This window comes from Dryobates pubescens, chromosome 15 (genome assembly GCF_014839835.1).
Source record: "Dryobates pubescens isolate bDryPub1 chromosome 15, bDryPub1.pri, whole genome shotgun sequence".
Classification (NCBI taxonomy): Eukaryota; Metazoa; Chordata; class Aves; order Piciformes; family Picidae; genus Dryobates; species Dryobates pubescens.
In genome coordinates, this window is record NC_071626.1 from 22,004,739 (window position 1) to 22,076,827 (window position 72,089).

A 72,089-nucleotide genomic window follows, 5' to 3' on the forward strand; every position below is an offset into this window, starting at 1 on the left:
AAAGAAGTTTCTCCTCATGTTGAGTTGAAACCTTCTATGTTCAAGTTTGAACCTATTTTTTTCGTGTCTTATTACTGTGCGTCACCAAAAAAGAGCTTGGCCCCCTCCACTTGACACCCACCCCTCAGATATGTATAGACATTTACCAGATCCTCTCTCCGACTTCTCAAGACTAAACACTCTCAGTTCTCTCATTTTCTCTTCATAGGGGAGATTTTCAGCACTGGTCTTGTTTGCAAGAATCAAAACAGTTAATACACTTACTGTAAAAACCAGACATGTCTCTAAAGCTCAGAATTCAGAATTTTTGTGGGCATTTATGTACAGATGTTTGATAGGCAGTTGTACAAAGGCTTCACTTACACACTTATGTCTTAATTTATTGTGTTTATAATTTAGTGTGTTTGTGTGGTTTAGATCTATGGGCACATCATTGTCTCAGTCAACGATAATCTCCAATTTGCATTTTGAATGAGTGACATTAGATGGGAAAGAGGGTACCAAGGAGTAAAATTACTTCTATAGATTCACTTCTTGGGCTAATAATGAAATGGAGAATAACACCAAATTCCCCTGATCTCTGTTCTAATGTTCTTATCACAGAGCAACTTCGATTTTAATCAAAGTTGTTGGAAAACAGAGCAGCACATGGAGCGCACAGAGTCTTAAATCGATGTATCTCATCTGAATGAGAAAATGCAGCCAAATTTTGGGCTTCATACAGCTGTCACATTTGTCTGCAGAGACTTGTTCTATGCAAATGATAATTGCAATGACTGGAAAATATGATGTCTTACCTGAGGCTTAGAGAACCAAACTGAGATGGCTGCAAAAGCACAAGGGCTACAGCCTGTGTCAAAGGTATAATGATCGTGACTAGTGTTGTATAAACTATTTAGGTCACACCACAGAAGCACTCAAAAATCAACACTGCTCTGAATGTATAATGAAACTGAAACCAATAGTTTGCCTGAACTTTGTTCACAATTGCCAACAGAAGTAATGCCGACTCTCACTGTTTTCTTTGGGACTGTAGTGATATTTATTATTCTTCTTAAAGTCCCAGCAGCTGTGGTCAAGGGATTAGGTGATGATCTCTGCTTTCTTCTGAAATAAAAGTAATTTTCTCAAGTTTGAGAAAGTGCTTCTAAACATTGCCTGCACATGACAGGCTACAGACTAGTTCCTCCCAGTTCCAGATTAGCCAGACACGTATGAGCTTTACAGCATGAGGCACACAAGCAGAGTGCTGCTTAGCCTGTGTTGCTAACTATTGCTAAGGTGTAAGAGCTCAAGCTGCCCAGTATTAAGATTTTTGGGGAGCCGCTTGCTTGTATGTTGCTGGCTTAATGTGTAGGAAGAGCAAATTCGTGTCTATCTGTTAAGACAAAAAGACAAAGGAATGAAGAAAAAGGATCTCAAACCCAAGTATTCTCCCACATTTGCTCCAATCTCATGATTTTCTTGCCAGGTAAGACATATGTGGGATGCAGGATGTTTCTGTAGTGGAAGCAATTATGAAAACACACTTGATACTGCATATGAGAAAGCTTTCCAGTGCTGTCCTCTCCATGTGCTGCTCCAAAACTGTTGTGCAAATAGCATACAGAATAGGATTCAATTTATTGTCTTGCAGTTTCAATTCCCTTGCACCTTTAGTGGGACTACAACATGGTCACTTTTCTAACCTAAGCAGTAGAGAGGAAGAGGAGGAAGAAGCACTACAGATAGATGCTCTTCTTAGGATACCTAAGCAATATAAATTGAAGACAAGAGGGAACGTTATAAATATTCCTTGTGAGCAGTCACATGAAAATTTTGCTGTTATTGTTAATTTTGCAAGGACTGGATAGTAAAAGAGAGCCTTACAGGAATAAGAGACTGTGGATGACCAATGGAGAGAAGAACAAAGAACATCTCCCTGTATTTTCTATTTTGGTGTTTTTCAGCAAGGACCTTTCTGAATCTGAATAGTTTTGTTCATTATGTTTCTGGAGTGAAGAATTCTGCATTCTCCTTTTCCATGTGTCTAACTGAAACTTCCCCTTACCCATGAAACACATTTTGTTTCTGTTGGTGTTTGAATCTTTCTTTAAAACAAAAGGATTGAAATATGAGAGGGGAGAATAATTTCAGGACTCATACTCTAAACATTTATCCTCTTTTGGGATTTGTGACTTTTTATCACTCTCCCAAAAAGCATGTGGCCCCAGTGAAATTGGTCTGGGTTTGTAGTGCAGACCAGATTCCTCCATGAATGGATAAAAGTGATCCACTCTACAAAAACTGTTTCAAAGTTACTAGTATGCAAGGGCTATTATCAGAGCAGTCTTAACTCTCAAAGTTAAAATGCCAATTTTCCCACTGTTTGGGCACACACATGAATCTGTCTTTCAAATGCTTTATTCTTTAAATCAACCACAAAATTTACAGAGTAGATTTTTACCTGCTGCTTTGGGGCCTAGTGTGAACATAACCAACTATGGGAAAATACATTTCTAATTTTACTGAACCACAAGACTAGAAATTAAATGAGAATCACCATTCAGAGAGATCAGCCTTCATTCTAGAACAGGAAGAGAAGATGTGTGAGGTAAGAAAAGTATATTTAGGTGTTGCCTGGCCTAATTTTACCATCTCTTCTAGTTTTTTCTAAGGAATATCAAACTATTTGGCTTGAATTCTCAGCAAGTTAGGCTCAGAAACATCACTGAAGTGTAATAGCTCCCCCTGTCAGGTTTAGATTGTAAACTACATTTCACGCACGTGTACACACACACACACACACATGCTCTAAAGAAAAGGAAAAATAATGCCTATATGAATATTTGCTGTCACTCCTTTCCTCTTCAATGATTAGCACAACAGTTGGCACATAATGTGTGTTGAAGTAATTTTATAAAACTTAAAAAGAAGTAGCTGCTAACATTAACTTACATTGAGAATGGGTGGGGGAAATATAAAATTATCCCAAGCAGAAAGGGAAAAATGAACCTAAACACAAAGGCTTCCTTTTGCTTTAATTTATTCTTTACTTTTCAATCTTTTATCTAATTAAACAATTCCTCCCCCTCCCCCCTTAAACACTTAATTTGATTAATGATATTTGTAGTTTTAAACTGATTTTTTGCTGGTGATCTGGGGCCAAGCTCTCTCTGTGATGCATCATGTTCAGTCTATTTTTAGCTTCATTAAAGCCAGAGGCCTAGAACTAGCAGCCTTAGCCTTCAAAAGTGTATGCATGTGACTGATGCCAAGAAATCCAACAGGATGAATTTGAAAGTCAAACTATTCAACTAAAACTGTTTCTGAAATCATGGAATTCAGATCTTTCATGAAGCCCCCCCCCCCCATCTTAAAATAACTCAACAACTCTATGGACAGATGAAAGCATCCAGGAGTTAGAAGCCTATGAAGACAAAATCCACTTTTCCAATAGCACTTGTTAATGCAGTCTTACAAGGAATGAATTATACCACACTATTGTGCTACTGCAGTACTTCTTATTTCATGGGAAGTTTACCAGCCTTGATTGACTTTTACAAAAGCCTTAGAAGAAAGGCAAGCAAACCCATACACTTTCTAGTTAAATTAAGAAGACCTATTAATTAAAATGTATAGGAAAATCTAAACTGATGTGTTTTATATCTGATACACATTGGAACTCCAGCAGCACAATCTGAAGCATATAAAGTGAATCTTTGGACTAAGCTTCATGTGAATTTCAGTGTTAATTTGAAATAACATCACCTACGTGTGACACAGTGGTATGCAGTAAATAAAAAACCAGACTGAAACTCGTAAGGATGGGCTATTTTTCCACTTCTGGGGCCTTTGTAGTAGATTATTTTGCACCTCTCTGGTCTTGTTTCCTCTGCAAAAGAGAAATAAGGCTAACAAGTAAGATTGAAGTCTGTGAAAGTCTCAATAATCCTATGTACAAATTCAAGAAAAAAAGAGCAGCCATCCTCTGCTTCCCCCCACATCTTGTCCCTGCCCTGGTTTGTGCATTAATTTGGACCACTAAAAGTATTTAATAATCTTGCACTTAATTTACAATGAGTCAGTCAGGCATCATTCACTTTTAATGTAAATTACCTCTGTGTATGATGAATGTTCTTTTTTTATTGCTGGCTGTTTATTCTACAGTAAATTCAAAGTATTCAGACACTACAAATCAAGTTCCCTGGAAATCATGGAGTTGTTTAGGTAAACATGATAATAATGTCATAACCTCCCCTACAAGTTCTTCAGGTTTTGTCTTTTAGAATCATAGAATTGTCAGGGTTGGAAGGGACCTCAAGGATCATCTAGTTTCAATCCCCCTGCCATGGGCAGGGACACCTCATACTACATCAGAGCCAGGTTGCCCAGAGCCACATCCAGCCTGGCCTTAGAAACCACCACCCTGGGAAACCTGTTCCAGTATCTCACCACCCTCATGGTGAAGATCTTCTTCCTAACATCCGATCTGAAGATACCTATTTCTATTTTTTTCCATTCCCCCTAGTCCTATCACTACCTGACACCCTAAAGAGTCCCTCACCAGCTTTCTTGTAGGACTCCTTAATATAGTGGAAGGACACAATTAGGTCTTCTCGGAGCCTTCTCTTCTCTGGACTGACATTTAAGCTCTTGCTAAGTCACTTACTTGATATGCATTCCACAATCATGACAAAATGGATTTTTCCAGTAAGTTCACCAGGTTCTTATATTCAAAGTCTTATTCTGGAAGGAGTTGGCCCCTGTGGTAAGAATGAAAGGGGAAGGTTGTGCCATTAGAAGTTGTGCTAATGGGTAGCTCTGAGAATAGAAAAGGTGCTTGCTGAAAAAATAAAAAAAAACTCAACAAATCCTCCAGGAAACACCAGTTATAAATTTAAAGAGAGAAGGCACTGGAAGAGCCAAGTAAAGCTGCTGGTGGAGTGTCTTTTATTATCTCTGTAAAATAGGTTAGAACGCTAAGTGTTTATATGGAACTAAAAGACCACTTTGATCTCACTGGTGATGGAGGTGACAACACCACTAAACAGTTACAGAGAGTCTATCTGTCATAATTTCAGATGCTGAGCTTTAAGAATACACAAGAGTAGCTAAAATTGAGATAAACTAGCTTATTGCCACATAGTTATTCCATTTCACTGTCATTAGCACAGGAATTCTCAGCCTCAAACAGCACCATCTTCAGAAAAGAGTTATTCAAGAGGCACATATTATTCACTGCTAAGCAGTGAAGAGAAGGGCAGTATGCACCATTATTACTTTCACCCTTTTAAGTAAACAAACAGGCAAACAAACAAACAACAAAACCAGAAACCAATTCCTTGCATTTAAAGTTTTGTTATTAAACCATTAAACACTTTTTCTGAGGCTATGATCAATTCCAGGCTCATACCTTGTGCTGCTGACAAGTGTAATAGTGTGAGTATGGATCCTAGGAAAAAAAGGACACTGAAGGAAACTGTAGGAAGCTGAAGCTAAGAAATTTTGGCATCTTGAAGTTCTGTCTCTGTTCTAAACAAAGTGGGGCTTTCCTTGATGCCTCTTTCTACAAAAACCAAAACCAGAAACAGAACCAAAGCAAACCAAACCAAAACAACAAAAAACCCCAAACATGCAAAAGAAACCCAAAGGAAAAGCTCCTGTTTAACATTGATTTATAGAGAGGGATGAGTTTTGTCCTTTTGAATAGTTTGAGCAGTGAATACTGACTCTGAGTGCTACCAAATAAATAAAGGAACTTGACTTCCAGGAAATTCTGGAAATGAATTTTGACAGCTAAAATTCCAGGCTCCCTAGATCATAATTCACTTTTGAGCATCTTCCCTTTCTCATCTACTGCCTCATTTTAGGAATATACCTGATACAGGGGAAACTCCATAAAAGTCAGGTAAAATGACCAAATTAAACAGGCATCAGAGAGAAATCTTGTCTATTAGGTGCTTTGTGTTTTGTAATAGCATCACAAAGACAGAGAATAAAACAATACATGCTGGTTTTGGGAGTGGACAAGAAGCTAAGAACAAAGAAAACCATTCAAAGTTTGAGTGAAAGGTAAATAAAATGTAAAATAATTTGCAGCTTTTAATGGTCTTCTTGATTCATGAAAAGCTGTTTGTAGATTCAGATTGGATGTTAGGAAGAAGTCTTCACCATGAGGGTGGTGAGACACTGGAACAGGTTGCCCAGGGAGGTGGGGGAAGCCTCATCCCTGGAGGTTTCAAGGCCAGGCTGGATGTGGCTCTGAGCAACCTACGTGGCACTTGGTGCCACGGTCTAGTCGTGAGGTCTGTTGGGACAGGTTGGACTTAATGATCCTTGGGGTCTCTTCCAACCTTAGTTATACTGTGATACTGTGATCTAGTGTGTGAGGTGTCCCTGCCCACGGCAGGGGGGGTTGAAACTAGATGACCCTAGAGGTCCCTTCCAACCCTAACAATTCTATGATTCTGTGATTCTATGTGTGCTCGGTTTTGCACCATCTAGTATGAAGGATCGCTGTTCATGGCTGGGGAGTTGGAACTAGATGATCCTTGAGGTCCCTCCCAACCCTAACAATTCTGATTCTGTGATTCTTATGTAAGATCAAAGTACATAGGCCTTACAATATAGCAAGGTGAAATGATCAACAGGTGAACAGGAAGAATGAGTACAGGCGTAGAGGGCAACACGCTCCTGTCCATGTCTAGACTAGATTGTGGTGCAGTTTGATTTGAGTTTGTATGCTGTTACTAAGAGCAGAAAATTTTGTAAATGGATAATTAGCATGTCCATTTGACAGCCTACATGATCCACCAGTACATCTGAGGGAAAAAGATCAAAGCAAAGAATTCAGAGACTTGTGCACGCAACTCTGAAGTTATTGCCTGACGTTTTTCAGTTTAACTACAAATTCCACTTGTATGTAAAAATGTCATTTACATTTTTTTTTGCAGAACTTCCTCCAAATTAGCATTCATTATTTATTAATTTAATATGATGATGTCTTATAATTAGAACTGCTGAGAGATTGACTACAGAACAGAACTTTCCTATAATTAGCACTGCATTGTTCATGATTGCAGAAGTTTTTAATGTACTCACTCACAACTCTGGTTGCTTGAGAAGCAAAAAGTATGAAAAGAGCTGAAGATACTACTGAAAACATAATAATATATAAATAGGCATAGTTGTAATTATTTTCCCTAATTTTGGTAAGGAATGGCAAGTTCTATTTGAGGGAACGAAGGGATCAGGGCAGAAGAATAACAAGAAAAGGACAAGAATGGTCTTTAAGTTGAGAAACAGTGCAATGTGCTCAGTTCCATAGAGCAGTGATGCAGACAGATGCACCTTCATACAGAAATGAGAGAATTTTTGTTCTGTACTATGTTGCTGCTCATTTGTTGGCTCCTGACTGTCCCAGGCCCCTTTACACAGTGAGCATGAAGGTCCTTTCAGTGTTGTATACAGCATTTGCGACAGACACAGAACCAGTCACAGCCAGTTACCATTGCTCTGCTTACAAATGACAACCAATAACCAAAATAACCTATTTCCTTGCAAATATTGATCTGTGTTTCCAAACTACCTTCCCATTTTTTTTTCCATACCTCTTGGTCATACCTCATTTTAAAGGGGAATTATACTGATACTTTTCCCTTGAGTTACAATTCTATCACAAAACTGTTGACGTTTCCATTGTCATATATTAAGGCTGTCACAGTAAGCATTAAAAAAAAAAAGTTTCTTTAAACTTCTCATATAGGAAATTATCAATGATGTTTGTTACAGGCACCTCTACAGGTTAGGGGCTGCCCTGATGGAAAGCAGTTCCTCAGAGAAAGACCTTGGAGTCCTAGTGAATAGCAAGTTCTCCATGGGACAACAATGTGCCCTTGTGGCCAAAAGAGAGCCAATAGCATCCTGGGTGCATCAAGAAAGGTGTGTCCAACAGGTCTAGCAAGGTTCTTCTTCCCCTTTACTCTGCCCTCCTGAGATCACACCTGGAATATGGTGTCCAATTTTGGGCTCCCCAGTTCAACAGAGACAAAGATTTCTTGGAGAGAGTCCAATGGAGAGCCATGAGGATGATTAGGGGACTTGAGCATCTCCCCTGTTAAGAGAGACTGAGACATCTGGGGCTGTTAAGTCTTGAGAAGAGAAGACTGAGAAGGGGTCTGATCAATTTCTATCAATATCTGAGAGGTGGGTGTCAAGTGGAGGAGGCCAAGCTCTTTTTGGTGGTGCACACTAATAAGGCAAGAAACAACAGGTGCAAGCTTGAACATAACAGACTTCACCTCAACATGAGGAGAAACTTCTTTACAGTGAAGATGACAGAGCCCTGGAGCAAGCTGCCCAGAGAGGTTGTGTGGTCTCATTCTCTGGAGACTTTCAAAACCCACCTGGATGCATTCCTGTGCAAACTACCCTAAGTGATCCTGCTTTGGCAGGGGGTTTGGAATCAACAATCTCGTGAAGTCCCTTCCAAACTCTAATGTACTGTGATACTGTGGTACTGGCTAGGAGTTAACACATAGTGACTTATCATAAGCAGTAAAGCATTAATACAGCTAACTTAATTATGTGCAAGGGAGCTTAGTCTGTAAACTCTGCAAAACAGGCTGTGCATCAGAATACCACTGGGTGGTTATGAACACTGTATCTTTGTGCCCCTCAAGGGTAATAATGGTTACAAATAGAAACCAAGAATAGTTTATTTTTAGTGATTTAGTTGGCAAAAAAAGTTATTCTGACATGGAAAGAAATAGTAGTAAAGAAAATTTTAACCCTGACCTTGTTAAATTATACACACATGTTCCTTGGAGGTCTAGTTATGTATAACTGTACATTTCAATACAGGAATAATGACAAATGATAGTTGCATGCTGTAATAATCATTGCTTCTGATTTATAGTAGCACGAATTACTTCTATTTTATATTGGAATAACAAAGGCATAGAGCTGGTCACTGACTTTATCCAACAGGTCTTTCAGCCAAATAACAGCAGAACAAGTATTTACTCCATTCTTTATTAAGGTGAAGAGAAATTGTGGAGTGAAAAAGATTTTCAAGCTATATCTCTAACTTGATTCCCTTTATTACATATCTGACATATTGCTTTGTGCATTGGAGTTTTTAATGAGCCCAGCAAAGACAGAAGAAAGGTGTTCTGCTCTCACTGACATCCCTGGCTATGGTAGATCCCTGAGGTGTGAGGTAGGGAGAGCAAGCGAACTTTTTCAAGAAAGCTAACACGCCGGGACAGCAAAGCAGCAAACCCTTCCACTTTCCAGATGGAGCACTGTTAATATTCTGGATTTGTGGCACTGTGCTATTTTGAAACAAATAAAACCAAGCAATAAAACACAAAGTTCATTTGCCATATGGCCGTTTATTTCTCTGTGCTCCAGCTCAGAGATAAGTAATGTATGGTTTCTCAATATGGCACAGCCGCACGCTCCAGGTGCATGCGATACAGCGCACCTACATTAACACAAGCCAAACTCCTTTTGATTGCACTGAACATGTGGCATCGTGGCTTAAGGGATTTTCTCCTTCAGTTGAAGTATAAGAAGCATTTGACAACCAGGAAAGGAAAAGATACATTTAGGACTGAGCAGAAGAGTGAAAGGGGTAGATGGATATAAAAGCATGACAGCTAATGCATGTAGCTAGTTGTTCAACATTTTCTAACTGAAATTGGTGCCCAGGAATGAGAGGATGCTGACCACCCAGAGAAACAAAGAGAAACAGGATCAGCAGCAGCCCTGGCTCACCACCATCAGATTTGACTGGACGCAAATTTCTGGTATCTAGTAGCATATGACCAGAGATTAGCAATCCTTCCATTATACCTAAAACACTTAACAGCTGTGTTCAGGAGAGGAGTAAGGGGCAACAGAAAAAAAAAAAAAAAAGAAGAAAATATATGAACCAACAAGTTCAGTCCCAGAGCAATTACCCTGACACTTTCTTAGTGGCGTCCCCCAGAGATCAGTGCTGGGCCCTATCCTATCCTATCCTATCTTCATTGATGATCTGGATGAGGGGATTGAGTCAGTCATCAGCAAATTTGCGGATGACACCAAGTTGGGAGCAGATGTTGATCAGAGGGTAGGAAGGCTCTCCAGAGGGATCTTGGCAGGCTGGACAGATTGGCAGAGTCCAACATGATGGCATTCAACAAATCCAGGTGCCAGGTACTGCACTTTGGCCACAGCAACCCCATGCAGCGCTACAGGCTGGGGTCACAGTAGCTGGAGAGCTGTCAAACAGAAAGGGACCTGGGGGCACTGACTGACAGCTGGCTGAACATGAGTCAGCAGTCCGCTCAGGTGGCCAAGAAGGCCAATGGCATCCTGGCCTGCATCAAGAGTAGTGTGGCCAGCAGGAGCAGGGAAGTCATTGTGCCCCTGTACTCTGCACTGGTTAGGCCACACCTTGAGTCCTGTGTCCAGTTCTGGGCACCTCTATTTAAGAAGGACATTGAGACTCTTGAAAATGTCCAGAGAAGGGCAACGAGGCTGGGGAGTGACTCGAGCACAAGCCCTAAGAGGAGAGGCTGAGGGAGCCGGGGTTGTTTAGCCTGGAGAAGAGGAGGCTCAGGGGAGACCTTATTGCTCTCCGCAACTACCTGAAGGGTGGTTGTAGCCAGGTGGGAGTTGGTCTCTTCTCCCAGGCAACCAGCACCAGAACAAGAGGACACATTCTCAAGCTGTGCCAGGGGAAGTTTAGGCTTGAGGTTCTTCACAGAGAGAGTCATTTGTCCTTGGAATGGGCTGCCTAGAGAGGTGGTGGAATCACTGTCTCTGGAGGTGTTCAAGAGGGGATTGGACATGGCACTTGGTGCCAATGGTCTAGAAGTCTTGAGGTGTTGAGTGACAGGTTGGACTTTATGATCTTTGAGGTCTTTTCCAACCTATTTGATTCTATGATTCTATGATTCAGTACTGTTTATTTAGGACAGCCAATTCTGAAAATAAATTATAACACATTACAGCCTTTAAATGCCTTTGAAATCAGTGAAATCTTAACCTAAAATAAGGAAATAAGAATATGGTGCCTGCAGCAAAGTAAAAACCTACTTTTTTATTTTTCTTTTGTGATGAGATGTCAGAGATCCTAAAGGTTTCATTGTGCAGATAGTTCTGAGTAGGTATCAAGAGTAGCTTGAGGGGGAAAGGCATCGTAGCTCATCCGTTTTAATTCTGAATAACAAGGCAAAGCTTATCTGATGATAGATCTCTGGCTGTTCTAGCGATAGGATCCTCAGTACAAAGCACTTACGCATGCACTTAATTTTAAACCCAACAGTAATCCTGATTGAATCAAGATGTCTACCTTTGTGCTTAAAGTAAAGCATGTGCTAAAGTACCTTTTTTGTATAGGGGCCTTAATTACATTGTGTGTGTGAGAGAATATGATAATTTTAGTTGGCTTTCCCTAGGGAGCCTTTAGTTAATAAAATAACTAGGTTTAACACTCAACAGAGTCATATGGGAACAGATTTCTGCTCCTCCTCCTATTGCCCGGCATAAGGTAGACTGTAATTTAATTGTTGGAAGCATAGGAAGTGCTGAAATATTGTATGTCTTAATATTGCACTGCCAGAGCATGTTTGTTTCTATTATGGAATACCTTGGGAAATCCACTGTGCAATGCTACCACTAGTTATTCATAACAGCTTTTGAATTTACTAGCATTCAGTACCAGACTTCAGCTGCTTTAGCAGGTCAGATAAAGGGAAAAAAGTATCCAATTACAGGAGGGTTATTTTTATTTTTTAAGTGAAGGAATTAAACCCAACCAAGAGAAAAAACAACCCTCATATTCTTTCTCACCCTAATGATCTCTTCCAGTGAGGAAAATTCAGAATGATATAGAGTAGATCAAAATAAAAAGAGGATGGGTCTATTTGCAAGTAATTCCTTCAAATGCCCTTATGATTATTCTGTGTTACCTGTTTATGCAGTCAAAATAGTGTGTAAAGTCAGCCTGTGAAGTGCACACCTATGAGGCACAGGAGTGAACAGAGGAATAGAATAGAATGGAATGGAATGGAATGGAATGGAATGGAATGGAATGGAATGGAATGGAATGGAATAGAATAGAATAGAATAGAATAGAATAGAATAGAATAGAATAGAATAGAATAGAATAGAGTAGAATAGAGCAGGTTGGAAGAGACCTTTGAGATCATTGCTTCCAACCTATCATCGAACACCATCTAATCAAGTAAACCATGGCACCAAGCACCCCATCCAGTCTCTTCCTAAACACCTCCAGTGATGGTGACTTCACCACCTCCCGAGGCAGCCCTTTCCAATGGCCAATCACTCTCTCTATGAAGAATTTCTTCCTAACATCCAGTCTAAACCTCCCCTGGTGCAGCTTAAGACTGTGTCTTCTTGTTCTGGTGCTGGTTGCCTGGGAGAAGAGACCAGCCCCCACCTGGCTACAAACTCCCTTCAGGTAGTTGTAGAGAGCAATAAGGTCTCCCCTGAGCATCCTCTTCCCCAGGCTAAGCAACCCCAGCTCCCTCAGCCTCTACTCATAGGGCTTGTGTTCCAAACCCCTCCCCAGCTTTGTTGCCCTTCTCTGGACACTTTCCAGCAACTCAACATCTTTCCTAAACTGAGGGACCAGAACTGGACACAGGACTCAAGGTGTGGCCTAACCAGTGCTGAGTATAGGGGCACAATGACTTCCCTGCTCCTGCTGGCCACACTGTTTCTAATCCAGGCCAGGATGTCATTGGCCTTCTTGGTCACCTGAGCACACTGCAGGCTCATGTTCAGCCTACTGTCACCCAATAGCCCCACGTCCCTCTCTGCCTCCAGCCACTCTGATCCCAGCCTGTAGCACTGCATGGAAGAGCTGGTGAACTCACTGGAACCATCAGGCATCATCACTCCCATGGGCAAAACTGCACAATATTGAGGTGCCCATTTCTACCTTTGATTGCCCACATGTCGCCAAAATGTTTCTTACAGAATCATCTCCTCCCAAAGCTGATTATAAGCAACTCTTCAAGATGACAGTTTGGGCTGGGCAACTGGCAGGCAGGTGGAACCCAAGAGCCAGGTTTCTACCTGAACCTGACACTGCATGATTTACACTGACAGCTGTGGAGTCTGGTGAAGCTTTTTCCTGTTTGGTGGGCATACTTTGAGTGGTGCATAACATGAGTGTGTGCATAACGTTATATTAAGTAGCACAGACCAGAGCCGCTTAAAAGTTGCTTTCCACAGCAGTAACTGACAGCATGCCACTGACTTCAGAAGGTGCAGGTTGCAGCAACTGTCCTGAACCACAGCTGATTCATATCAGATGAGGATGGGACCTTCATTTTTTCATCACTGTATTTGTTCTCAGCACTAAAGATGTATACCTAAATGGCAAAGAGCAACAATGTCTGCTACTTAATTAATACATTCTTTGGGTTTATGCCATAGACAGATTTAATTAGTTTGCCAGCATCATAGTGTGTTTTTGCTTAAAATCAGTCCTCAGCTGGAAAAAAAACCACAAAGAACACAGCAACAAAACAAAACACAAAACCAAAAGCAAACCCAACAAAATCTCACATACCCCCAAATAAAAAAAATCAAAGAAAAACCCCAAATACCTTGAATAACACTTTAGAAAGGCATTAAATTACAAAAATTATAACAAATAACTAAGCATGCAATATTATATTATATTTCACAAGAATTTTTTTAATAGAAAAATGATCTTTTGCCTCAATGTAGAAAATGAGATTCTATCTTACTGCTGTAATTTATGATATGGTGCAATGTGTTATGATTAAAAAAGCTAAGCATTAAAAAATATCCATTACAAAGTATTAATTATAGTAGTGGCATCCTAAAATTTTCTTTTCTATGAGCTTGACTCATAGATTGATTGATTTATGCACCTAACTACTACCTCATGCACACAGCTTGCACAGTTTAGCTTCATAGAATCATTGAATCATAGAATCATAGAATGGTCTGTGTTGGAAGGGATCTCCAAAGGTCATCCAGTCCAACCTGCTCTGCACTCATCAGGGACATCTTCAACTAGGTCAGGCTGCCCAGAGCCCTGTCCAGCCTCACCTTGGATATCTCCAGGGATGGGGGCTCAAACACCTTCCTGGGCAACCTGTTCCAGTGTTCCACCACCCTCATGGTAAAGAACCTATTCCTAATATTGAATCTAAATCAGCTGTTTTCTAGTTTGAAGCCATCGCCCCTTGTCCTGTCACTGCAGGCTTTTGTAAACAGTCTCCATCCTTCTTGTAGCCCCCTTCAGGTACTGGGAGGTTGCTATTAGGTCTCCCCAGAACCTCCTCTTCTCCAGGCTGAGCACTCCCAGCTCCCTTAGCCTGTCTTCATAGCAGAGGTGCTCCAACTCCCTGATCATTTTTGTGTCCCTCCTTTGGACCCACTCCATCAGATCCATGTCCTTCCTATATTGAGGGTACTAGGTGCAGTACTCCAGGTGAGGTCTCACCAGAGCAGAGCTTCTCATATTCTATCATCAGATGTCATCTTTTGGCCATCAGCTTATCTGTAGCTCTACAGGAACAGATATTCCACACATTTTCTGATGCTTCAGATGTGGCATTCTCATTCACCCTTTTCAGTGAAGGAAGACTGAATTAACAGCAATGACACATTCATGTGGGTTTACATAGAATACCTACGTAGCTGTAACTGTGAGCCTTCACAGGAGTGCAGTGTAGGTGCAGATTTCAGCTGCAGTCACTGTGGACTGCAGAGTAGGAAATTACTCTTTTAATAGCTACACATTCAGAAGTGTCTGCCCAAAAATGTGTGCAAATCCAACTGCTTTTCCTGCAGCATGTTAATAGCTGTGTGGGTGCAATAGCCCTCACACACGGTTTTAGGGGAGAGGTTTGGTACAATGAGCCTCAGTATTAGTCAGGAAATTGTAGTTAAAAAAAGTGATTTTCAATAATGTTACTATTTACAGGCTTAACCTTGTTTCCACCTGAGTCAGCAAAAGACATGCAGTGATTTCAATACTGGAGGCTAAAGCACTCAATACCTTTCAAACTATAAGGTCAGAACACAAATTCTTGATGTATAGACTGCCTGCTGGCAAGGGAAGGAGGGGAAGAGATGAAGGTCTGTAACATATACATTCAGAAATTTGAAGCATCAGTTCATCTTCATCATTTTTCTATTTAAATATGCATAAGTTCCTAGGCAACAGATGAACTAAGTTGGCAAAGTACAGATACATTAGTCTAAATTCGGTTTAAGTTCAGAAATATGTAACAAATAGCATCCAACTTCAATCATTTCAGCAGCTAAAGTGCTTGAATGGCTTAAATGTAGTCATATGCTTAAGTCATTAATGAACTGAGACCAAACTATTTTTTTTCCTTTCTTTTCTTTCTTGCCTTTTTTTTTTTTTTTTAATTTTGGGAAGTTTTGCATTTAACTTTTGCCTAAATGCCAAGTTGGGCTCCAGGACTTCAATTTAGTGTATAGTTTTTATTCAGAAAGAACAGAGGGAGGAAGAGGGAGGAAATCCCTTCCAAGTGGTGATACAGAATCATAGACAGAAAGGGACCCAGATACAGCATGTAGAATAGAATAGAATAGAATAAACCAGATTGGAAGAGACCTTCAAGATCATCTCGTCCAACCCATCAACCAATCCAACCCAGCTAAACAACTAAGCCATGGTACCAAGCACCCCATCAAGTTTCCTCCTGAACACCTCCAATGACGGTGACTCCACCACCTCCCCAGGCAGCCCATTCCAATGGGCAATCACTCTTTCTGTATGGAACTTCTTCCTGACATCCAACCTAAACCTCCCCTGGTGCAGCCTGAGACTGTGTCCTCTTGTTCTGGTACTGGCTGCCTGGGAGAGCAGACCAACATCCACCTGTCTACAACCTCCCTTCAGGTAGTTGTAGAGAGCAATAAGGTCATCCCTGAGTCTTCTCTTCTCCAGGCTAAGCAACCCCAGCTCCCATAGTCTCTCCTCACAGGGCTTGTGTTCCAAACCCCTCACCAACTTCGTTGCCCTTCTCTGGACTCATTCCAGCAAGTCAACATCCTTCCTAAATTGAGGGGCCTGGAACTGGACACAGGACTCGAGGTGCAGCCTAACCAGTGCAGCGTACAGTGGCAGAATGACCTCCCAGCTCCTGCTGGCCACACTGTTCTTGATGCAGGCCAGGATGTAGCACCCCCTGGCCAGCTTTCCCCTTCTAGCTTCACTGCAGAGCTCATTGGAGTTTACTTATTAACATTCACTTCACATGGATCAACTAATTTGAAAACTGTTATGGCATCCCTCTTCAGTTTTCTCATCTTCTGACTATACAAGTCTGGTCCTCTCAAATTTTGCTTGTAAGTAATTTTTCTGTAGGTCTTTGATCATTTTTGTCACTTTTGTCACTGGACTGCTTCTGTTTTCTTCTCGGCTCTTTTAAAATGTAGTAACCTGAACAGGAGATGAGAGCTGAAAGCTTCGCCAGAAGATTGAAAACCTTACTTGCCACAATTTATGCGTGACGCTTCTTTTCATACATCCTAGTATGAGTGGTTAAATTTATAGATTTATGTACAGATTATTATCCTTTATAACCTCAGAGCCATTTCTGTCAAACCTGCTGCATGGGCAGGCCTCACTCATCTTGTATTTGTGCAGAAGTCATGAATTGGACAGGAAGAACCAAAATACACACAGCCCTTAGGTCTGGCCTTATTAAGCCATCTTTTATTTTACCAGACTACATTTCTGATACTGTTTCGAATTCGAATCCTGTCCTCCAAGGTGCCTGCAACTCAACCACTGGGTATAATCCACATACGCTTAATTCCACTCTTCATTCCTGAAAACAAGCAATGACACTAAACCTGGGGCAGGTTAAAGTACGACTCCCATCCTACTTTTCTGCATTGCTCTAGGTTAACAGAAACACATTTACCACTGTGTGGCTTTTTTAATTCAGTTTTCTAACTTGATGTACTTACAGAACTTGCTCATTCCCCATTTTCATGGTTTATTTATGGCAAAGTCTTTCAAATCATGTCGGAATCTGATGGTGAGTCACAACTACTTCATTCCACGAATCCTGCTACCATGCCATTGAAGGAAATGTGATTGGTTTGACAGATTCTCAGTCTGATGTATCTGCCAGTTGTTGCTTATCACTTTTACATCCTTTGCTTACAGATGGGTTGAGTATTGCTCCTTATCTATTTGGCCTATAATTCCTTTATCTGCAGTTCTCCCCTGGTTAAAAATCAGATACCACATTTACCTATTTCCTGTATTCTAGGTTTCCAATCATTCTCTCATTTTCTTATTCATCTGGATTATATGAACCTTTGCTTATATGAGTCTCATATTTCATTGTGTTGGACAGCTGAACATTGGGGGTTTTTTGGTCAAGAATAGAGCAAAAATCCTTTGGGAATGTTAGTATCACCTTTTAGCTAATCCAGTAAATAATGAGGGGTAGTTCTACTAGCAAAGCTAGCGAAATCTAGCCAAAACATACCCAAACAACTTAACTGACGGCATGGGATTTACTTTATTGTTTTTCCTATTAACATCAATCCTATCCGTCAAATGATCCTGTCACCTGATTTAAAAAAGCTTTGCGTGTTTGATCTTCCTGTTTTGTTAGTATATAGGACAAAAAAAAAAAAAACCAAGAAAAAGAAGAGATTTTGCATTTCAAAGAAAGCACTTTATTGCACAGTAGTGAAACACCAGTTTATTATCTTTGCACTACACCAATTCACAATTGCATTGCAAATGTGGCTCCTTGCTGAAGTGAACCCATTTGCTCACATAACTGAGGTGAAATGATTACAGTATGGGCACACACACACATATATATATACACACAAATATATATACATATCTATAAAAAATTGTATAATGAGCACTTAAAAAATCAAGCAGGCAAAAAAAAAGAAACAGCTTGAAAGCTATTTCAAAAACATCTTTCAACATATGTAGTATTATTAAAGTCTTGGGGAAATAAAACCCCAGCTTTTATTTTTTTTTTTAGAACAACAAATACAATAATTATATGCCAGGTAGTTCCCAACCTATTATAATAAATAATATACAGGCATTTCTTTCTTTTTTGTTTTTTCAGTTTCTCATTTATTGAGCCCTATTTGAAGGTGAATTTCACATGAATGCAGAAACATCAGTTAGGCAAGGTTCTCCTTTGCATATAGTGGGAACAATTTGTACGTGCTTCATTCACCTGTAGACTGGAATATTTGTGTGTATTTTAGGAACAAAGGAGGCATACACATTAAAGTGTTGATATAAACTTAGTGTACATGGTTGGATTTCTACTTTTTATAGCCTCATGAGCAGAGAAAAAGAAAGGCTGAGGAAGAAGAGGGGAAGAACCCATAATAATGGAGTCATCCAACACCTGGGCACCAATAGAAAAAATTAAATTTGCCAAAACTAAATGAAAACACATGATTGTTACTCTACACTAAAACCCTAAGTTTCCAAGCCCACTTAAGACTGCACCCTGGAAACAAGGGGTTCATAAATGTTAAATTAGACAGACTTTGCTCTGTGATGCAAACTATGGCTGTGACCTAAAGCAAGAATATACAATGCCTTTCAGTTAGAGAGTCTGTCACTCTCATTCTCTTTGATGCTCTTCTTTCACTTTCAGGAAGAGAGCATAGGGAGTTAAGGTTTATGGCCTGCTCCCCTGTTGTCCCTCATTTTACAGGCACCGAAATCCAGATGAAACCTCAAGCCACACAAGAAACACACACACACAAAATCCCATTCACTTTCATCAGTAACTTTTTCCTCTGTGAAAGTTTCTATCAGAGAGCCAGTGAGCCTTATTATGCAGTCATCCAGCTCTAGTTACCACACAGTCATTCAAAATGAAGCATTATAGAAACTTCCATAAAAGGTTCCTTCATCTGAACGAACACTTGCCAGGGTCCTTTCTTCCTCCCACTTTGAGGTACAGTAGAAGTGAATGAGTCTCGGTGGGCGCTCTGGCTCCTGCAGATCACAGGGGCCTCTGTGGCCCCTCATAACCTTCTCAGTTATCTCTACTCTAGCAATAGCATTCCTGCATAGACAGGGAAGGCTGAGTCAGCAGCCTAGACATATCATGCCTTTGTTGGAAACTTGTCCGTATATATTAGCTATAGGCCTGTGTTTAGTTACCCCATAGCAAACTTCTCTATGGGTCAAAATCAACCATTTATTACGTGCCTGGAGTTTCTGGCTAGAGGTGGTACAGAGCTTGCAGTCTCTCCAGTGATTAAAAATAGTTAAAATCAAAATAGGAAACTGGGCTTGAATTTGGTCAGAACTACATAAAGCTTACTTGTACTGGGCAGCGGGGGGGTCCCCTAGAGAAGAAGAGAGGTAGGTAGTTCAGGCTCTTCTGTCCCTCACTAACCATGTTTAAGGACACGGGGCATCTTTAGATATCAGCATAAGATCATAACCTTGTTTTGTCCTGTATCTGCATCCTGAGCACACTTCCATCTGTGTTTATTCTTTGGAAGAGGTACCAACAGCAGTAGCTTTGTTTTTCGGGACTGAAGAGAACCTACTCAGCAGGGTTAGAGCACAATGCAAAATTTCTGGAGCTCAGTCCATGATAATATCCCTACTGCTGCTGCTGCTTGGAAGAAACAACTGGAGATGAATTACTGGTCTTAACTTCCCTAATTAAGGAAGAGCTAGAGGGAATACATCATGGGAAGTAGGAAAGAAATTGAAGAAAAAGACTTTGTTCTGGTTTATGCTTCAAATGATTCATGGCTTGTAATTCATCATATGCGGTCCTGATTCAACAAGATTCTTGAGCAAGTGTGTTGCTTTAACTTGTAACCCGCTCTGAAAACTATGTGGAAATTGAGTAGTGTTCCATTTCAAAAATAGGAGACTAAATGAAGAACTGAGTCCATTATACTGTTTTCACCACTTTTTAGAGGCACTATTTTCACATCAGTCATTAGAGCTGATCCCCTTCAGTCAAACTAAATATTGATGTGTTTCTCTATTACAAAATATGTCTTGTTTCATTATGACTTGTCATAAAAATAATTAAAACCCACAACCCTGTTGGAAATGGAGGAAGAGTTTATGGAGGCAACTTCAGAAAGATTGTGCAGTGTAATCCCTTGCATTTAAAGAAACCACAACTGTGACAGTGGAATTGCAATTCATCTTCAAAACACTGAGTGAGATGTGGTCAGGAATCCTAAAGCCTACTACCGGGTGTCGAAATACCATGTCCTTTAGCTCACAGCGATGGTGTGCCATGTCCTTAGGAGAATAAAGGCCCTGTGTTAATGCAGACTTTTGGTCTGAACTCCACAGCAAATCCTATTAGAGTAGCAGAGCATTTCTAGGGAGGGTGTCTTGTTTAAATTACTAAGATATATTTAGCAACAGTTTACATTTTTGAATTTCTGACTCTCAGCTGAATCTCTCCTTGCCTAGGTAGTGGGACCTTTACCTAACAGTATTGTTATTGAGTGACATGTTTTGTGTGGGGTTTTTTTATTATTATTAATTTTAATAGACTTCAGAAATGCTAAGAAACACCGAAGGATCATAAACATTGTCCTATTCCCCATTTCCCTCCCCCCCCCCAAAAAAAAAATCTTATGAAATATGTTCAAGTTCTTGTAAGAAATAGAGCATTACACTTGGGGTTTCATTTAAATGTGATTTCTGAAAACTAATGAAAAAAATTAGAAATGTTGATGCACAGAAAAAATGACAAGTGAGAAAGAAATGTATAAAAACATCCAAGGGATGGCACAGAGAACTAAATAGGGGAAAATTGCTTTCACTTTGGAGAGAGTATTATATAGGCAAGGCAATTTTATTAACACGGTTGGATAAAATATAAAGGGTTTTCCTAATCTCAGAGACTTCAAAAGAGACTTTTTTTGGAGACAATATTAATATCAAAGCCAGCTGTCACTATTATTAAAATCTTCTTTGCTCTTCATTAGTCACAAATGATCCCCTCGACTCACAAAAAGGTACTCGGTAAATTAAAAGCTTTTATGTAACACTCCAACAAAAGTTGAATGACTCCAGAGTTAAAAGGCAACTCTTGTGTCTGCCAATATTCAAAGTGGTACCCAATTTCTTCCTTTTTTAGAGGAGCAATTTCCTTGGGGTATTTATTCATTTACAGATCTATTAAGAGACTGATTAGGAATGGACGATTAATGAAATGCTTTGTCGTTCTGAGTTCTCACAAGCAATCATTAAAGGCCTGATTTTGCATTGTGGGCAACCTGCTGGTTCCATGTAAAATCCCTCTGGAGGATAAACAGGTTCATCCATCTAGAGGGAGGAGTGAAGCCTGGATTTATGCCTGCGTGAGGGCAGAACAGTAATTCCTCGTGCTGGGTACTTTTGCTAACGCACTATGTCTAAGCACTTCAAGAGAGTTTGTTTGCCGATCGTGTTAGCCAGAGCACAGATCATCCCTCCAGTGGCCTGCATTGTATGACTCTTAATCGCTGCTTAATTGCAGTCTCACATCACTGAACTTAATGGGAACTCCTCACCAGTTTGCATGGTGAAAGACTGGAGGATAGGATTATGAGATTTTTCCTCATGTACCCTGAGAAATACTACACCCGACATAGTGAAGTTATCGCAATTTGCCCACTACTGAATGTATGCAGTAACTGGCTCAAAACAATGGCCTCACTGCTTAGAGATTTCTTTCCACTGAGCCATACTTCATTCTGAAGCTAAGATTTGGGGACTGAGGATTCACCACTGTTTTTCATTATAGTAATTTTTATTTTCATATAGTGCCATTGGTAGCACCTTTTTTTCCATTGCACCCTTGCTTTGCAGTAAGGTTGGTTCCACGAGCAGTGGATGCAGCACTGAGAAACAGATTTCCGGGATTTTATGCCTACCCTGATAACAATTTTCCTTGTGCCTTCAGCTAAATCTCTTTGCCTCTTCATGCCTCAATTTTTGTATTTGTAACATGGAAAGAGAAACAGTGGGCTAAGGCTGAATTAATACCTTTAGTCTGCAGTAGAAAGGTAATATAATAGTACAAGGTATTAATTATTATATTATCTCTCTCTTTTTAATGGATTTATATTTAATTCCATTACAGAGAGATGCTTTGTTCACATAATAACATTTTCTACTGCCTTTGAGGCTCGTAGGAGCAAGCTTGTGGGAAAGAAACTGGTAAGTGTTTGAATTTAGAAATGCTGCTAGTTTCAGTGTATTTAAAATGCTGTTGAAGTCAGGACGATTTAAATGTGTGAGATTTCAAATGTCTCATTGACACACATCGCAAATTCCTTCACTGCCTGAGGGAGCTACAGCAAAAGGAAAAGTTGGAGTCTTTTAGTTTCACAGTTAAGGCAGCTTTTTTTAAAGTGAGTTAATGATGGAACGTTTGCCTGTGTGGTTGTAACAGAGCAATCTGTCACTGTGAGAAGACTCCTGGGGTGACTACCAAGACATGTTAACTAGCAATGGTGCCTCCATTTTACATGACCTGTTACTCACCCTGGTGTAGTAAAGTACTCTAGTCAGATTCCTGTGTGAATCGTGTGAATGGATCCACGTCTTGATTTGAGACATGGGCCAAACTCAGCTTGCAAAAATTAAAGATAAGGGAACTGGCAAGTTGAGGTTCTGTTAGAAAGTCTTTTTCTATTCTTGTCCTAAGCATACAATGTTGCTGTGAATAGCAGTGCATCTGTTGTGTTTTGTCATGGAGCTGGCTTCTTCTCACATCCCCTTTACTGCACATCCCACAGTTTGCTGTGCTCAGGACATATCGTAAGTACACGCTCATTGATCTTTACTCCATATGATGACAGATATAAATTTGCTGCCATTGCTCCTTGTGCTAATGTTCAAATGAATATGAATAATATATATTGCAGCACACCAGGTTGTACTTTACCTTCCTGTATCCCTGCATATTTGGGAATATGGTGGTGACACCAGCCTTCGGGCCCCATGTCTCTATCTCAGCTCCAGGATATCATGAGATTTTTATGTACACAAGCTCCCCTATACTAGAACTTGTTTTCTTGGCAAAGGAACCGAGGTTTCTGGGGTGGAAAAAGCTACAGAGTGGTGTGACCCAATTCTCACCCTGAACACAGGAGAATCAAGATCATAGTTTTTGTCTTATCTAGACACACATACTAGCCTATTTGTTTCAAGGTTGCATTTTGTGTTTAAGTGAGACTGCAACAGCCTTTTAGTTTTGCTGGATTGAACACTACTGACATGGACTCTGCCATTCACGTTTTCTATGATGACTGAATATTAAAGTGGAAGTGTTGGACATTTGGCACAGAAAAAAAGCCAAAGTGAAAGGAGAAATTTGGTATTCTACTTTTTCACCTTTGTTCAGTACATGATACAATTGTGCATAGCATATGGCTGGAGGAAGCAAGTCACAAAAATATTGAGCAATATTCCACATGAAATTCTTTATTACAGACAACCACAGCTCCCAATTTGATTCATCCAAACCAGAATTTTGGCTGATTCTATGTACAAATAAAAAAGCCAAAATCAGAAAAAAGGCAAATGTAACATCTCATATACAGTCTCAGCTCCCTGAAGATAACACATCCTATATATCTATTTTTTCTCTTCTGTTTTCTGAACTGGTACTCCAGAGTTACAGTTGTTGAAACAGGAGACCCTAACCCAGATCTCAGACAAAGAACACAGATGGCGCTTTCCAGCAATGCCAAAATACAGTCTTGTCCAGCTTACTCTGTCCTAAGTGACTTTGAGCCAAGAATAAATATTCTAATACTCTATCAGGGTAACAAAGTCATGACACTTATTAAATGATTCCAGATTGATGAGCATTTTTTCTATCACAGGTTGTAGCTATGACTTGGTATCAGGCACAATCGCTTTGTGTCACACTGCTCTACACCCAAAGCAATTATTTGTTCCACATGCAGCAATTAGCAAAGTGCCATTTTATCAGGAATTTTGTCCCATAACCTCTACAGATTCTAACCTCAGCAAATTAATTTTCTTTCCAGCATACCCCTAAGAGCCTATTCTATTAGGGTGTCAGGAAATGATAGGACTAGGGGGAATGGGAAAAGAACTAGGAATGGGTAGATTCAGGTTGGATGTTAGGGAGAAGTTCTTTACCACAAGGGTGGTGATACACTGGAACAGGTTGCCCGCGGAGGTGGTGGAGGACTCATCCCTGGAGGTTTTTAAGGCTGGGCTGGATGTGCTCTGAGCAACCTGCTGTAGTGTGAGGTGTCCCTGCCCATGGCAGGGGGGTTGGAACTGGATGATGCTTGAGGCCCCTTCCAACCCTGACAATTTAATGATTCTAAACACATATGTCCATGCCATCTCACTTCTGCAGTTATGCCCTGTGAAACGATGATGTCTCTTCAACCTGCCCTCAAATACTGTTTTGCTCCATGAGGTCTACCAGAGATTTTCCATCCACCATGTGTTCCCCTGAGTTTCTTTATGGCTCAATAGGTGACATCAGATGCCATGGCTGATCTGATACATTAGGTACTTGGAGCCACTGCTTTGCCAGGCAGCTACAACCAAACAACAGGAATGACTGCTGTTTTCCCTGTCTTTCCCTCAAGGAAATCATTACAAATGGTGCTCTTCTACCAGCATTTGTGGAAAATAACAACTCCCAGAAGACTTGAAGGAACTGAGCCCCTCTCCAGTCTTAAATTTGAGTGAAGTTGACTCCTAGGTGTGACTAACAGACAGATCAAGCTATTTTTCATGTTAGATAGTTTCCTATGAAAAAAATCATTACACTATGGTTTAGTCAATGGGATTCTGAAAAGAAGATCAAGGACCTTTGTGGGTTTGCCTCATTTTTTTTACACCAGCCTTAAGTTGACTTATGTACTTTAACTCTCTTGGAGAGACTACGGAGCTGATATGAAGCTTTTTTGTGTGTGTGTAAGACCACGGGCCCTGTACTCTGTCAAGACTCACAGATGTCACTGTAATAAAATTAAGTGAAATTACACTTAAGAAAAGTTTCTCTAAACTGTACCACACGCACACACCTGAGGAGAATAAAGATATTTGGGCACATTAAAAATTTGCCCAGAGTATGAGTAAGAAAAGCAAGATTAGATGGAAGCCTGCATTGTCTCACTCTGGTTTTCCCAGTGTGAGTTCTCCTATTGCTCTGGACCACCCCATTACCTGGGTGTTAGGCGTTGCTTAACTGGCAAAATCATCTCTGCTTTCTCAAAACCAAAGATACTTAATGCATGTTCACACACCACTTGGTTCAGGCTATCTTACGTTCTAATGAACATATCACAGCAATAGCTCAGAGCTCCCCATATTTCCAAAAAAGCATATGTTAAACAGTGTAAGCAAAGGGAAACAGTAACAGCCTTCTCTTGTCCTAACAGTCCATCTGTTTCCTGCTCCCCACTGAGCACATCTCTTTTCCTGGTTCCCTTTCAGGTGCACTCTTACCTTATGTAACGTGCTTTTTATTGGAGATTCATGCTGTGACCCTGTCAGAATTGCTACAGCAGGGGTGACCTCGGTAATGACTGTCCACAGCCTGCCAAGCTAAGTTGGTCAGTGTTAGCTGATTAAACTTTTAACAACATCCCCTGTGCGATAAAGGGCAAAATGACAACTTTGCCCATCGTCAAGGTGTCTGTATAATAAACTAATTAGTAAACCACACAGTCTGTGGAGCTTTTAATGAGTGCTATCGTCTGGCCTCTGTAATAAAAACCCAGTCTGCCCCCTTTTGGGATTCAATTAAGGCACAGACTGTCATATGCTTGGCCTGGCTGATCAATGAATCCATTCCGACCTTTGTCGGAGCTGTTTGCAAGGTCAGTAGCAGTAGTGAGGGAAGCCAGACTGGTGGTGGGGAGACATAGCCAACAGCACCCGACAGGCACCAGTATCAGCTGCTAATGTCCTCCTGGTCGTTTGACATCAGCAGAATGTGGCAATATGCATTATATATATTAGTACTGGTATTTCTGAACAGAAAGGTTCTCCTGTTACTTAAAATGTTCAGTAATTTATTTTTTTTCCCCACATCTGCATGTACCTGGGCATCTCTGTTTTTGTCATGGACCACAGTATGATATCAAATGTTTGCTCTCTAAACTGTGTTTACAGACATGATCCAGATACACAAACTAACACAAAAGAGTAGCTTTAGATTATACAAAACACTGTTCCATCCAAGTCACAGAATCACATAATCAACCAGGTTGGAAAAGACCTCAGAGATCATCAAGTCCAACTTATAACCTAATATCTAACACCACCTGACAACTAATCCATGGCTCCAAGTGTCACATCCAATCCCCTCTTGAACACCTCTGGGGGTGGTGACTCTACCACCTCCCTGGGCAGCACATTCCAATGGCTAACAACTCTCTTTATAAAGAACTTTCTCCTCACCTCATGCCTAAACTTCCCCTGGCACAGCTTGAGACTGTGTCCCCTTGTTCTGGTGCTGGCTGCATGAGAGAAGAGACCAACCCCCACCTGGCTACAACCTCCCTTCAGGTAGTTGTAGAGAGCAATAAGGTCTCCCCTGAGCCTCCTCTTCTCCAGGCTAAACAACCCCAGCTCCCTCAGCTGCTCTTCATATGGCTTGTGTCAGCAATTGTGCCTTATCATACCAGGGTCCAGCTGCTTGTCAAGAATATACAGCATCAAAAATTTTTTGGGGGATGCGAAATCTGGCTTGTGCTCTCCCCAGTCTTGCTGCCCTTCTCTGGAGACATTCAAGTACCTCAATGTCTTTCTTAAACTGAGGGGCCCAGAACTGGACACAGTACTCAAGGTGTGGCCTAACCAGTGCTGAGTACAGGGGCAGAATCGCTCCCCTGCTCCTGATGGCCACACTATTTCTGATGCAGGCCAGGATGCCATTGGCTGTCTTGGCCACCTGCCAAGCAGAAAGGGAACTGGGAACACTGGGTGACAGCCAGCTGCACATGACCCAGCAGTGTGCCCAGTTGGCCAAGAAGGCCAATGGCATCCTGGCCTGCACCAGAAACAGGTCCCTTTCTGCCTGGCTTGCACGCAAACAAGAGTCCTTGCATATAAATAACACTTATCATTATATAATTCTAGAAGGGGGGGTGGGGGTGGTGGTCATAACCACTGAAATAATCCTCACGACACTCCAGTGCAACAAGTAACCATACTGTAATTTCACAGATGGGAAAACTGAGGCAATGACCAGATCAGATGCCTGGGCTTGGCAGTGAAATCATCTTTAAAATCAAGTTTCAGTCCTTTAATCTCTGATTTCCATCCTCAGAAGAATAAATATGAATCATGGGACTAGCAGAGTGCAGACAAGACCTGTAGTGTCTTGATCAGTGGCTAAAGACCTGAACTCCAGTCAAGCCTATCAACAGGTATATAGACTCTGTTCACAGTCGCACTACCACCACAGCAGAGCCAGTGATAGAAGGAACATTGGTTTTATTACTGCTATAGTAGCAATACAGAACAAGTGTTCCCTCCAGACCTCTCACACATAACTTCCTTCAGCAAATAAGAAAGCTCTGCCTTCGACTGTATGACAGGACCATCAGAGATTGCATCATATTGACCTCTAGAGGTCCCTTCCAACCAGTGCATTCTAGAATTCTATACTGTGAAATGTGTATGTGTATGAGCAAAAATTACATGGAGTTTATTTCTTCACTCTTCCCAGGTGAGAATCCTAACCTCTAAACAGAATGGGTTTTTTCTCTTCTGTCCACTTCTTCTTTCATTCAAATTGAATAATCTTTCCTCTAAGACCTTCTCATAGTATTTTATAACCAAGGGACTAAGGAGGTGCCTGAAAGGTGATGTTTAACTGCCATGATGCAGAAGAGTAAAACAAATCTGGCCTCAACTACCCTGCCAATTCAGAAATTGAGAAATCTCTGTAGGCACAAGCCACATGAATTTATAGCAAGGGACTGAGTTCTGGTAGTCATGCAATACCAAAAAACAGAAGCACAAGGCAATTACAGTGGTACAGAGGTGATGCATAGTATTTGCATTGCCACAATTTGCATGACATTAGAGGTGGAAAATAAAGGAAATGCGGCACTATTCCCCTCTAATTTAGGCAAAATAGCACTTACCTGCTATCCATTGACTATTCAATTAGAGTAAGCAAGGAGTTTACTTAGTTGTCAAAAAGCCTACTAAATATGTATACTATATTTATTATTATTGTTTAGGTGGGTTCGATTGGTTGATGGGTTGGACGTGATGATCTTGAAGGTCTCTTCCAACCTGGTTTATTCTATTCTATTCTATTATTCATTTATACTACTTCAGTGCCTCTATCTTACGCTTCTCTGAGTCTCTATACTATTTTTATCTGTCTCTTATGCAGCTCCATGGTGAAAGACATTGGTGTCCTAGTGGACAGCAAGTTATGCATGGGACAGTAATGTGCCCTTGTTGCAAGATGACCAATGGCATCCTGGGGTGCATTAAGAAAAGTGTGTCCAACAGGTCTAGGGAGGTTCTCCTTTTCTTCTACTCTGCCCTGGTGAGACCACACCTGGAATACTGTGTACAGTTTTGGGCTATTCAATTCAAGAGAGACAGGGACCTGCTGGAGAGAGTCCAACAGTGAGCCATGAGGATGATTATGGAATGGATGGAAATGTCTCTCCTATGAAGAGAGACTGAGAGCCCTGGGGCTGTTTAGTCTTGAGAAAAGAAGGCTGAGAAGGGATCCCATGAACATCTAAAAAGGATCTGAAGGGTGGGTGTCAAGATGAAGGTGCCAGTCTCCTTGTGATGGTGCCCAGCGATAGGATGAGAAACAGAAAGCTAAAGCATAGGAGGTTCCGCCTCTACACAAGGAGACACTTTATGGTGAATGTGATGGAGCACTGGAAGAGACTGCTCAGAGAGGTTGTGAAGTCTCTTTTTCTGGAGACTTTCAAAACTCACCTGGATATGTTCCTGTGTGGCCTGCTCTAGATGACCCTGTTTTGGTAGAGGGGTCAGACTCAAGGATATCTGGAGGCCTCTTCCAACCGCTAACATTTTGTGATTCTTTGATTCCATAATCAAACTTGAATCTCAGTGGCCACTCTATTCCTCTCCACCCAGAGCTGTTACTTAAAAGTCACAAAGACCGGTGGTATTTAAGACAATTTTCTGCATACTAAATCCTTTCAGTAGCAGTAAACAGTTGTCCTACTAAAAATATTTACTGTTTCTTATCCTAGCCCCAAATCACCTAATTCACAATTATGGGTACAGCTTGGATAACTCTATGCAGCTCCATTTGTGATGAATAAATTGCATTATGAGTATAGCTCTGTCTAAACCCATCCAGAGTCACAAAAGTAGATGAGACCATGAATTATATATTTAGTGAGAGCTTTGTTTCACCAGCTGGTTGGGTCATGAAGAAGACAGGCTAAGTGCTAACTAACAGATGATATCTTTACATCATGTCCAGAGAAGGGCAACAAAGCTGGGGAGGGGTTTGGAGCACAAGCCCTATGAGGAGAGGCTGAGGGAGCTGGGGTTGCTCAGCCTGTAGAAGAGGAGGCTTAGGGGAGAGCTTATTACTGTCTACAACTACCTGAAGAGAGATTGTAGCCAGGTGGGGCTTGGTCTCTTCTCCCAGGCAACCAGCACCAGAACAAGAGGACACAGTCTAAAGATGTGCCAGGGGAGGTTTAGGCTGGATGTTAGGAAGAAGTTCTTCATAGAAAGAGAGATTGGCCATTAGGTGTTCAGGAGGGGACTGGACGTGGCACTTGGTGCCATGGTTTAGTAGTCATGAGGTGTTGGGTGACAGGTTGGACTTGACGATCTTTGAGGTCTTTTCCAACCTTATTGATTCTATGATACCTTCTCTCTATGATGTGCTGACCAGGGAGGTGGTGGAGTCACCGTCCCTGGAGGTGTTTAGGAAGAGACTGGATGGGGTGCTTGGTGCCATGGTTTAAATGATTAGATAGTGTTGGATGGTAGGTTGGACTCGATTATCTCAAAGGTCTTTTCGAACCTGGTTTATTCTCTTCTCTTCTCTTCTCTTCTCTTCTCTTCTCTTCTCTTCTCTTCTCTTCTCTTCTCTTCTCTTCTCTTCTCTTCTCTTCTCTTCTCTTCTCTTCTCTTCTCTTCTCTTCTCTTCTCTTCTCTTCTCTTCCTCTCTCTCATGTGAACTTATAAGGTTATTTTTTGATGGAGCAAGCCTTGCTTTCCTACACCAGGCTATTGTGCCCCAGCAGGAGGTTTTTGTATCCAGTAGACATCACTTTGCTTTCCTGCTTCCAAATACAGTGATATCAATTAGTTTCCAGAGTTCAAAAGGGAACTGGATGCGGCACTTGGCGCCATGGTTTAGTAGTCATGAGGTGTTGGGTGAGAGGTTGGACTTGATGATCTTTGAGGTCTTTTCCAACCTTATTGATTCTATGATTCTATGATTCAGAATTTTGCCTGGTGAGGTGAATGAGTGTGTAAGGAGTCGCTGGAAGGGAGAGTTGTTATAAAAGACAACTAAAGCAAGAAGAAAAGCAAAGACAACTTAATAAAAAGAAATCTGAGAATTTTTTGTTTTTAATTTTGAAATTCAAGCAGGAAAAACAAGAACACTCTATTTTTATTTTTATTTTTTTTTGGCCTCCTTGAACAATTCAACATTCAAACCAGGACACTGCTCATTTTGCAATACATTGAGATATTCTTTATTAAAGCTAAAAGAGTAAAATCTTAATTTAGATTTCAAATACCTCAGGCTGAAGACAGCCCAACTTCTGTGAAATCTTTCTGGAAGGCATGCATTTTGGTACTGTCTTCTCCTGTTTCTAAGCATGGCTATATGCCACTGGAATCTCTTCTTCTCTTTTCTATAATGTTTTGAAGAAAACCTCTGTGGCAGAATATAATACAGTTTGACAGTCCTAATTTTGCCACTCTGTGTTGAACCAACCCTCAGATCTATAAACTGGGTTATATCCTAACTTGTGCCTATATAGTCTTATCATCCTCAAGACTCTCTCTCCAAATCTGTAGGTGTGGCAGCATATTATATGCTTGTAGGGGAGAGAAATGACATTTTTGAACAGAAATAAACAGTGGAAATGATATAAGTAGATGCAAAACGATTTTAAAATTAAAGGTAAAAATGACATTAAAGCATGGTTCAAAATAAAATGTTATTCTCCCTTTCATTCTGCCTTGAAACCACGTGTAATTGCAGGGGGAAAAAAAGCAATAAAGCATAAAATAATTTTAAAGTGTTGTGTGATTGCATAATTTGTGAGTTTCTTAGCTCTCCCTTTACATTAGCTGTTCATTTATCATCCTAAAGCCAGAAATAACAAATGTAGCATGTTTAGATGCTGTGAAGCTAATTCTTACCAAAGGCACAAGGCTGTTACACAGCTGCTCCAGACCCCAGACTTAAGCTCCTAGTTTTATTTCAAAGAATGTAAATGGGTGAAATCTAATGTTAGCTCTTGTCTACAATGGAATTCTTCTTGGGTTTCCTAATGGCTGGAACAGCACTAAGGAATTAAGTACTGTGTCCGCTTCTGATGTCCTCATCATAAGGACACAAAGCTATCCGAGCGAGTCCAGAGGACGGCCGCAAAGATGATCCAAAGGCTGGACAACCTCTGCTATGAGGATAGTCTTATGGAGTTGGGCTTGTTCAGCCTGGAGAAGACTTGAGGGAAACCTTAGAGCTGCCTTGCAATATCTGAAAGAGTTGATGGAGTTATGGTGAATACTCATCTGCAGCACAGCTCTGCCCACTGCTAGAAAAAAGTGATGAAAGTACTGCAAGTTTCCACTGTACTCAGTCCTTACTCACTGTGGATATTTCCTCCCTAGGCCCATTAAATCTATCTCTTCTTCACAGAACTGAATGACATAAAATCTTCTAGCTCTCATTTTCATTCACATTGCAGAATAATATAAATTATTTTAGGAAGACTCTCTAGAAAAAAATACACTGGAGATCAACACATTAAAAAAAATAGCCCATAGGCAGAGATTTGTTTGTTACACTTTGCATGGTTACTTTGCCCTCACTCAGCTGAGGATATGCAAGATGTTTAACTCACAAGAGTCCTCGGTGTCACAGAATACATCTGGGACAAGAAAAGAAAGTCCAGTTACTTTTGATCAGTAGCATAGGAGATGTGATATAGAAACAATAGAATAGATTTAACCAGGTTGGAAAAGACCTTTGAGTCCAACCTATCATCCTTTGAGTCCAACCTATCTAATCAACTAAACCATGGCACCAAGCACCCCATCCACTCTCTTCCTAAACACCTCCAGTGATGGTGACTCCACCACTTCCCTGGGCAGCCCACTCCAATGGCCATCACTCTTTCTATGAAGAACTTCTTCCGAACATCCAGCCTAAACCTCCCCTGGCACAGCTTGAGACTGTGTCCTCTTATTCTGGTGCTGGCCACCTGGGAGAAGAGACCAGCCCCCACCTGGCTACAATCTCTCTTCAGGTAGTTGTAGACAGCCATAAAGTCTCCTCTGAGCCTCCTCTTCCCCAGGCTGAGCAACCCCAGCTCCCTCAGCCTCTCCTCACAGGGCTGTGCTCCAAACCCCTCCCCAGCTTTGTTGCCTTTCTCTGGACACGTTCTAGTGACTCAACATCTTTCCTAAACTGAGGGGCCCAGAACTGGACACAGGACTCAAGGTGTGGCCTAACCAGTGCTGAGTACAGGGGCACAATGACTTCCTTGCTCCTGCTGGCCACATTATTCCTGATACAGGCCAGGATGCCATTGGCCTTCTTGGCCACCTGGGCACACTGCTGGCTCATGTTCAGCCTACTATCAACCAGTACCCCCAGGTCCCTTTCTGCCTGGCCGCTCTCCAGCCACAAAGGAAGCATGGCAAGGACATCCTGACCAAGAAAAGGCAAAATATCTTAGATAAATATAGATTTGATAAAGCCTTGAAGCTGCTCCAACTTTTGAGGAGGGTTGGACAGTCCTGACTGGCACTGAGATGGCTCAGTTTGTTTATTGCTGGTGGTGTGCCATGCAGGTGCAGAGGATAAGCATAATCCGATTCTGTGTCATATAAGCAACTGGAAGTTTGCTTAGTGTTGTACAATGTAGATTTCTTGCTTTTTCAGTGCTCTCTTCTTGGACAGATACTCAGTTTAAAGACCTAGGGTTTGATCATGCTTTCTTTGGGTAGAAACTGAGCCAGAGGTTATTAGTCATACTAACCAGACTATTACTGATTACCATGGAGTTTGCTAATTTGGGATCAGAGTGGCACTTTAGTTCAGAAGTAACCATGGAATTGCACATGAATTTTACCTGGCGTAAGATTGGTGAGTAGCTAACTTGAGTACAACTCTGCAAACACCAAGATCTTCCTGGTTTTATTTTTCCTTTAAATAGGTGATGTGTAGCAATTGGTATGAAAGACTCATTGGGAAGCATCAGCTAGTTAAAAGGGGAAAAAGAAGAAAGAAGAAGAAAAGTAGTAAAGAATTAGAACTTTGGCATACTGTCTTCCCTCTAGTATTTAAAAAAATTCTCTGAAAGAAGGTTGCACACATGGATTTAAGATAAAAGCAGGAAGTTAAACTTTTTCTCAAGTCAGCCTTTGCTTCTTTACAAGAAAGCCTCAGATTTTGCTACTCGGGTTTCAGTAGGAAGGAAATGCTTATAGAAGAGATTAATTTCTTAATCTAGGATTCTTTAAATTTCACCAATCATACTTAGATTGTATTAATCAGCCTTCTTTTTAGCTTCTTTGAAATAATGTGAAACACAAGAGGCTGTGAATTTGTAAATCTTCAAGAATAAAAAGAACTGCTAAAAATGGTTTGGGCTGTGGTCTATCAACTGGTATGCTAGCAGTTGCCTTTCTACTGAAAAGGGGAATGCCTTGTAAAACTTGACTGTTTAAATACCATTTCACCTCAACAGGCCATACCACTACCACCTTTTCATAGAATCATAGAATTGTCAGGGTTGAAAAGGACCACAGAGATCATCTAATTCCAACCACCCTGCCATGGACAGGGACACCTCAGACTAGATCAGGTTCTCAGAGCCACATCCAGCCTGGCCTTAAAAACCTCCAGGGATGAGGCTTCCACCACCTCCCTGGGCAATTTGTTCCAGTGTCTCACCACCCTCATAGTGAAAAACTTCATCCAATCTGAATCTACCCACTTCCAGTTTTGCTCCATTCCCCCTAGTCCTATCACTACCTGACATCCTAAAAAGTTCCTCACCAGCTTTCTTGTAGGCCTCCTTAAGATACTGAAAGGCCACAATAAGGTCTCCTTGGAGCCTTCTCCTCTCCAGACTAAATAGCCCCAGCTCAGTCTGTCTCCATAGGAGAGGTGCTCCAGCCCTCTGATCATCCTCATGGTCCTTCTTTGGACATGTTCTAGCACCTCCAGATCTTGCTTTTAAAACAGAGATGTTAAGACCACAATTGTCATAGGTTTGCCATCAGGTTCTCTGCTCCCATTCTAAGTCATTGGAGGCCAAACCTTCAGTAGGGAACATCAATTCCAGCAAAAAATCTCTAGTTCAAGAAGCTGCTCAGTGCCCATGGAAAAATTTTGACCTGCAGATGCTTTTCAAACGTGACCTTAGTGACTTGCCCAAAGCCAGCTAGGGAGATATAATTACCACTGAAATAAGAGTTAGTGACATTGGGGTTTTTAATGCTATTATGTGTTTGTACTGTGCTAAAATTGAAAAACACTTTAAAGAGCAGGTCACCTCCCAAAGACATTTTCTTACTGATTTCCTCTTATGTTTTCCCTCCTGCAGTTAGAGCTTAATGGCATTCAGTTGTGGTGTGTGGCGTGAGCTCCACAGCCAGCACAAAGTTGTCTGGCTAAAAATCAAGGTTTTGCTTGGGCACTTTTGTCTCTTTTCACCCTTTCATGATCTCAGCTGATTCAGCAGGACTCTGTGACCTAACACACATTTTAGCACACACTCAACTTAAAGTGAGCTTAAGAACGTGTTTAAGAATCAAATACCCTGTACTTGATTGTCATTTTAAGTGCTTACTCCATAATTCAGGCCCTGGTTTGTAAATTTTATTAATGCACAATCTACAAATATCATTTATATGTATCTATGCATAGGTAAGGGAAGAAAGGCATAGAAGAATGCCTATGTTGTAGAAAATAAAGGTATTTCTAAGAAAAAAATCACCCAGATTTCTTTGGCGTGAGCGGAAGGGAAGGAACAATTTCTTCAGCAAGCCTGAAGAATCCCACTTGTATCACAAGGCAGTAGCTAGGTGCAGATCAAGGCTGTGCTCTGGGAAAGCCCACAGAATATGCTCCATTCAAAGAATGAATGCCTGAATGCTGGCCTGAATCGAGGCCACAAGGAAGAAGTTTCCTTTCCCTGCCTCTGAAATGACTGGCAGATTATTCTTTTAAGATTCTCTCCCATCTAGTGTTTAACCACTCTCACTTTCTTCTGAGGTTGCTCACAAAGCCTTTATCTTATTTGTCAATGTTTGATATTAAAATAAAAAAGGTATTAATCTCTGCAGTGACCTTTCTGCTTTATTTCTCCTGGAAAGGGATGCTGCATCTTTTGTAAGTAACTTCAAGGCAAGATATTACGCGGCGTTCAAACATATGGCTTTTATCCAGTTAATCATTGTGCATTACCTACTTTCATCAATGTTCAGAAACTTTAATTCCAGGATTACTTATCCCCCCCCCAAAAAAAAAAACCCCAAATAAGAAAATCAGAAGAACAGACCCAAACAATAGAACTTTTATACCAGGATAATTAGAAAAGGAACCTATTACCCAGGATTATAATTACTGACTAACATATTAAATGACCTTTAACATTTACCTTAAGCCCCAGATTTCTGGAAAACCAGAAAGGTTATGAATGCCATATTAGTAATCTTTAATCTTTATTACTGCTGTGGACAGAATTTTAATGATTTTTAAATAGGCAGCGGTCACTAACATATCCCTATTAAAATAAAAAAAATCTCATAAAAAATTAAATGGATTAAGACTTCAAATGTACCATCATCAAAAGTATTATCTAATTATGGAGTTCAGTGAACAGGCCAAGTGAAATGGTTGGTAATATTAGTTACTTACCACATGGGAATGCTCGGGATTTATGCACAAATAGATTCTGCTTCTGTTGCAACATAGTAATTAAGAATTTGTCAGGGAAATTTGACCCTCTAGGGTAGATATTACTTTGTAAAATAAGAATGGCAGAGCACTAGTCTCCTTGCTGCACATAATTTAACTTGATTATTTATACATCAAAGGGAGTCTGCAGTGACTGCAGTATAATATTTAAGTAGAGGGATATTAGAGAAAGAAGCATCTAGTGAAATCTTTTTCCCAAATCTCCGTGAGAAAATAGAGGAAATTTTCATAAAGCATTTCATTTTGCATATAAATTGGTGCCTAGATTGTGCCTGTGAATTTACTGCTGTCAAATTTAATTTTTCTTTAATTCTTCAGGCCCAGATGTGAAAAGCCCTGCGTGCAGGCTGCAATTTTCAATGCTTACAGGTAGCCCCTGGATCGATAATGTGTCTTTATGAGAAATTACCATTAACGTTATTGAGTATGCATTTTGCTTTATAGGATAATAAGGTAATATGAAATGCCAATTCATTCATTAGGAGAAAGCTAAGTGCTTAAATGAAATGGGTGACGGGTCTGCACAAAAAAGAAAAAAGATGTAGTTGTGGGCAGGAAGTCAAGAATGGATTTTTAATGACCTACTCCCCAAAAGGTTTCTACCACTTATTTGCATTTGCTTCCTATAAACAATATTAATTTTGAAATAAAAGCGCTTGACTATAAGGGCAACGAGGCTGGGGAGAGGTCCGGAGCACAGCCCTGTGAGGAGAGGCTGAGGGAGCTGGGGTTGTTTAGCCTGAAGGGGAGGAGGCTCAGGGGAGACCTCATTGCTGTCTACAACTACCTGAAGGGAGGTTGTAGCCAGGTGGGGGTTGGTCTCTTCTCCCAGGCAACCAGCACCAGAACAAGAGGATGCAGTCTCAAGCTGTGCCAGGGGAGGTTTAGGCTGGATGTTACGAAGTTCTTCCCAGAAAGAGAGATTGGCCATTAGAATGTGCTGCCCAGGGAGGTGGTGGAGTCACCATCACTGGAGGTGCTCAAGAGGGAATTGGATGTGGCACTTGAAGCCATGGTTTAGTTAGTCCTGAGGTGTTGGTTGCTGGGTTGGTTGATGATCTCTGAGGTCTTTTCCAACCTTATTGATTCTATGATTCTATGATTTAAATTGCAGTAAGTGATTTCTCTGGAAGAGGCTGTTTGGAAATGCTAGGATTCTGGGAATCTCTCTGCCTAGTCTTTTTGAAGACCACAAAATGAACTGATCTGATATAAAAATTACAACAGAACCCCTTTAAACTGACAGGCAAAAAAAAAAATCAGCACACTGTAGGCATGGCCAAAAGTTTCACTTGGTTCTTTGCCCCTCACATCCCACCCACCCCCTTCCCCACTGAGTTCTAGCTCACATTTCTGAGGTAGTTTTCACTGATGTTTCCCCTCTTTTTCTCTGCACTGCATCTGTGAAGTGTGACCCTCAGGCCACAAACCGTGTCAGCTGACCCTGCCAGCCAGAGCCAGGGGGAGGTTTGTCTTCTTCCATGAAAAGAGGACCAGAGCCTGCAGGAAGTGTCTGCTGGTGACTTGTGTGCCTGGAAGGAGGGCTGGATTTGCTTGGAGCAGTTCTCTGTGTTACATAGTCCTACCTGCCACAGAAAGCCTCTGTCACACAAGGAAAGCCACACGCAAACTTCACACTTAAGAAATGCCAAGTCTTACCTCACTGGTATAATTCATTGGGATGTAACACAAGGCAATAAAAGGGAGGAATTCATAAACCTGCTCAGTGAACACCATCCAGGTGCTCCAGTTTTGCTCACCCCCACTGCAAAGCATTATGCCAGTCACAACTAAGTACATGTGGAGTTTAATGGTAAGGTTTTCAATGCTACTCCACTTTCCAGAGAGATATGGGTATCTGGCTGCTGCTAAAAAGGATGGCATACCTTTCAATTTGACAGTCAAATCATCCAGAACTCCACAACAATGATCTTCTTAAAGTTTTTATTTTGTATTTTCTGAACGGAATGTTTTTGTTCTTCAACAATAAACAAGATACTTTTTTTACTAGCAGTACCTCAAGACAGCAGTTTGAACGCAGAGGGTTGTATTGCCTTTTTTTATTTTTTATTTTAAATCATAGAATCAGTAAGGTTGGAATAGACCTCAAAGACCATCAAGTCCAGCCTATCACCCAACACCTCATGACTACTAAACCATGGCACCAAGTGCCGTGTCCAATCCCCTTTTGAACACCTGAAACTAATTGATATCACTGTATTTGGACCCAGGAAAGCAAAGTGATGTCTACTGGATACAAAAAGCTCCTGCTGGGGCACAATAGCCTGGTGTAGGAAAGCAAGGCTTGCTCCATCAAAAAAAACCAGGGCACCAAATGCCACATCCAATCCCCTCTTGAATACCTCCAGGGACAGTGCCTCCACCACCTCCCTGAGCAGCACATTCCAATGGCTAACAACTCTCTCTGTGAAGAACTTTCTCCTCACCTCCAGCCTAAACTTCCCCTGGCACAGCTTGAGACTGTGTCCTCTCGTTCTGGTGCTGGTTGCCTGGAAGAAGAGACCAACAACTGGCTACAACCACCCTTCAGGTAGTTGTAGAGAGCAATAAGGTCCCCCCTGAGCCTCCTCTTCTCCAGGCTAAACAACCCCAGCTCCCTCAGCCTCTCCTCATAGGGCTTGTGCCTGAGGCCTCTCCCCAGCCTCATTGCCCTTCTCTGGACATGCTCAAGAGTCTCAATGACTAGATACCTGAATGGCTAGATACCAGAAAACCCTTTACAATTTTATTTTTACCTTATCTTGAAATGGATGCTTTGCCTAAACTTTTTTTTTTTTTTTAATGCCCTTTCATGTAGTTCTTTTTTATTATTATCATTACTTTGTATTATTATTTTTTTCCCTTGACCTTCAACATCTCAAACTACAAAGAGGGAACTTTCTCTAACACTGTTTGAATATACTGTATTTTTCTTTTTAGGAGCCTTCCACTGATTTTTATCCTTCAGGGATCAATGGTTCCCTCAGTTCCATAATCTGACAAGCTATTGTAAAAGCAAAAGGCCCCAATTTCATGAGCCTTTAGTGTTAACGTGAGATGGCAACGGATGTATTTTCACACCAAATTCACACCAGCCTAAGCAGAGCTTTAAAGTATCTTAGCCTAAGTCTATCCCTTTGGGAGGAATGAGATATGGGAGGAACTTTAGCATTATTGTTAATCTATATTACAAAAAGCACCTAACAACCTCTACTAAGTTCAGGGCCCCATTAAAAGCAAGAATGCATAAAGCTGGTTCAAATGCATGCTCTTTTCAGCACAACCTATGCATGCCTTTGCTTTCTGGTAGTCTGACTTTTCCCCATAAATCTCTTGTTAAATTTGGAAAGGAGGAAAAAGAAAGAAAACAGAAATGCTGATTCACTACTGAAGCACTTCCAATTTATCTTCTACAGTAACTTAGAAGAAACAAAATCCATTGCTGTAACATTAGTCAGTTGATTTCCAAGGGACTTTTGGATCAAATTCATCTACGTATTGCCTGGCATTTCTTGCAATTACTCCATTTCCTGATGTCTCATGGAGTACCAGCACTCCCTTCTACTCTGTCACATATTATATGAAGAGTTGGGTTTCTTCATTTCTTCTGTACCACATACTTTGTCTCACTGACATTCAGACACCTTGACATGGTGTCAGTCGTCCCTAGGGACTGTGAAGTAAACCAGGGGGAGCATCATACAATCATAGAATTGTTAGGGTTGGAAGGGACCTCAAGGATCACCTAGTTCCAACCCCCCTGCCATGGGCATGGATGCTTCCCACTAGATCAGGTTCCTCAGAGCATTAAAAAACTCCAGGGATGGGGATTCTACCACCTCTCTGGGCAACCTGTTTCAGTGTCTCACCACCCTCATGGTGAAGAATTTCTTCTTAACATCCAATCTGCATCTACCCATATCTATTTTGGCTCCATTCCCTCTAGTCCTGTCACTACCTGACACTCTAAAAAGGCCCTCATCAGCTTTCTTGTCCTATACAGGGACCATGTAAAGGGAGGATGGATTGGCAAGCTGAGATGTGGAGGATGAGGTAGCTGCTCTCCACCCTGGGCACCCTCCAAAAGTGCTCAGAAACCTGATTGGTGTCTTTGGGTGGTGCTCTTTGAGTAAGAGCAGCCATCAGCAGCAGTAATTCACTGTAAGTTCCCAAGCATGCAAGTGAGGCAAGTGGAGCTGAGCTCCTGCACCTGTCTTGCTCTGATATTATTGTCCTGCCTCTAGAACATGCTAACTTCTAAAATCAGAGTGGCATCAGAGGGACTGATAATTTAACAGGGGGAAGATAATGGAATATATTTGCAATGAGTCATATATTTGTTCATTTTCTCTAGAAAACAACATATTGCAGCCAGGCTGTGACAAGTGTATTTTAAACATATCTTTCTAGCTCCTGTCTTTAGTATGGGCACTCCAGGCACTTCAGTTTCTACTTCTGTCATCAAGGTATATGAAGCTTTTGGCTGGCATTGGGTAACAAACAGCCCTGGCAAAACTGAAAATGTGTGTTACCAGCAAACCTCCTGTATTTGCTTACTTTAGGAAGGAATTACACTGCCTCTCCATCCGTCTCCTGTGGACACACAAGCCCTGCTTTTGACTTCTTTGACCTTGCTTATTACGTTATCACTGCTTCAAGAGCATCATCCTCTGCTGCAGCAAGGGTTTGACAGTGCAGTTCACTTCAACTCTGCTGTTGAGATCTCATGATTTCTTCTTATTTTGAATCAAAACATTTCTGAGCTATGGTTTATATGATGCATCCAAACAGTATTGCTCTGAAAAATATATTTATCTTCGAGCAATCAAATAGTCCCACTGAAATAAAGGGAGATAAGAGACTGAGTCAATGCTTATTAAACTCCCTGGATATTTACTCCAAAGAGTTTTTGGATCAAGCTTTTGACATACTTCATCTCCTATACATTGTCTAAGGCTCTAACAAAGATATTTACGACCAATTACTAACAGTAATGATTGCAGAGGTTACAGATGATCTATAGACTGCACTGGGACAAGCACTGCAATAAGACATTCTTCTCATTGCAGAGGTCTGAGTAGTGTTGTTACATTGCTACTGTTAAAGTCATTGTGCAAGTGATTTCTCTTAATAATCTATAAGTGCTTTGAGATCTTTCTGAATAAATGGATTTCTAGAACACATGCATTTCTCTTATGGTTACTTATCTGCCTGAGTACTGTCATCCAGAAATAAGAATTCTCTCAGTTTATTTGGTTTTGAAACAACATATAATCAGTTCAGCTATAGATTTCAATCATGTCACGGGAAGCAAAGCACTATCTGTTAAAATATGTTAGCCAAATGTATTCAAACAAATGGATCCAACAGCAGCTTACCAACAGATAACAAATTTCTCTAAGTTCTTTAGGAAAGTAGGGATGCATGGGGTTCTTAATGTTGCTGGTTTTGTAAAATAACACCTAATCCCATTCAGAACAGTCCCACTGGGTCATATACACAGGCAGTTGCTCAGTTTCTTTATACACTCACCTGTTTGGAAATTGGATGCAGCTTCACACATCCCCTCCCTAAAATGAGGCCCACATTAAACGCATTTTCCCTAAACTATTATTATCTTCTATGTGTGGTTAACTGAAAATAGAGCAGCTAGTTTGAGTATAATTATTCATAATTTGTGGAGCACTGATATCATCCATCATTCTTCTGTCAGGAGAAAACTTGATTCCTACACCAAAAAGTTTATCAACAAAATCCAGGAAATTCATAATTGATACTAAAATTGTGAGTGGAGCATAGACCCTCAATTATTTCTGTGGAGAATTTTGAGTGGTATTTGGCTCAGTTTCCTAATTTATGCCAAGGAAATCCTATGCACTAGAGAAATTCATATTTAGATCCTGACTTAGCAAACCTAGTTTGTATTGGCATTTAAAATGCACAAAGCCTAGGAGTTTCAGTGGGGGGGACAAAGGCCTATCAATATAACTACGTGTTTGGTGCATGCTGAAAGTTCTGAGATAGCAGAGTTTATTTTTCCTTTGTTTTAAAAAGCAGCAGCAAGGCTGGTGCAGAGATACATTCTGCACTTGTATGTCTACATCTATACAACTGCTTAATGTTTTTTATTCACAATGTAAATCACACAGTGATTTTTGTGTGGATTTCCATAGTTCTAGCCCTTGACCAAAGACCTGGACTTGCAAGCACTGCGCCAATGCAGATGAATTCAGAGAGGGAGCAACGAGCAATGTGGAAAGAAGTTCAGGCACAAAACAAACATTTCAAGTTTAGTCTGAGTTTTCAAGTAAAGTGCAAGATTTCTCTTTTCTGGTTTTAGAAATCCTTGCTTATTTCTCTTTTCTGGTTTTAGAAATCCTTGCTTAGCTGTGGTACAAAGGTATTTTTACTGGATGGCCTTCTTTCCATAGTGAGACTGGATCTGGCATGTATTTGGATGAAAGCAAGGAGCAGTGCTCACACACAGCTGTAGGTTTCTCATGCCTGTTTTTTGTGTTTGTTTATTTACTGGGTTACTGCTGTTCTAATGATTAATGAATGACAAAATGAAGCTCTTTGCATGAGACCATACAGACAAAGATTAGCAGCATCTAACCTACCACAGGAGAAAAGAGAAAAGATTATGTTCAATTACAGAGTTAATCTAAAAAGCCAGGAAAGTCTCTTTCACTTCAGGGAGGAAATAAACAGAAAGCTCTCATCAAATTTACAGCCTCTGAAGAAGACTTAAATCCCTTTAACAAAAGCATATCTAACTTCTTGTGGTCTAAATACTTACTCTTCGTACTCTTGCACTTGACATAAAAAGCTGAGATTTCCTCTTTTCAAACAGGCATCTCATAGAATAGAATAGAATAGAATAGAATAGAATAGAATAGAATAGAATAGAATAGAATAGAATAGAATAGAATTAACCAGGTAGGAGAAGACCTTTGAGATCATTGAGTCCAACCTATCATCCAACACTATCTAATCAACTAAACTCAATGAAACAATTAGCAGGGTAAGAGGGAGCCCTGGGGGGTTTGGGTGTACCCTCAGGTGGGGAGAGAGGAGTGCTGGGAGGTTTTTGGGTATGCTTTGGGATCTCCTTTGTCACTGTGCTTGTGGTTTTCTGTAAAATACTCACTACTTTTCCATTTAAACTTTCCATCACTTCTGCAATCCGTTTGCCTGAGTCTCGTTTTTCTGCCCTGGTGGGAGGCAAGGGAGGATCTGCCTTCCAACCCACAACATAATGATACCTAGAGATTCTGAACTAAACTTCATTTGGTCTCACAAAATTTAAATTCAATATGCAGTTCAGTGGGAAACAAGTTTGCAGAGTTTGCAGGACGTTGTACAGCTTTCAGTTCACATTTCAACTAAATGGAGCAAGGAGCTAAATGTAGGGGGTGAAAAATACATAATGCAGTCAGTATCTCTTTTGCACAACTGGACCTTCAGAATTCATGACAGCCATTAGTTTTTAAAAACACTTCTGTGAGCAGGCCTTGTGAAGCCTCATTCTTGAAAACCAAGAAAGCACAGGGATCATTTTTGGTGTCATTTGGGCAGTTACATGGGCTAAAAGGAGTAATGTCTTGATGCTAGGAGGTTTTCTGTGTATTGCTCTGGAACATCTACTTCTGAAACTGGACAGGGCTCAGAAACATCACCAGAATATGAAGCAGATTTCCCTTTTTTTTCCCTTTCCCTCCTTCTTAATTCTACACCACTACCCCCCGACACATCATTCAGGCTTTAGGTGAAGGGTTGAGTTGTGTCCTTTCCATCAGCATTTTCATAGATTTGTTTTCATGCTTCTGCAAACCGTATCTCTTTCCGTCGCACAAGAAATCAATCGGAGTGTGGGGAGAGCTGAAAATATGCTGCTCCTCAAAAGAAAGAATTGTATGGAGGGTAATTACACTGGGAAAGCTGTTCTGGGTGGGCAAAGTTAACCAGATCACTTAAGAGTGTGAAAAAAATGCTAAATTGACCTGGGCTGTCTGGACACAGTTTCAAATTTCTTCTTGGGATGTTCTCTTTTATGACCTTATTATTGCAGCTTCTCAGTGGCTATATGTCACGACCATGAGTTACTCCATTTCAATGTGTGTTTATTTTCTGTTAATGTTATAACTTAGAAAATTCAGAAGGATGGAAAGGGTACTTGGTTCTATCCCTAAATGTCAATGATGTAAGTGCTTTGACTTTTATTTTCTATTTGCTTTGGTCAGTGTAAATTTCTATGGGTTTTGCTGGTTGGGGGAAGGGGATTTGGAGATGTGCGGTTCTTGGTTATTAATATTTGACTTTGTTAGTGCTATCTGTTTACCATATGGCTTCTGGAAAAAGGTAGGAAATATTAGCTGGTGAATCCTTAAAATACATGACATGTGAGAACACTCCTTGTGCCTGTACATTCTTTGCACCACTGATTTATTTAGCCTGTGAACTACCATCCAGAGGAGTTTTGATAGTGGTTTTTGATACTACTTTGCTTTTACTTCATTATTTCACTCTTTGCTTTTAATGCATTTGGACGGTCAAGTTTGAGTGAATTCCACATGCTTTACATGGGCTGATTTTTTTTGCCATGTTTCCAGACTAGAAAATATGAAAGCTGTTTTTAGCCTCTGTTTACATTCATAAGGCTGGATCCTGTACATAAATTACTTTTTATAAAACTGTGTGGATTTTATACAAATCCCATTCCCCTTTTGCTCAGAATGAGTTACAAGACAGCTGTTTCCTAAAGCAGAAAGGTTTGTTGTTAAGAAAGCAGTAATAGGTCAGGCTTAAGATCCTTTGCAGGGCTCCCCTATTTTGGGACTTCTTTTACCAAAAGCTGAGAGATACCCAAAGAAAATATCTATCAAATATCCAGTAATATCAAGTGCCTGATACTCATACTTGGCAGGGTATGAAATTTGTTTCTATAGGAAATCACCTTATTTTACAGAAAATTGAAACTGTGTGAAGGCTTTTTTTCTCTTTTCTTTTCTCCAAACTGTATATGAAAACTGTTAGGGCTGGAGGTGATGGCATATTGTACTGTGAAAAATTAGTTTATGCTCAAATGCCTCTTGCAGTCTCAAAATGATTCCTCACCTCTCCTTGCATGAAAAGCCAAGAGTCAGAGGGAGCGTCTCCTATGTTGTTTTTTTTTTTTTGCTGAGACCATTTACACTTTCCACAGCTGGATCTAGGTCCCAACTGCTGGAGCAAGACCACCAATGCTCAGACGCCATCCTGCATCACGTTTTCAAATGTTTCCGGTTTACTCCGCTTTTCCCTTTAAAAAGTAACTAAAAAAAAAAAAAAGAGGAGAGCACGGGTGTTAGATTTCCTGAAATGCTGCTGTGACTTTTATTATTCCGTTGTTACTAAAGAGGTTGCACGGCGTGCAGCGTGGTGTGTAATTGTGCTGGCAAGCCACTGGGTGTCAGCAGGAATGTGAAAGCCAGGCAGCGACGCGGGCTTGCCCCTCTCCATAAAGTACCTGGATTGACTTTACGTTTATAACCACCCTGAAAAGCAAGGCCTGGGCAGAACTTTTTCACCTTGGAACATGAATGAGCAAGTGTCTCCTACAGAGCCCAGCTCAGCCTGAAGGATCAAACTCTCTTAGTCCATCTTCATCGTCCACTACCTTTTAGAGACAATTTTCAGCAAGGCTTTCAAACAATTCTATGAGCACAGCTCAATGCTTCAGCTAGCTAGAAAGGTTGCTCAACATCGTATCAAAATCATCACTGAAATGCACTCTGGCACATAACACAGAGTCTTTTTAGCCCATTTGCTTTCCAGAAAGTAAAATTTAATTGTCCTTAACTCCAGCAAAGTTTTGCACAGCTTTCACTGGATTATTTTATATGCATTTCAATAGCACCCACAGATCATTCTGTGCTCTGTGCAGAGCCTGCCCTCTTCGACTACACCAATACTGAATAATTCTTTGTTAATGTGATAAGACTAGGGAAAAGAGAGTAAAACCATAAGTGGGTTGATTCAGCTTGGATGTTAGGCCAAAGTTCTTCACCATGAGGGGGGAGAGACACCGGAACAGGTTGCCCAGGGTAGTGGTAGAAACCTCATCCCTGGAGGTTTTTGAGGCCAGTCTGGATGTGGCTCTGAGCAACCTGATCTAGTGCGAGGTGTCCCTACCCATGGCAGGGGGTTTGGAACTGAATGATCCTTCAGGTCCCTTCCAACCCTGACAATTCTATGATGCTATGATTCCAATTTGGACCTCTGTTGTCCATAAACCTCAAAGACATAACTTACTTTGGGATCCAATGGAAACAATTACATAATTTAGGTCAATATAGAATCCAAATCACAGAATCATTTAGGCTGAAAAAAAACCCTTAAGATCATCAAGTCCAGCTACAAACCTAATGTTATCAAATCTGCTGCTAAACCAGGCCCCTAAGCACCAGGTCTACACATCTTTTAACTGCCTCCAGGGATGATGATTCAACCACTTCCCTGGGCAGCCTCTTCCAGTGCTTGACAACTCTTTCTTTGAATATATTTATCCTTACGTCCCACCTAAATGTCCTCTGGTGCAACTTGAGGCTATTTCCTCTTGTCCTATCACTTGCTACTTGGAAGAACAGACCAAGCCCCACTTTGCTACAACCTGCTTTCAAGCAGTTGTAGAAAGCAATGAAATCTCTCCTCATTCTCCTTCACTCCAGACTAAAAAAATGTCAGTTGCCTCAGCTGCACCTCATAGGACTTGTTCTCTAAAGCCTTTCTCTGGACCAGCTCAGGACATCAATGTCTTTCTTGTAGTAAGGGGCCCAAAGCTGTACATAGTGTTCAAGGTACTATCTCACCAGGGATGAGTACAGGGGGAAAATCATCTCTCTGCTCCCTGCTGGACACATTATTTCTGATGCAGGCCAGGATGTTGTTGGTCTGTTAGGGCTCTGAACAATCTCAGTTGGGAATGTCCCTGCTTACCACAGAGGAGTTGAACTGGATGACCTCTAAGGGGTTCCTTCCAACCCAGTGTATTCTATGACACTTGGACACCTGGGCACACACGATCAGGATGTCTTCGAGTTTGCCTGTTTGCTGTCATTGGTACAGTGGTCTGGGTGGCTGTGAGAGACAGAAACTGAGACAGGTAACACACTCCAAACACCAAATTCAAAATAAATTCAGCTGGTTTTGAAACAAGAACATTAATAACAGCTTGTAGACATACTGTTCTGTCTCTCAATGTGCATTTTCTTAAATCAGTGATGAAAACAGTAGGATGAAACAAGGAAGAAGCAGCTACTGACAGTTCTGATTCAGCACCAGAACAAGAAGACACCGTCTCAAGCTGTGCCAGGGGAGGTTTAGACTGGATGTTAGGAAGAAATTCTTCATAGAGAGAGTGATTGCACATTGGAATGGGCTGCCTGTGGAGGTGGTGGAGTCACCATCATTGGAGGTGTTTAGAAGGAGACTTGCTGGGATGCTTGGTACCATTGTTTAGTTGATTAGATGGTGTTGGATGATAGGTTGGACACGATGATCTCAAAGGTCTCTTCCAACCTGGTTAATTCTATTTTAATTCTATTCTATTCTATTCTATTCTATTCTATTCTATTCTATTCTATTCTATTCTATTTCCAAGAAGGGAATTACATTATCCAAAATTTCCCTGCTGTATGCATTTTCCCATAGAGACTTCTGGACTCACTACTGCAAGGCAAAACCTGAGCACTGAAACCCCATGATTATAAAATACCTTTAAACTTTGTCGTCTTCAGTGAGAACAAAGAGCACTCAGCATCTTGCATGATTGGACATTTACCCTCCCACATGTTCTCCATGTATTTGTCTGTAAGTAATGTAGGGATGTTGTCATGGTGGAATCAATCAATGGCTGCTGAACAAAATGCCCTTCCCCTTGAAAGGCACGGCTTTCAAAATACTGCCAACAAAGTGTCAGCTCATGTCTCACTCTGTGGAGCATCCCAACTTAAATAACTGTCCTTTATAATAGAAAGGAATGCACTAATTTACTCTCTCTTTTTCTTCTCCTCTCCTTTCATTGCCCTTTTAGGGTGCAAAAGGCCATTTTAATTCTATTCAGAATTACTTCTCTAAAAATGTTGGTAATTCTGACAAATCTTCACATTTTACTGTAAAGGCACCCAGCAAGCAACACTATGAAGGTTACAGGAGAGCACTAGCTAGAGCTCTGTTGTTTCCATTTGCATACAAATTGTCAGCCAGAAGCAAACATTTTCTAAAACTCTGAAGTTATATAAACCCAGCTTTTTGGACTGAATTGCAATTTTATTTTTGTTCACAAGAATTTCTAAAGAATTTATTATTTTTAGTATTTTTTTTTAAAGCTGAAGATCTGAACTCAAGGTAATTTCTCCAAATGACAGATATTTGGAAGTTGATCCATAAGTTCTTTGTAATATAGCAGCATTTGAGGACTAGCAATCAGAGATTAAGACTCTCTTTTGCCAAGTGGTCTATAAATGAAGAGAGTCTTTGGGCCAGACTTGCAAAAATAAATTTATGACAAGAATAAACCCACACCTACAGGAAGACAGCAGATGGGAAAGTGAGGAAAAAGTGTATGAAGTGTTTTTTTTACATAACAGACCATTTATCACCTTTGCTGAGCCTATCAGATGATAAAGTACCACAATGGAGAGTTTAGAGTTACTGGAGGAGACTGAAGTTTCACTTGGGAGCTTAATAGCCAAGTTTGTGAAGCTTCCTCTGTTTCTTTCAGCCTGCACATAAGAAACTATGAAGTGAAATGTTTCCACCTCTCCTTCGCTTGTGTATTTCTAACAATGGGAAGCAAACATTAAAAGCATTTGATAGGAAATAACAGGCAGCATAGAACAACCTCAGTTGTAACTTATCCCTGCTCTATTCCTTCCCTGGACACTACTATACTTACATGAGCTTCACTTTTCACAAAGGCTTTTCTGTGCATAATGTGAAATGGGTCCTGTCTGGCTCCTAAGCCAGCTGACAAACATTGTGGTGATGGACTCCATACTCACCTGGAGCGGCCAACAGTTTTGTTAAGGGAAGAGTAGTATCTTGCCAGAACAATCCTCGCTACCAATACAGACTGGGGAATGAGGTGTTAGAAAGCAGCCCTGTGGGAAAGGACTTGGGGGTGCTGATGGATGAGAACCTGGACATCAGCAGGCAATGTGACCTTGCAGCACAGAAGGCAAATCATATCCTGGGCTGCATCAAAAGATGCATTGCCAGCAGAGCCAGAGGGGTGATTCTGCCATTTTACCCTGCTCTGGTGAGACCTCAGCTGGAGTACTGTGTACAGGTCTGGAGCCCTCAATACAGGAAGGGCATAGAACTGATGAAGAGGGTCCAGAGGAGGGCCACAAAAATGATCAGGCACATGGACCACCTCTGCTATGAGGACAGGCTAAAGGAGCTGGAGTTGTTCAGCCTGGAGAAGAGGAGGCTCTGGGGAGACTTAATAACAGCCTTCCAGTACCTGAAGGGGGCCTACAGGAAGGATGGGGAGAGGCTGTTTACAAGTGCCAGTGGTGATAGGACAAGGGGCAATAACTTCAAACTAGAGAAGGGCAGATTTAGATTGGATATCAGGAAGAAGTTCTTCACTGTGAGGGTGGTGAAACACTGAAACAGGTTGCTCAGGGAGGTGGTTGAGGCCTCATCCCTGGAGATATTCAAGTTGAGGGTCAACAAGGACCTGGGCAATCTGATCTAGTTGAGGATGTCCCTGCTGACTGTGGGGAGGTTGGACAGGATGACCTTTGGAGGTCCCTTCCAGCCTGCACCGTTCTATGAGTCTATGATTCTGTGATTGTCTGTCCATAAAGCAGCAGGCTGTGGCTCCTGCTAAAGATGGAAACCAAGAGCTTGTGCCTGGGGATGGAAGCAGCAAACATAAGGGTCTTACGGCAGGAGGCTGGCTATGAGGTTATATGTTGACTATGTATTTTGCAAGGTGATGATATTTTGTCACTGCTATTTTTGCCCAATAGAAGTTGGTTACTCATAAAGAAACTAAACAAAACTGTAATATTATACAAATGATTTTTAAACTATTTATCAACATTAAGTTGGTGACAAATGAAGGTCAGCAAAGTTTAATGTTGTTTTGTCTACCAGTAGTGGTAATTCCAATAAAAATATCAGTGAAATACTTATTTAAGTGCTGTTTAAAGCTTGCAGCATTTTTGACATTGTACATTTTATTTTCTTTGCTCTTGGACTGTGAAAGATTAGGCACACCTGCACTAAACAGATAAAAGTTCGCTTGGAGAGATTTTATTGTGGGTTTGGGTTTTTTTCTATTTGTTCTTCCTTCCTTCCAGAATAAAGAGTAGGGATGAGATTCTCAGCTGGAATAAATTGGCAGAGCTCTCTGGTTAGGAAACAGAACTGTGCTGGTCTACTGACATTGAAAATAAAGCCTAGAAATCCAATAGCTGCTGAAAATCTAGATCTGTCGCCTCTTTCTCAGCAATGTCTGCATTTATGTACATTTCCCCACAGTCTGAGGTTACCATGTTATTTCCACTTGACTATTGCTGATGTCCAATTCAACTAATTAATTAATTTCCTTTATATTTATAAAGTTTGTCCCCCTTGCTCCCACTGCTTCCAAGGACTTTCCTTTGCCGTGTGGTATGCTGCCTTAAATTCTGTGTCTGCCCAAACAAGCCAGGATAAATTCATTTAAAGAGCCTTGTATGATGTTTGATGGACTACTGAGCTTAACTGTTGCAAATTACTCACTCTGTGAAAAATAGGTGTGCATGTATGCATGGCTTTGTTTGCATGTATGTAAACAGGCTGCCCAGGGGGGCTGTGGGGTCTCCCTCTCTGGAGATATTCAAAACCCACCTGGATGCATCCCTGTGTGATCTGGTATAGGTGATCTGGCTCTGGCAGTGGGGGATTGAACTAGGTGATCTTTCGAGGTCCCTTCCAACCACTAGCATTCTGTGATTCTGTGAAAACTGAGGATTCAATCTGTAACAATACATAGCCTGAAATATTTACTGGCTGGTCAGGGTTATAGTCAAAGGTGACTCCCTTTTGAGGGGAACAGAGGGGCGAGTATGCTGGGTAGATCCTCTTCACAGGAAAATACGCTGTCTCCTCAGAGCCTGGGTTAAGGATGCCAGATGTCACCAGGAAACTTTCTAGCTTGATACAATCCTCAGACCATTACCCATTACTGATAACCCATGTAGGTGGAGAGCAAGATGAGACTGATAGCCCAGGAATGATCAAAAAAGTCTTTAGAGCCCTGGAACAGGTGGTGAGGGAATCTGGGGCACAGACTATAATTTATTCTCTTCTTCCAACAACAGGTAGTGACACTGGAATGAACAGACAAATACAGTCTATTAATAGACGGCTCCACAGCTGGTGTTACTGCTTCTTGACAATGGGGTGGCCTATACAGCATCAGGTTTGCTGGCATCTCATGGAAGACACCTATCTCAAAGCGGGAAGAGAGTCTTTGTGCAAGAGATTGTGGGGTTCATTGACAAAGCTTTAAACTAGACCTGAAGGGGAAAGAGGATGTAACTAGACTTGCTAGTGAGATCCCTGTTGTAGTAGTCCAGCACTAATGGGGCAGTATGCTAGCATTTTTGAGATCCAGAAGGCCTAGCACCTCTCAAGGGTGAAAACTGCACACCTTGTCTGAAATGCTTACACACCAATGTGCACAGTGTGGGGAATAAGAGGGAGCTGGAGATCTATGCTTCATCACAGGGCCATGATCTCATTGCAGTTACTGAGACATGGTGGGATAGCTCACATGGCTGTAATGTTGTGGGTGGCTATGTACTCCTAGGAAAAACAGAACAACAAGGCAAGGCAGTGGAGTTGCTCTTTATGTGTGTGGCAGTTTTAGGCTGATGCCTAGGAAAATTTTCCACAGATTGGGTAGAAAGTGGTAGAATGTAAATAAACTATTATTGGATATAAAGGGAAAATAATGCTAAGGTCTAAATAGACTAGACTAGACTAGACTAGACCAAGTTGGAAGAGACTTTAGAGATCATCACATCCAACCTATCATCCAACACCACCTAATCAACTAACCCATGCAGCCAAGCAAACTATCAAGTCTCCTCCTGAACACTTCCAATGATGGTGACTCCACCACCTCCCCAGGCAACCCATTCCAATGGGCAATCACTCTCTCTGTGTAGAACTTCTTCCTAACCTCCAAACTAAACCTCCCCCGGTGCAGCTTGAGATTGTGTCCTCTTGTTCTGGTGCTGGTTGCCTGGGAGAAGAGATAGAATAGAATAGAATAGAATAGAGTAGAATAGAATTAATCAGATTGGAAAAGACCTTTGAGATTGAGTCCAACCTATCACCCAACACTATCCAATCAACTAAACCATGGCACCAAGCATCCCATCCAGTCTCTTTCTAAACACCTCCAGTGATGGTGACTCCACCACCTCCCTGGGCAGCCCATTCCAATCCCATTAGTTTGATAACTAATATAAAGTTAGTTGTATAAACTAAGTCTTGTTCTTTTTGGCTTCTTTGCTCTAGCTCATACTAGCTGGTAGCTTTTTCTTGACTGTTGCTGACCTTGGATGTGTTCTTAATGTGGCTAAGTACTAACAAGCTGCTCCCTGCTTTTCTCCTCTTTCTTTTTCCCTTGTCTGGGTGTGGGGGAGAGGGGGAAGCTATTGGCAGCCCCCTTGTTTTTTCTTGTGCTGTTTATACATTATAAATATATGTAAATGTTGTATATTTTGTACATATTCATTGCATTTCATATTTCTAGATTGTAGTTTTGCTTGTAAAAACAGCTTCATTTGCTTCCACCTGAGCTGGTCTGGCAATTTTATATTGGGGGTGATTTCAACCCACCACGACATGTGAGAGCAAATGGACTGCTTTGAGCTCTACCAGGCAGGGATGAAGAATGTGTTGAAAGCTTATTGGTAAGAATTCAGGAACATGCAAATATAGGTGACACTGTAGTGGGTGTCTACGACAGACCATCACACCAGGAAGAAGATGTTGATAAGGCCTTCTATAGATACTTGGAAGTAGCCTCAAATCACATGTCCTAGTACTCATGGGTGACTTCAATCACCTTGGTATTTGTTGGAGCGGTCACACAGCTACATATAGTCAGTCCTGAAGACTCTCGCAGTGCGCTGAAGATAATTTCCTAATGCCGGAGGTGGAAGAACCAAAAAGGAGAGGTGCACTGCTGGACCTTGTTCTAATGAACAAAGAAGAACTGACAAGGGATGTGAGCGCTGCTGGCAGCCTTTGCAGTGCTGACCACACATGGTAGAGTTTAGTATCATATGAGGAAGAAAGAGGGCAATAAGGAGGATTTCAACCCTGGACTTTAGGAGGGCTAACTTCCTCTTCAAAGACCTACTTAAAGGAATCCCACAGGCTATGACTCTTGAAGGTAGGAGGGCCCAGGAGAGGTGGTTAATATTCAAATAGCATTTCCTCCAAGTTCAAGATAGGGGCATTCCTTTGAGTAAAAAAATCAAATAGAGGAGGCAGGAGACCTGCATGGATGATCAAGGAGATGCTGAAAAGTGTCACGTGAAAGAAAAAAGTTCACAGTACATGGGAGAAGGGACAGGTCACTCGGGAAAATTACAGGAATGTTGTCAAGATATCTAGGATTCAATAAGGAAGGCCAAAGCCCTCTTAGAATTAAATCTGGCAAAGGAAGTACAAGAGAAGAAGGGATTCTTCTAATACATCAGTGGCAAAAGGAAGAATATGGAAAATATGGGCTCACAGCAGAATGAGGTGGGAGCCCTGGTGACAGAGGATGCAGGGAAGGCAAAGTTACTGAATGCCTCCTTTACTTCACTCTTTACTGCTAGGAGCAGCCCCCAGGAATCCCAGACACTGGAAGAAAGAGAGAAAGCCTGGAGGAAGGAAGACTTTCCAGGATGACAAAGTACTGGAACAGATTGCCCAGAGAAGTTGTGGAGTCTCCTTCTCTAGAGACTTTCAAAACCCACCTGGATGTGTTCCTGTATGGCCTGCCCTAGGTGATCCTGCTTTGACAGGGGGATTGGACTCGATGATCTCCAGAAGTCCCTTCCAAACCCTACCATTCTGTGATTCTATGATCTACTGTTCTATGATTTCTGACAATGTTAATATTTGAATGTTAAGAGAAACCAATCATTAAAATGGACTTGTTGTGGATTGCACTGAAAAGCTTCTTTAACCTAAAGATTGTCAGCTCCCAGCTGAGCCCCAGGGAGGCTTATTTATAGGCATTACATGATTAGCTCATCAGGTTTTCAAAATCTAAGTGTACCACATAAATTTCACTTTGGAGAAGGCATTGCCCTGTTACTTTGAGTGGGATCCATTTAACCAGTGCTAAATGTATCGCTTGCTGTCATCTAGCTCTGATGTAGTCACTTAGATTCCTTTTCCTTATTCACTGGAATGATTTTAGGATGCAAGTATTGGAAATGGCTAAAATAAGTTGGATGAATTATAAGCCAAATGTGCCTATCCCCCTTTATCAAGTAGAGAGGACGCTGAGGATGGCTGACTGAGGTGTAAAACTTTATGCTGTGGCCATCTAAGTCTAGGTGAGGTGAATCCTACCTACACTTACTGTCTTAAATAAACTTGTCATTGACTGAGTGTCCTTAACACTGAGCGTGACCAAACGCACGGTTCTGAATAGAATCTGTGTTTGCTCAACTTTTCATTTCAAATTGAGCACTCCAATGTATCATCAACTGAACAGAATAAAAGATTGGCTCTGCATAGGAGTATATTTTGTAGAAACATACTCTTAGTCTTGAAAAACAGACATCTTAAGTGAGGAAATAAAAAAAAATCAAATCCCTCAATACATTCAGGTTACTATTCTTAAGATACCATATGAGATGAAGAGGCTGTTTGTTGTAGATATTTCCTACTGGCACTGGATTGAATCACATCCACTATATCTACACACTGTGGCAAAAACCTGCATGGACCTATCCTTCAAATAGCATTCAAGGAGCCAAGGAAAGAAGCTCTGCAAAGCTACATACAGACTCATGCCGAAGTATCAAATTGCAGGACCAAAGTATGTCTGAATCACAGAATTTCAGGGGCTGGAAGGGACCTTGAAAGAACATCCAGTCCAACCCCTCTGCCAGAGCTGGATCACCTACACCAGATCACACAGAAATGCATCCAGGCAAGTTTGGAATACCTCCAGAGAGGGAGACTCCACAACCTCCTTGGAGCCTGTTCCAGTGCTCTGTCACCCTCACAGGGAGAAATTTATTCCTCATATTTACATAAAACTTCCTATGCATCACCTTCCACCCATTGCCTCTTGTCTTGTCATTGGGAATCATCAAGCAGAGCCTGGCTCCATCCTCTCAGGACTCACCCTTTACATATTTATAAATATTGATGAGGTCACCTCTCAGACTCCTCTCAGTTAAAGAGCCCTCAGCTCCCTCAGTCTGTCCTCATATGGAAGGTGTTCCATTCCCTTAATCATCCTTGTGGCTCTGTGCTGGACTCTCTCAAGCAGCTCACTGTCTTTCTTGAGCTGAGGGGCACAGAACTGGACACAATATTCCAGATATGACCTCACCAGTGCAGAGTAGAGGGGGAGAAGAACCTCTCTCGACCTACTGGTCACACCCCTTCTAATCCACTCCAGAATGGCATTGGCCTTCCTGGCCAGAAGAGCACATTGCTGGCTCATGGTCATGTTTCCATCCACCAGGACCCCCAGGTCACTTTTGCCTTCACTGCTCTCCAGCAGGTCCAGCCCCAACCTATACTGGTCCATGGAGCTGTTCCTTCCCAAGTGCAAGACTCTACACATACATGAAGTGGAATCTACTACAATATCAGAAGGGCTCCAGTCCTGCAAGCTGTTGTGCAAGAAACTCTAGGAAGGCAGATCTTAGAATAGAATAGAATTAACTAGGTTGGAAAAGACCTTTGAGATCATCCATTGACTGGATCACAACTCTTGGTATGCAAACATCAGTACGTGAGAAGTGTGACACAAATACCTGGCTCAGAGAGTGAAAAATCATGTTATCTGACTCTGAAGTGAATTTCTAGCTATGAAGACGTAAAGGAGAGTGGTGGAGAAGGTCACTGTGTGATAAAAGACAAACACATATGACACATGCAACCAAGCAAGGTCCGTAAATTAATTTTCAGCTCTAAAAGCTGACTATCTCCTGGGGAAATTCTATTATCGAAAAACAAGATATATTCCAATTAGGAGAGAGGTCATATAGAGGGCAGGATAGAAAAGAGGAAAGAATGAAGACAAAAAAACTTTACCTATTAGAGCTCTAAAGGTATGACCATCATTAAACAGGACAAAGGGGAGGAGGCTTTTAGGAGCCTTAATTTGGAATGCCCTTGATTTCTGTCATTTTAAGTTAAAGCCTGCATATTTTAACACAGTGGTGCCTTACAGGATTCTGGTACATTGTGTGTACTGCTACCTGCTGTGGACCTGGACCTTGGATCACTGCTCTGTCTCTCAGCATGACATGAAACACTAAGGGGTATATTTTCAAAGCAATAAGTGGAGATTTCACTGCATGATTCCCACTGAAGTCAGCGTAAGATATGTAGCTGAAGCCCCATGGAATGATTTGAATATTTCCCATATCACTTCTTAGAAATGCCAAAAAACATTTCTGGTATATGATGGGGTGCTAGAAGTTTCCAGGAACTGCTATTCAACTTTAGAGCCTTTACCATGTAAATTTTGGGCTTCGACAGGTTTTTGGAAGCAACCAAATATTGTTGTCATCTGTCTTCTGCAGGTGTTGTCAGCTGATCAGCTCCTTATCTGCTAATTGTTAGTGGAGAGATCAGATATCCATGGAATGACTCACTACTTTGCTTTAAAAAAAACATGAAAGCACTGCATATTTAGGTGCATATTTTGGTACATATTTAGGTACTTGCCTGTCTAGTTCATTTTGTAGGCTTCTGTATTATTTCGGAATACAGAATGGTATTCAAAATTCTGTGTTAACCTCAGTTTTGCTAAAGTTCTGCACAGAGGATCTATTATTTTTCAGGCTGTCCCCTCCATCCCCATCCCATGTCCCCCTTGAATTCGTACTTTTAGAGTTTAAGAACTGATTCTTTTATTTCTTTTTTTTTTCTCCCATGGAAAATTCAGATATTCTGAGTTAGAATAAATAATTTCAGTTTTGAGATTAAGAATTAAAAACTTGATATGTAGTCCATCATCTAAGGGAGAAACTAACAGTAATGGTAAAAAAATATTGAGTAGGTAAGAGCAAAGCAGGAGGCTGAGGGTTTGTACAGGCAGGGGAAATAATTTTACTATATCTCACTGATGCAATGTTCAAGATGTTCTTTGAAGAGTTGAAGAAAACTGAAGGATCATTGTAGGAGGCTCTGAGGAGAGTTGGAACATCAATGTAAACTAACATATTTATTCAAAATATGATAAATTTACTACCTGTATTGAATACAGGTAATGTGCTGTGGGGTCTGAGCAGCTACCTTCCCATAAGTTTGAACACCAGAACAGTGTCGTTTCTAGAATTGGGAAGTCATTCTTACCACTACCATTTAGAGAAGGTATTGGTTAACAGTCTGGCAGTTTAGGCTGGGTGCCTCCTGCTGCCACACGGGGTGCACCTCTGGTGCCCCAGGTGTTCAGCCCAGTGGGTGGGCACAGGAAATAGTGTATTTCCTTCCCATAATGTCCTGCATCTTATAAATCCATCTGCAAAGTCTCTCACTTCCTCTTTCTCCCCTCACTGCTCCCATAGGAGATGCTCCCCATCTGGTAATGGAAGGGGAGTTATCTCAAGGCCTCTTGGGTCTGGCTAGGCTTAATGCCAGGAGCAGAAGGTAGAAGGGCAATCTCAGATCTTGCCAGCTGAGATTAGCCTAACAGTGGAGGGGGGTAAGAAAGAGCCCTGGGGGTTTTGGGTATGCCTTCAGGTAGGGAAAAGGGAAATGCTGGGGTGTGCTGTAAGGGATTCTCTATGCTTTGGGATCTCTTTTGTCACTGTGCTTGTAGCTCTCTGTAAACACTCACTGCTTTTCCATTTAAATTTTCCATCAATTCTGCAATCCGTTTGTGTGAGTCTCATTTTTTCTGCCCCAGTGGGAGGCAAGGGAGGATCTGCCTCAACCTGGGACAAACAGTAGAACTGCTTGCCCTTGTGGCCAAGAAGGCCAATGTTATCCTGGTGTGCATTAAGAAGAGTGTGTCCAACAGATCGAGGGAGGTTCTCCTCCCCCTCTACTCTGCCCTGGTGAGACCTCTCCTGGAGTATTGTGTCCAATTTTGGGCTTCCCAGTTCAAGAGGGACAGGGAGAGAGTCCAATGCAGGGCTGCAAGGAGGGACTGGAGCACTGCCTTATGACGAAAGGCTGAGAGCCCTGGGACTTTTTAGTCTGGAGAAGAGAAGCCTGAGAGGGGATTTAATAAATTTAATAAATGTTTATTAAATGTTTAATAAATGTTTATCAATATCTGCAGGCTGGGGGTCAAGAGGCAGGTGACAGGCTCTGCTCACACCCTGTGATAGGACAAGGGGCAATGGATATAAACTGCAGCACAGGAGGTTCCACCTCAACATGAGGGGGAACTTCTTCACTGTGAGGGTCACAGAGCACTGGAACAGGCTGCCCAGACAGGTTGTGGATCTCCTTCTCTGCTGCCTTTCCAGCCCTGTCTGGATGTGTTCCTGTATGACCTGCGCTAATTCTATGATCCTGCTCTAGGAAGGGGTTGGACTTGATGAAGTCCAGAGGTCCCTTCCAACCCCTAACATCCTGTGATCCTGTGAAGAGGTGACTGCAAACCACAAATGGGATGCTGCAACAAGACAGGGAACTATAGACATAAGATATAACAGACATTTGAGCTGGGGAAGTGATTCATGTCACCGTGCACATGTACAGTACCTAGTGACATCTGAAATGCTGTATAAAATTCATGTCATTCTCATATTAGAAATATGAATGTAAATTGAAACTGATATAGCAAAGTAGGCTGGTCAGGAGAAGTGAGGCCCCTACTCCACAGGAGAAAATTAAAAATGGTTTAAAAAGATGTGTGTCAGCACTTCAGGCTGCTCTGTACCCCAGCAATGACAACTTAACACAGTGCTGGAAGCAAGCGAATATCTCCTTCCATGACAGTGGATGTATTAGGCTGAGCACTGCAGCACTTTAGCTGGATACTTCTCAATTAGTAGTGTATCATTCATTTGGCTTGTGGAGAACCCAAGTTCCTCAAAATCTAGGACTTTTTTTAACACAATGCTTAGAGGATTTGAGTATTTTTACAGATATAGTGAAAGGCTGAATACCTAAGAGCTCCATGAGCTAAAGTTCTTAAGTCATAGAGTATTCTAGAAAGAGTTAAAAAAAAAGTCATTAACTGTTCCTGGGGGAAAAAAAAACCAGCTGAAAAATTAGAAGAATCTTCCTAACCACTGGTGCAGGTTGTTGAAACAGCTTCCACTAAAACCTGTGGACAACAGCTAACTAATTTTGTGATGAAGTTTGACAAGTTTCAAAGCTGGGTTGCATTAAGAGGAGTGTGTCCAGCAGATCCAGAAAAATTTTTCACCCCCTCTGCTCTGCCCTGGCGTATTGTGTCCAGTTTAGGGCTCCCCAGTTCAAGAGGGACAGGAATCTGCTTGAGAGAGTCCAACAGAGGGCTACCAGGACGATGAAGGGACTGGAGCACTGCCTGGTGAGGAAAGGATGAGCACCCTAGGGCTGTTTAGTCTGGAGAAGACTGAGAGGGGATTTAATAAACGTTTATAAATATCTGAGGGCTGGGGGTCAAGAGGGAGGCGACAGGATCTGCTCAGTTGCACCCTATGATAGGGCAAGGGGCAATGGATATAAACTTCAACACAGACGGTTCCACCTCAACGCAAGGAGGACTTTCTACTGTGAGGGTCACAGAGCACTGGAATAGGTGCCCCAGAGGGGTTGTGGACTCTCCTTCTCTGGAGACTTCCAAGCCTTGTCTTGTTCCTGTGTGACCTGTGCTGGATTCTATAATCCTGCTGTGGCAGGGGGGGTTGGACTTGATGATGTCCAGAGGTCCCTTCCAACTCCCAACATCCTGTGAGCCTGTGAGTTGGTGAACAATGCAATCATACAGAGTACAACACACTTCTAAGGAAACAGAATCATTTGTCTCTATTTTAAGTTATCTTTATTTTATACTACCCTTATCTTTTGTTGAAAACAAACAGCAAAACCCTTAAAAAAAGTAAAAGCTGATTTTGGTTTTATTTCTTAAATACCAAATGGCTGGTAGGATTTTTGCTTTCTCCAAATCAGCGTTTGAACAATGGAAGATATTCCACCAGGAGAGTGTTGACAGGCTCTCATTTCCTGCCTGTAGCTGTAATGCTAATTCCTATAGCTATTTTGAAATAAATATGCTGAAAGACCTAATGTGAAAAAGCAGCAGTGTGCAGCAGATGCTAGGTCTACCCTAGCGGTCTCTGCAGCAAAGTAAAATCATGTAAGCAGGGTCAGTTCTTACATGCTGTAATTGCTAAACAGCCTGTTACTCCTATTCAGTGAAGGAAGGAATGATTCCTGATAAAAGCATGGGATAAGGGTCAAGATCAGTAGCAGCAGAAGGTAGAAACTTAACTCACTCTTCTATATATCTGTCTGGCAGGACCTTTCCCAGAACTCATTCTCTGAGCGTGCCTGCTAGATTGGCTCCATTCTTCTGTTGAAAGGGTTCACTGATTAGAGCATTCATATGGGAAATGTGGGTTCAATTCTTTTCTCTCTCTGAGCATAAACAAATCTGTGTCTTCCAGGGGAAAACTCCCACCATTATGCTAATCCATAAATGAGAATGATGATCAATCTTATTCTTACCTGTTGAAGCTTTGTGTGGAATAATAAACATACATTAGACCATAGAGGAAAACTATGTGTGAGCAAGACTTCATAGCCAATGGTTAGCAGAGTGCACAAACCTATGTTCATCTATACTCCTGTTTAGATATGCTGTGGTAAGTGTTTGCGGGAGCAATGAGTAGCCCTCAAGTTTTTCTTCTTCCCAATACCTCCCATTGGGAACAGAGCAGAGCGACATGTTAAACTTGCTTTTTCCCCACCTTGTTTCTGTTACTTTTAGTTCTTATACTCAACATGCAGAGTGGGATGGATGGACCAGTGAGAGATCCACCTAGGAAGACTTTTGGCTCATAGTTCATAGAGTCACAAGTACAACACTTTTTTGGCAAAGCAGGGATGCAAATCCAGATCTTTCACTGGCTAGGTTAAGTCTTCTGAGCATGTTATTGATGTGACACAAATGAAGGGGTAGAAATGTCTCTTCTTTAAACATGTGTGGTGAGGTGGGGTGAACACCCGTATCAAACTCAGGAAGATTGAGGACTGGTCAAGGCATGGAACAGCACTAGAGTTTAAAACACTTCTGTGTCCACATCTGTTTGTAGAGGCTAGTTTGCATGACCCAGGTTTCTTGACACTTACATATATTTTTCTGGACCCAAGTTTTAGGAACCCCTTTGCCCTCATCTTAAGTAGCCTGTGGTCTAGTTGAGGTTGTACATTCTTTTAGATGTAGCATTTAAGACTGGGGTGCTGGAAACGACAAGCATTGTGATCTGTTGTGAATGTAGCCTTAAATGAGATCTAGTCCTAAACATGTGCACCCAAATGTGTACAAATGTTGTTCTAAGAGACTGAATAATAATTCAGTAATTGCCAGTTAACTGCTGACTTGTGAAAAATGGCAGAACTGATGAGGAAATGCTCACACAAAGCCAATGTATTCATCTCAACAACTATGTTTGCTTGATGATGCAGTTCAAAATTGTTTATCCACACTCATATTTGCACTGCAGAGTAATAACTTTTAGGAAAAATCAATCTCACTATATTTTGCAAAAAGTCAGGAAGTTACCATAATGGGAGACCTTACAAAATATTGTATCAGCTATCAAATATTTGCTGAGAAATGGTGAAGGAACCATTGTTTTTTATGTCAGCTTTATGGGATATACAGATAGGTAAAATGTAACTTAGTGAATTTTTACTCTATTGCTTACTGATTCCAGACATACAGTTTACAGCACTGAAGGGTAGATTTGCATACATTTGTCTTTTTACATAAAACAAACAGAGATTTCTTGTAGATATCCAATAAAACCTGTTTGAAATATACTCTTATGTCTGCCAAAACCAGGACTGTAATGTGTTGCTAGATTATGCTTGTCGACGCTAAACAAAATTCAAGAAACCCTCAACAAATGCACAGAAAATAAATGTGAAGGTGCACTCCCTTCGTAACAATTGCATTTTACTGGTTTGTAAACCCCTGAGTAGAGGTCTTCTGTGTAGTCAGGCCAGGGAAACCTGCACTGATGATCCTCTCTGATTTGCACTATGACCAAACGTTACCAAATCAGCACATATGGCCCAAGATGTGAACTTATCAATGGAAAGAAAATGCAGCAGGACTGCGTATCCCTGCTGCAGCAATACTGAAGGAAGAATATTTGACAATGGGTAGAGACTCCTTTTCCGCCTCAGCTTTGTAATACATAACTGCAGGTCATCTCTCTGTGACATATTACCTTCTGGCATAGAGACAATAATGTGTAAGGTTTCAAAGAGACATTGTGATTTCATTCCCTGAATTTAAAGAAGAGGAGAGAGAAAACTCAGGTCAGAAAGAGGAAAAATGAACAGGAGTTTTTAACAGCGGTGGTGGGATTTTTTTCTGTAGTGAAGTAAGAAGATGGAGCTAGTCACAAATCACACCACCCTGAGAAATATGTGCTTTGTCACAGCTGATCATACAACTACTCTAACTTCTGCCTCCAGCTGTGGCCATACCTGATGCTATGAGGTGGGGAAGCCTGATAATACGTTTAAGTCTGCTGAATGGAGTGAAACAATCGAACCTGACTATTCCAGCTCAGAACATGAAGCCAGAATTCCCTTATTCATCTGTGCTGCCAGAGTTACATAAGCTGAGTGCAGTATGACATTTGTTGCACATTCAACCCTTCCTGTTGGAGTTAGTGGGAATGTTGAGTGCACATGAACTGCAATGATCATAAAATTAGTCAGACTTATTAAAAATCCACTCACAGCATTTAAAACTCCATGACCATCTGTTGAAATGCATTCCACAGGCCAACTAGGGAAAAATGAACTAAAAAAAAACCCACCACCCCCAAACCAAACATCACTACCAACAAAAATCCTGGCCTTACTCACTCCAGTTGGAAAAATGGAAGTTTTTAAGCTACCCACAAGTGCAGGAGGTACAAATGTCCAACAGGTTATAGAAGAGTCTGATGTTCTAAATTGCATTTTGAAGAATGTTTCTTTCAATAACAGGTCAGCATGAATAGCCTTTGAGCCATCCTTCTTCCCACCATTACCACATGCTATCTCTCTTAAATGCTCATGCAGCTGCTTGGGGTTGTTTATGAGTTATTTGTAACCTAATGAATTCTTTGACCCAGTTCAAAAGTAGCCCCCAAAACACACAACAGAAAGGGATGGGACTAAATGGCCTCAGGGCCTTGGAGGTTTTTGTGACCTTGTTCTCTGTGAGTGGTTTAAGAATTTGGGTCCTTATAGTGCTTCAGTACAGTCAAAAAGTAATTGAGACTATGCATTTAGTTGTTCAGCAAACAACTATGCAGACAAACAGTAGCATATGCTGTGCCCCCACACCAGTTGTTGCAAAGCCTTGCACTGCTGCTTCTGTGTAGTGTGAACAGTCAACTTCAGTATAGGGTGTCAGAAGGAACCACATCTCCTTCCTCAATGGAAGCATCAATCACCTTTTTTGTTAGTGTGTTTATTGTGTGTAACTATTTGATTAACTTTCTTATGTAAATAAAGTCTTTTATAAAATACAAAACAAGAAGAACTTAGCTATGTGTCTGTGAGAGGCTAACTCTCTAAATGTATTACCTGTTGTGTTAGTATCAGGGATACTTTTGTTTCCTGAGGAGACTCCTCTCAAAGAAACGTGCTTATCACTTGAAGACATCTAAATAAACAATACAAGAGATTGTATGCACCAACAAGGTGAATTGATTATCTTTATACATAAGAATATTTGCTCTCCTTATGATACTCTGTGAAATCTGCCAACACAAAGTGCAGAAATTTCCTCTAGAACAATTTGAAGGTGCTGCTACACATTAAAACACAGTAGATGTCATCCTAGAAATGTGTATGTCCCAAAGCTCTACTTGGGGCCACAAAAATGATCAGGGGGTTGGAGCATGTCTGCTATGGGGACAGGATGAGGGAGCTGGAGGTGTTCAGCCTGGAGAAGAGGAGGCTCTGGGGAGACCTGATAGTAGCCTTCCAGTACCTGAAAGGGGTTACAGGAAGGGTGGGAAGAAACTGTTGACAAGGGTCTGCAGTAGCAGGACAAGGGACAATGGCTTCCAATTGGAACAGGTTGCCCAGGGAGGTGGTTGAGGCCCCTTCCTTGGAGACATTCAAGGTGAGGCTTGATGAGGCCGTGGGCAACCTGATCTAGTTGGGGGTTGCCCTGCTAGCTATAGAGAGGTTGGAATGGATGATCTTTGGAGGTCCCTTATGGCCTGGACCATTCTATGATTCTACGATTGGTGAGTATGTCAAAATCTCTAACTAAACTATTTATCCTTACAACACCTATATAAGCCAGGAAGGTATTTATGGCTGTAATACAGAGAGGAACAGAGATAGGTAGCATTATTTCCAAGAAAAACCTTTGCTCTGCATTGGTAGAAAGTAAACACTCAAGTTTGTAAATACTCTGTATATTCTAGTTTGATGTGTGATTAAACTGTAGGAAGATGTGTTTGGGCCAACATTTTTATTAACTGGACTGATTTTTTTCTCAGACTATTGAAATGCTGCTCTTGACCAAAACAAGGCTGTCTCATCTTGGCTGAGCTGTATATCTCAGCTCATGTGAGCATTCTCTGTCAAGTAAAGTCACTGAGGAACACAGACCAGTAGTTCAGAAATCCCATGGTGCCTCTTCCATTCATCATGTGCCAAGAATCCCTGCCTTCTACTGAAAATGTTGAGTCTAGGAGACACTCAATATCTACAACTATTATAGTATCTATGATCATAAATGATCATATGTAAATATGCCACAGTCATGCCCCATGGAACTGTAGTTCTCTTGTCTTGTTCTCCCAGACCTCTCAAAGTGGAGCCTTTGGAAGTCTCTGGTACAGTCAGGTCCTGGGGGCCTGTTCCTGATAGGGGTCATAGCCTAGTAATATGGGAGAGAGTTTTAATTGTCACTCACAGAAATCTTCTCTCTTCTTTGTCAATTAGCTTTTTCAAAATGCATAAACATTCACTGGAATGAATTACTGTTTCCTAAATTTATTAAACAATATAGGGAAAAAACCCAAAAAACAAAAAACAAAAACCCCAAAACCAAACCACAAACCTGTAGAAATTAAATTGTGATCCTGAGTGCAGGGCATCTTGCCATCTTGCCATCTTGCTTTGTCAACCAATGAAGGTAAAAAAAAAAAAAAAAGAAAAGAAAAAGAAAAACTAATGACAGTTCTGGGAACGTTCTGGAATGTCTGTCTTTTGCCCTTTCCTTCCTGGTAGCTGTTGCCTTGTTTTCAGCTTTGTCTAAGCTGTATACTGAAGTTCTATGTAACTGTCCCTAAGAAGTTCTCTCACATCTTACATTGTGGGTTCAGTTAGTGGAGCCCTTCTCATGCTATTTCAGCACTTTGGCTGCATCACTGTCTCTTCAGAATGAGAAGTAATAGAGTTGAGTAAGGACTTGCATGGGCATCACAACATTTCATAACAATGGTGGCATCAAAGTGCCTCATTTGCAGAAATATCAGTCTTGGGGGGCTTGACAGATTGCAGTCTGGTGGTACTACTGTTACATTCTCAGCAGCAAGCTGGCTTGATTTGATTAACATCAAAGGACTGGTACAGCACAAAAGCAAAACTGAAATATGGTTTAGAAGCCGTGGAGTTTTATGAGGTTTCTTTGTTTTTCCAGGGGAAAAAAAAAAAAAAGGAAAAAAAAATCTACAGACTTAATTAAATGAAACTCAAACTCATAGTTCTTTCTTACCTCTGCAGGAAGAGTGAGCTTAGATCAGCAGCTTAGAATCTACTCCACATTAGGCAACACCAACAGAATGGCCTCCATTTCAGTACAGTCTATCTACACAAAATTGCTGAAAGTCATACCATCAATGGTATATGCCATATAATGAACTCTGAAGTATAATTAAGGGAAGAAAAGCCCAATTTGGCACAGAAAACCTTTATACTAACAGGGGAGAGGCTGTGTAATGGTAAGAACAGCTTTTGATTTTGTCACACTAGAAATTAAAAGGAAAAATAATGCTTCATTTATAGACTGGAAAGATTTTATAGAGAATAATTTAAAAATGTTAAGCCTGTTGCTGTCTTAATGGAATCTGATTTTAAAGTAGAAAGCTCAGTATGTTGCATGTGTCATACAAAAAATACCTGTGTAAAATGGGGAAAACTGCAAGGCAATCTGCATGTGCATCTTTGTCAAGTCAGGTCAAGTCAGGCTCCCAACGAAAGAAATTCAATGAGTGTTGAATAGAATCATTTTAGGTCTTATAGTCAAGCTCTATATTTTAACAGATATAAATTCATCCTCTCCACTAGTTACAAACCCACCTTTTTTTTCCTGTGTAGATTTACTATCTGATGGTGATTAACTTCATAGAGGTGAAAACCAATGGCCTAAAAGCCTGTGACCATTTTAGGCTGTGCCTTTAAGAAAGGGACAGTGCTGGAACACTCTGGCTGAATATTTTGAAAACATTCAGATATTCTAAATGAATTTCATTGGTAGATTGGTAGAATGCAACTTTAAGTTCTAGTTCAGTTGGAATCTTTCTCAGTTCCAGTCTGTTCTGCCTTTCCAGCCTGTCTGCTTCTGAGCAACTAGCCAGAGCTGACCTTGAGATATGAAAACTAATCCCTGCATGTGCTTCTGAGCCTAACAAGAATTTCCTCCTTAATAACTACCTTTTCTCTCTCTCTAACCCTTTTGGGAAAAAAGGAAGGTGGGGGGAGAGAGTGGGATACAGGGGGAGTTTTGTTCTGTATTACTTTCTTTGCTGTGTATTTCTGTATATATTGTAAATATTGTATATTGTGTATATATTAACCTGCATTTCATCTTGCTTGTAAATACAGCTCATACCCTTTGCTTCTCTGACTGAGTCAGCCATGGTTTCTTTGTGGGGGAGGGAGAGTTGGGCCTTCTCTCACCACCACAAAGCTGAAGAGCTTTACCAAGTTTGATGTTTCCTCAGGTTACTTGCAATAACTACTAAAGTTGCAAACAAATAGAACACAAGAAATACAAGATCATGAAACTGATTAAATAGGACAATATGTTTGTGTTTAATTTAAGCAGGCTCATCAACTTCCTAGGAATAACTAAGTAGATTCTCCATTGGGAAAGAGGGGAAGAACACAGAAGAGGTGGAGGGGTGAACTATCAAACATAAAGGTACTGACAAAGTTTTAAGGGGACACAAAAACATCAAGATGTGTGTTAACAGCATTATTAATGATCCTCAGATTAAGGTAATCATCAAAACCAAGTTCCATGCAACACGGAGAAGGTACACAAATGGACAATTTCTAAATTCAAGCAAGATTTGGGCACAGTGCTGCCACTAGCTAAAAAGACCCTTTAACCTGAAGGCTTCAAACTTGAGGCACAGCCTTATATACATATTTATCTTGGGAAAATGTTGCATATATTCATTGAGAGAAGAGTATTCCCTCTGATCTGCATAAAGCAGAACAGACTAGGAGTTACAGCAGATGAGCAAAAAGGTACAGCAGTAATCACAGAACAAGTTCAAAAGGTGCTACTGGCCATGGACTTCAAAAATGGGGAATAAAAGTGGAATAAAACATTAATACCCTAAACAATCTCCTAGTCCTCAAATCACATTGAGAAAACAGAATTTCTTACATAAACCAACCATACCTGCAGCAATAATAAAAGAATTAGACAAGCTCTGACACATACAAGCCAGGTTGGATAGGGCCTAGAGCAACATGGTCTAACAGGAGGTGTTCCTGCCCACAGAAGGGTGTTGGAATCAAGCAATCTATAAGGTACCTTCCAACCTAAACCCTTCTTTGATTATATGATACTTGAAGGTTTTTTGTTCTTCTTTTGTTATGATTCTGGCCAGTCAAATATAAAGAGAACTCAGACAGAAACATAAAAACCCTTTCTGAAATTGACCTTATCAGAAAGGGAAAAGTGGTTATAACGATGCTGTTCTTCTGTTTACATAATGTTAAATGCAATTCTCAGTGTTTTTCAACTTGAATTTTAGATGAACTGGCTGATTTATCCTCTTTTTGATGAAATTAAAGCTTTGTTTTCAGTAAAAATCTTGACAGCTCTTTCAATAAGAATGTTGATGAAAAATGTCATGGCAGATTCCACCACGAGAATTCTGGAAAAGAGGAGAATTTTGTATGTAAATATATTCCTTTTTGAAAAAGGTTCAGACTGATTGTTTTGCAATAAGCACATGCAAATTTCACTGCTTCTGTTTTATTGGAAGAACTTCATCCTCTTTCGAAAGTTTGGAAAGATATTAGCATTTTTGAAATTCAAGACAGCTGTCAGTTTCCATATAAAACCCCCTACTTCCTCTACTGAGAATTTCACTTAGTGCATTGTGAAAGATGAAAAACATGCAAGGTATTTGCTTAGACCCTCCATGCTTTCTCCTTGTACCTGCCATGATGTTAGAAATGAAAGTTTTCCAAACAGTAATACTGATTTTAATATTAAGCAACTATTTAATATTATTTAATGTTTAATAATTATTTTAATTGCAAAAATATTAATTCTGATACCTTTGTGCCTGCTGTTTTGGTTAGAATCTTGATATCCTTGAAAGAGCTAAACATTTTGATGAAGCCACAGAATTGTCAGGGTTGGGAGGGACCTCAAGGATCATCTAATTCCAACCCCTCCTGCCATGGGCAGGGACACTTCACACTAGATCAGGTTGTTCAGCATCACATCCAGCCTGGCCTTAAAAACCTCCAGGCATGAGGTTTCCACCACCTCCCTGGGCAACCTGTTCCAGGGGAAGAACTTCTTCCTAACATCCAACCTGAATCTACCCCTATGTATTTTTGCTCCATTCCCCCTAGTCCTATCATTACCTGACACTCTAAAAAGTCCTTCACTAATAATAATAATAATAATAATAATAATAATAATAATAAACAACCAGGTTGGAAGAGACCTTCAAGATCATCACGTCCAACCCCTCAACCAATCCAACCTACCTAAACAACTAACCCATGGCACCAAGCACCCCATCAAGTCTCCTCCTGAAAACCTCCAATGATGATGACTCCACCACCCCCCCGGGCAGCCCATTCCAATGGGCAATCACTTTCTCTGTATGGAGCTTCTTCCTAACATCCAACCTAAACCTCCCCTGGTGCAGCCTGATACTGTGTCCTCTTGTTCTGGTACTGGCTGCCTGGGAGAAGAGACCAACATCCACCTGTCTACAGCTTCCCTTCAGGTAGTTGTATAGAGCAATAAGGTCACCCCTGAGTCTCCTCCAGGCTAAGCAACCCCAGCTCCCTCAGCCTCTCCTCATAGGGCTTGTGTTCCAAACCCCTCACCAACTTTGTTGCCCTTCTCTGGACTCGTTCCACCAAGTCAACATCCTTCCTAAACTGAGGGGCCCAGTAGGCCCCCCTAAGATATTGGAAGCCCACAATAAGGTCTCTTCAGAGTCTTCTCTGGAATGAGTAACCCCAACTCGCTCAGTCTGTCTTCACAGGAGAGGTGCTCCAGCAATAGGAACTTTGCTCCAATAACCTGACAAATCAAATTTTTGTGGTTTTACTGAAGTAATAAAAAGAAACTCAAAGCAGTTTATCATGAGGATAAAAAGAAAAAAATAGCTTTTTGTTAAAAAAAGCTTAAATCTGTGCAATACTTACAGGAAAATGCAAATCAATGCACATTTGAAATAAAGTGTTAAATTCAAATGTATGGAATTAAAGACAAATGCCATTCTGTACAGCCATACAATCAGACTGCATCTTAGATGTTTTCAAGTCTATGTTAGTTACTTGAGTATATAATTCTGTGTTACAGTACTGATTCTCAAGTTAAACTGTAACATTGCATAATCAAATTAATACAACATATCCTGATTTGGCTGGCTACTTGCACTCGGAGAGCAAACAAAATTATGAGTGAAGAGCTATACAGAAATAAGTCAACTTTTATCCCCTACAATTTTATTACTGGGTTGGACTAGATGAACTGCAGAGATCCCTTCTAACCCCTACTCTTTTGGGATTTGTTTGTTTGGGTTTTGTTCTGAAAGTCATACAAATTACATATTGAGGAACACAGAGCCAGCCTTTCATTCATTTATTATTGGGTTTTTTTTTCAGTTCCAAAATGCAATTTTATAGTTCTGTCTTTCTTAAATGTGTTTCAGTTTGGTTTTGATTGTGGAAAAGGGAAAGAAAGAGGATGAAAGAGGGCTGGAGCACCTCTCCTGTGAGGACAGTCTGAGGGAGTTGGGCTTGTTCAGTCTGGAGAAGAGAAGGCTCTGAGGAGACCTTATTGTGGCCTTCCAGTATCTGAAGGGGGCTACAAGAAAGCTGAGGAGGGACTTTCTAGCATGTAAGGGAGTGATAGGACTAGGGGGAATGGAACAAAACTAGAAATAGGTAGGTTCAGATTGGATGTCAGGAAGAAGATTTCACCATGAGGGTGGTGAGACACTGGAACAGGTTGCCCAGGCACATGGTGGAAGCCTCATCCCTGGAGGTTTTTAAGGCCCAGCTGGATGTGGCTCTGAGCAACCTGATCTAGTGTAAGGGGTCCCTTGTCATGGCAGGGGGGTTGGAACTCGACGATCCCTGAGGTCCCTTCCAACCCTGACAATTCTATGATTCTATGCTTCTATATTCCAAATCCCCAACATACTACAGGAGTGAGTTTCCTGACCAGCTTTTATCTCTACCCAGACATGGTAGGTCTCCCCAGAGTGTTCTGTCATGTCCAGGACAACCACAGAGAGGACTTATTATAGCACTGTGACTTACCCGCCTTCTGTCTCCCAAGCATTCTCCCTGTCACCTTATTTTGCCTATTCAGCACATGGTTGGTATCAGAGAGAAGTGGAATACAAGCTCCAAACCTCAATGTAGCAGAGATACACATCTTTCATTATGAATCATCTTCCATGAGGGGGCTGTGGTCACAGTATCCCAGTATCACTAAGGTAGGAAGAGACCTCAAGGATCACCAAGTCCAACCTGTCACCACAGACCTCATGACTAGGCACCAAGTGCCACATCCAACCCCCTTTTGAACATCTCCAGGGATGGTGACTCCACCACCTCCCTGGGCAGCACATTCCAATGATGAATAACTCTCTCAGTGAAGAACTTTCTCCTCACCTCGAGCCTAAACTTCAGCTGGTGCAGCTTGAGACTGTGTCCTCTTGTTCTGGTGCTGGTTGCTAGAGAGAAGAGACCAACCCCGTCCTGGCTACAACCACCTTTCAGGTAGTTGTAGAGAGCAATGAGGTCACCCCTGAGCCTCCTCTTCTCCAGGCTAAACAATCCCAGCTCCTATGGCCCTATGAAATAACTTCTGAAGAACTTTGAGATGATTTGCAGGGCAGTGAGGACTTTCCTAGGTACATCAGAATCCAGATAATGGAGAAACTTTGTGTAATTCACTGACGGAAAATCAAAGGGAGGGACAGAAAAAGAGATAGAAAAATCAAC